Below are 71456 nucleotides of genomic sequence, written 5' to 3'. Positions count from 1 at the left end.
AGGAGTAAACCATACTTCTCTCCCCCATACTCAGCTAGGTTCAGACCAAGTGCTTTTAAAGATTTCTCCTAAGAAACTTGTTCCTGCAATGACACCTTACAGTTGGCTGGTAACCCAGCCCCAACTCCCACAAGTGCTTAGAAAACTGCTGGCAGCAATGAACCAGAGGTGTCTCAGACCACAGCAGAGCTCAAAGAAGCTTCCTGAGACAGCAGATTAAACATGGTGGAATTCGCCCCCTTGTTTGTGCCTTGGGAACGCAGCCTGCAAACATTCATGGTCCTGCAGTGGGTCAGCTGTTTCCTGGACATGGGTAAGGTGAGCTGTTTGGAAACTGGTAACTTTGGGCACCTGTCACTTCTGGTGCACACAGTGCCATGATGGGAGGGAAATATAGATCCTAAAGGGGTTTCTAGTTCAGCACCTGAGGGTCATGGGGATCCTGCTCAGAAAGGACATCCTGCTCAGATGGCCATTGGGAGCTTTGCCAGAAGGAATGTGTATGACTATCTGTGTCCACCCCCAGCCGAGCCTGGTCCCTGGGACCATCAGGAACAGCACAGGGAGGTCTAGTAGCCCTGAGCCTGGAGCTACAGTAAGGGAAGCTGAGAGATAGAAGGTGAGCCCACCAGTGCCAAAAACAAAAGATTGTACCTTGTCCCTTATCCTGAGGGCAAAGGGCAGCCCCTGGAGGGCGTTAGGTACTGGAGTGACAAGGTCCAATCTGTGTGTGACAGGCTGCAATTGAGGGGTCTCAATTGTGTTGTGGTGCCTGGGGGAGGCAGATAACAGAGAGAAGTTGTTACTAAATCAGACTTGGGTTTGCTTTCCTGTGCACAGTAAAGCTCATATACTGATACTTAGTTGAGATAAAATTTTTTAGATAGTGAAGAGTTTATTGCAGGAGCCAAGAAAGGAGTCTAAGTATGTATGGCTCAAAATTACAGAAACCACCCCCCCGCCCATGAATTTCAGGGAATGGTGTCTAGAGATTAGGTGAGGTAGAGTTTCTGGGTGCATGATCAACTCCTAGACAATCGTCTGATTGCTTGGTGATGAGGGAACTGGGAGCCAGCATCATCAACCTTCTGGTTTCCCCTGGTCTGAGCTCTACAGGCTGGTGAGCAACTTCCTTTATCTGGTGGGGGTTCACTATCTGCAAAACAGCTCAAAGATGAGGTTCAGAATATTATCTATAGCCCTTGAGGAGTTACTAAAATTTCTTGATTTGTTGAATAAGTTAAACTATTATTATTAATATTTTCTCTTGTAGACTGTTTTCCTTTCTTTCTGTGTTTATCATTTCTCTAGTGAATTTTATCCTTTAGAACTTGGGGAAAGCTTATGAGGCCACAGTATTTCTACAAATAAGGGGCAGAATGAGAATATGAGAGGTCTTTTCTATGAAGGCTGCATAGGTCCTGCTCAGGTACAAGGTCACAGTTTACAACAAGGGTCACAACGTAGGTCCATGGGCCAAATAAAGTCCCCTGATTGTTTTTGTATTTGTACAGCCCAAGAGTCAAGAATGGTTTTTACAGTTTAAATGTTTCCATTAGAAATGATTTTGAACCTATGCAATATCCTCCTAGTTGCCTCTTGAGCTTCACATTCTGAATTATGGTTCTGAATTCTGAAGATTCCTTACCCTGATCTATGTAGGCTAGCAGTAGGTAGAGAGATGGGGTCCCTTTTCAAAGATACTTAAGAGATTGCCCACAGGCAAAATGTACAGATTGGCCAGAAAGTAAGGGCTTGCAGTGGGCCATAAACGCTGCACATGTAATGAACAGCTGGGGCTCATGCTGGACATACAGCAGGCATTTGGGGGAAGGGCAAAGAAGTGGCCAGAAAGGTCAACAAGGGACCTGTCACCACGGACTCAAGTCCCAAACAAATACTTTCTAGTGGGTTACTTGTTTACCCTCTTCTTTTTTCTTTAATTCACACACTCACACAGGAAGGTAAGCTCCTTTCAAACAGGTGGTCTTTTTCTCATCTGCATCTCCAGCTCCTTGAAAAGTTGATGTTGGCATATGTTTGTTAAATGAAAGAATGTTGGGAGCATAATGGAGCCAAAATAGTAGAACTGAATGCCAGGCCCTATCCTACTAGCTTGCTGGGTGACCTAGCCAACCTGGCTATACTCTCCAGTTCTCGGTAAAGTAGGGTTTTGCATTTTTCTTTCTAGGTGTTAAAAGGGGAAAGAGGGGTTCTTCCTTTCTCAGGGACTGGAAACACTAAGGAACTGGAAATGCCAAGTTTGGTATTGCCTGCTGACAGGAGTTAAAAGGTGAGCCCAGGGTGAGGTATACTGAGGGGTGAAGAGAGTTCTTTTGGTCAAGCGGAAATGCAAAAATTTCTTTAATCTGTTTTTTTTTTCCTGAGTGAAAAATGAATCCATGCTATTGTTACTCATTCAAACAGAATATGTATTCTAAAAATGAATCCAGGGAAAAGTGAATCCTACCCTGTAGGGAGCCACTATGAACAACTTGGATTTTATTCTCTAGACCAGACCTGGAAGTTCTCATTTCACGGGTACTGAGGTTCAGTTTGGGAAGATGAAAAGAGTTCCAGAGGTGAAGAATGGTGATTCTTACATAGCAATATGAGTGAATTAATGCCATCAACAATACACTAAAATCATTTCAGGTATATGCCCAGGAGTAGGAATGCTGGGTCTTATGGTAGCTCTACTTTTGGTTTCATAAGGTATCTCCATTTAGTTCTCTATAGTGCCCTTGTCAAGAAAACCATAATACGAAAAGATCCATGCACCACAATGTTCATTGCAGCCCTATTTACAATAACTAAGACATAGAAACAATCTAAATGTCCAACAACAGAGGAATGGATATAAATGGAATATTACTCAGTCATTAAAAAGAACAGATGATGCCACTGCAGCAACATGGATGGACCTAGAAATTGTCATAGTGAGTGAAGTAAGTCAGACACAGAAAGACAAATATTGTATGATATCACTTACACGCAGTATCCTAAAAGGGTACAAATAAATTTATTTATTTACATAGCATATGGACATTGAAAACAAATTTATGGTTACCAGGGGACCAGGAGGGAAGGAAAAACTGGGGGATATGGATTAACACATACACACTATTATCTATAAAATAGATAACTAGTAAGACTCTCTAGAGAGCATAAGAAACTCCACTCAATATGCTGTAATGGTTTATATGGGAAAAGAACCAAAGGAAAAAAGTGTGGATATATGTATATGTAAAACTCATTTAATTTCCTGTACACCTGAAATGAACATAGTATTGTCAATTAACTATAATATAAATTTTATAAAATATAATAAAATAAAAAATTATTTTGATACATGTTATGTTTAATATAGGTTTTACTGCCATGAAATTTGAAAAGTTGTGCATCAAACACAGCACTGAAATCAGCACTATGAGGGCAGGTATATCTGTGTGTTGTTCATGGTTGTAGCACTAGCACTTGGCACATGCACCTCTTGTTCTGGCCATGCTAAGCTGTTCAGTGTGGATACAACTCCCTGAGCTCTTTAGTTTTTGTTCAGTTTTGTTTAGTTTTTGTTCAGTTCAGGTGTTGTGTGTGCTCTGAATAAAGTGAGCCTCTGTGAGCCCTAACCTACTTTGGCTTATGCATTTTATTACTATTCAGACTAGGTCAAAAGTCCCCTCCCCCTGGTAGTCAGCCATGAATGACAGGCCCAGTTTACCCAACTTTCAAATGCAACACAAGTGGAAGCTGACCTTCTTTAAGAGTTTGAGCACATGGTTTCATGGAGAGAATGGAATGGAGAGGACACAATATTCTCTAAGAATAAGGTCCATTAGCATCAGATTAAAGACAGCCCCACAGACCACTTGAACCTGAGTCAAAGCCAGGATTAACCTGTGAAAAGGAACTCAGAATCCTAAGACTGGGAGGAATTGCTCATTGGGCCTGTCCTAGCCCTGCTGCACTCCTGACAGACAGGCCAGGCACAGATTGCCCTCTTCCTTCCTCCCTCCTTCAGCAGGAAATGGCCTGGCAGCAGAGCAAAGAACTGAACAAAAGCTAAAGAACTCAGGGAGTTGTATTCACACTGAGCAGCTTAGTGTGGCCAGAACAAGAGGTGCATGTGGTGAGTGAGGTTGGAGCAAGAGGGAGATCAAGTCATCAGTGGGGAGGTTGAAGTCAGGCTAAGCTGCTTGAGCTGAGTCTCAAAGTTATGAGAAGTTGTGTGGGGACTTCAGCTAAAGGGGAGACATATCTATGGAATATAGGATTTATCTATGGAAAGATGGGCTGAGGTAAACAGGAAGTGGGCTGGGTAGAAAGCTTCTTCATTCATAGAACGGATACTGTAAAGATTTCATCCTGTCACATCTCTACCAGGCATTTATTGGGCACCTGGTGAATACAGACTACTGAATAGGGCAGAGATGGTGGTAAAGGGAGAAGACTGAAAGGAATGAGGTGTCTGGGAAAAAGCATAGTGGGAAAAAGAGAGTTTGAGGTTAGGTCTACCTGGCTTCAAACCCAATCTCCAAAAAAAAAACAAAAAAACCCAATCTCCCAGTGTGACATGGGACAGGCTCATTTCTTCTTCCTTTAAGGCAGAGGAGGCTGACCCCTTCCTCTCAGGGCGAGGCCTGGACAGGACTGTGCTGCTAGTGCTGGGCAAATGGGGAGAGCTCGTGACTTCATACCTCTTATCACTAATGCTCCTGCCTCCCTCCCCAGGCATTGTCTGCTATGTGGTCTTCATAGGCCTCCTGTTCACAAGATTCTGGATCTTCAGTATCCTGTATGCGATCTGGTGGTATGTGGATCGAGCCAAGCCTTGGCAGGGGGGCAGGCAGAGTGATGTACTAAGGCACTGGGTCATATGGAGGTACATGAAGGACTATTTCCCCATCTCGGTGAGAATGGGGCTGGTTGTGGTGTGCCCTGGACGGAAGTCCCCAAGTGTCCACAGGGAAGCATGTCGCTGTGTGCAGTGAGCAGAATACTGGGCCAGGAGGCAGGAGACAGACTTTTACCACTCTGAACCTGAGAAGAGTCGGTTTTTGTCTGTGTATGGTGTCCCATGTGTAGAGATGCAGAGCCAATATGAGGATTGGTGTTTGAATGAGATTTGAAGGTTCTGTGGGCCATATGGTATGGCACATATATGTATCTTAGCACAGAGGTGTAAAGCCTTTAGTAGTGCAAGTCAGGGACAGGCCCTCATCTGGAGGCAGGCACTCTTCTGGACATAGAAGAGAAGCGTGTATAGAGTGTAACCTCTGGAGGTGAACATCACAGATTCTAATACAGGATCTGCAACACGCCAGCTGTATGACCTTTGATGAGTTACACATGCTTGTTGAGCCTCGACGTCTTCATATGTAAAGTAGAGATGCTGCCACATACCTCATTGAGTTATGTGGATTCCATGACACATCAGGTCATCCTGGGGCCTTCTAAAAACAACATCTGGCTCTCTTTTCACACCTGGAGCTGCTATCAATTGCACATCTGAAAGAAAAGTGGTACTGAGTTGCTCTGTGCTTGTCTTATCTACATCTATTCTGTCCATCCTCTAACAAGCTATCTCCCCCAGAGTATTTCTCAACTTGGGCACTATGGTATTGTGAGAAGCTGAACTTGATTTCCAGAAATTCCATGTGCACAGTGTTCAGAAATGCAGGCCACTGTAGTCCTGTGGCGTCAACACCTGCAGCGGGTGGGCAGTACCACCAAGTGTCCAGTAGAGGCAGAGATGACATGCACTTTGACTTCCCTGTCCTGGACTGAGGCCTGAAAGGGGGTTACAGTAGGCAGATTCTGAACTCTGTCACCCCTCAGGAGAACTTCCAAGTCATCCGCACCCCCTTACAGAGTAGGCCCTGCAGGGATTTTAGCACGGCAGGAGGTAGGGCAGCCAGGGAGAGAGTCTGCTGTCTACTAAAAACAAGTGCACAACCTTAAAGTTGTGAGGGCTTTTGTCCGGAAATGTTACTGAGGACTGTAGTCAGCAGATAGCCTCTCAGCAACCTCTGAGGAGCTGTTCTAAAAGGTAAGGGAGGGGTCAGGACTTATGGGTTTTGCTGGGGGAAAAAAAACCACCTATGTAGACAAGCATCAAAATATTACTTCCAGTCACAAAAAGCAGACAAATAAAGTTATTGATTTTCATGTTTTTCTGTGTATGCAGAGGTGCAAAATCTGGGCTCACTGCAATCATTCCTTTGATGTGCATCCTCTCTCACTGTGACCAGTATCCTCTTTTCCTCCATCCGGAATTCCTTTCAAGACCCACTGTCAGTGGCAGCTACAGTGGCTGCTGGCTTGAAGGCAGGCAAGCAACATTCCTTTCTTAACCATTCTGCTGGGCCTACTCCACATCACAAACCTTTGCACTGTGATTCTGTGAGCTACTACCTAATGGTACAGTTTCTAGTGAAATTAGGAGACTACTTCTGAGCACTAGAACTTTCTAAACACACCTTATGGGCTTCCTGAGGAGCTAATGGTAGAGAATCAGGCAGTGTTTCCCCTAGAAAAAGCTGCCTCCACCTCATGCTGAAGATCAGTCCAGGATCTGGGTTTCTCTGTGAATATTTCATTATCCTGGAGCAGCAGTGTCTGCACAGACCAAGCCCTGAGCAAGGGTACAGTGCTGTGGGCAGGCTGTGACCTGGTGTCAGGAAGTGCTGCAGACTTGGCAGGATTCCTCCCTTACCCTTTTCCACCCACACCTGTAGGCATCACCAGGACTTCATGCCCCTCCTCCTGGCCCCCACTTCCTTCCACATAGGGGTCTCTTACACTGAGTCACAGGGACTCAGGGGTCAACCTCAACCTGGGCCAGAGCTCCAGCTGCCACAGTCCTTGGAGAGATGCTCACTCCCTCCTGTGATGGCTTCTTCATTCTGGGCGGGCTCTGCCTGGGATAAGGTCTCCCTTCATGTAGGACAGGGGCTTGTGTCCCTGTCACCCTGCTAGTAGTCCTACCTCTGCCTTGGGCAGGGGCCTTCCTTATCTGGTGGGCTGTATTGGCTCCATCCATTCATAGGACTGTCCTCTCCCTCTTCATCCAACGGTCTCCCAGAATATCTCCTTTGCTCCAGACCTGCACCAGGAACAAGGATCCTTAGACAGGCTGTCTCTAATCTCAAGACACTCACATGGGGTGTGATAGCACTTGGAAACACATAGAAGAGGTTAACACAGACAGTTAGCAGAGACTGGGGAGGGCATGAGGTACAGCCCCGATTCACCAGGCTGCTGTCCTTGCAGCTGGTCAAGACTGCCGAGCTGGACCCCTCCCGGAACTACCTCGCTGGCTACCACCCTCATGGGATCAGGGTGATTAGAGCTTTTACCAACCTGTGCACTGAGGGCACGGGGTTCTCCTCAGTTTTCCCAGGCATCCACTCTCATCTAATGATGCTAAACTTGTGGTTCTGGGTCCCTGTCTTCAGGGATTACATCATGTCCGTGGGTGAGACTTCCCAAATCTGGCCAACCCGAAAAGGAGAGGGCTGGAGACATGAAGGAAGGATTTCAGGGAGGGCTTCTAAGATTTCTCTATTTCCTGCAAGAGCATGTAGAGTGGAGAAGGAGGCTAGACCCAAGAAAACATTTCCCACAGCTCTGTGCCCAGCAATGACCTCAGTGAGGGGTTGGGAAGAAGGGAATGATTTAGTCCCAGCATTCAGAAAACTCCCAGCTGCAGGAAGAGGGTGAGCAGATACCTGCCACGTGTACCCCCACAGTCTCTTCCCTCCAACCCATACCTAACCTCCTTCCTCTCTCCCCAGGGCTGGTCTCAGCAGACAAGGAGAGTGCTGCCCATATTCTGAGCGGGAAAAGAGGTGGCAATCTGCTGTCCATCGTTATTGGGGGTGTCAAGGAAGCACTGAATGCCAGGCCTGGAGCCTACAAATTGGCGCTGCGGAACCGAAAGGGCTTCATCAGGCTCGCCCTGATGCACGGGTATTGGGGAGAGGGCTCTGGGTTCAGCTGGAGATCGGCAAGAATTGTGTTTTTGTGGGATACACCAGAGATTAAGGCAGATTCTATTTTGGCAAGTAGATTCTCAATCCATTGACACTGAAGAGTCTATCTTGGTGATTGATGTTTTGTCTCATTCCCAAATGACCAGAGAAGATTCTAGAAGGGAGTTTTGGTGATTAAAGGGGATAAGTGTCAAAGTTCATATTTGAAAACTTGTGTTACATCTGAGTCGAAGGGACTTGGACAATAGAGTTTGAGGCATAGCTTAGAACTGTTTTCCTACCCTGAAGCATCTGTGAAGAATATAAGGTAGCTGGGGCAGAAGAGATTTTTCCAGAAAATTTGGAGATATTCTCTATCTAAGAAGACTCCCTGCAGCATTCTGGACTCCCTGTCATGTTACAACTGCCATACAGTTGCCGTGAGACAGGCCAGGTCCTGCTCACAGTTACAAAGCAAGGCCATGCAGGTCTGGGAGACACCTGAGGCCTCCTACTTTTGTCCCAGGGCTCAATCCTCTGCTCCAGGTCTTTCAGAGGGCTAGGTGACCAGGTTGTGGCTTCTAACCCCTTCACACGCCCTCTCTCCTGTCTCCTTCTAGGGCAGCTCTGGTGCCAATCTTCTCTTTTGGGGAGAATGACATATATTACCGGGTTGAGAACTCTCCTGGTTCCTGGTTGCGGTGGTTTCAGGACCAACTTTACAAGACCACTAGTGGCTTGATCCCACTCTTCTATGATCATGGAGTTTTCCAGTACAACTTTGGTCTTATGCCCTACCGCCGACCCATCACCACTGTGGGTGAGCCTAGACCTGGGCTGGGAAGGGGAAGGACTATAGAGTAAGAGGCCTGGGCTTGTGCTGCAAGGAGATCTAGACATAGATCAGTACACCCTTGATTTTGTGGAGCACAAGTTCTAGAGTGTGAAACAGACACACAGGCAAGTAATGCTGATGAAAGGTAGTCTAGAATGAGAAGAGTAACAGGGGCATGAAGACCAGTAGCCACTACTGATTACTGAGTCCCTGCTTGTGTCAGGCACTGCTTGGGCTCCTTACATGCAGCGGCTTAGCTTTTTCCAACAACTTAGGAGGGACTCTCATCCCCATTTTATTGACTGCAAACACAGACCCACAGAAGGTAAGTCACTTCCAAGAGATCAGCCTGCTCTTGGTATCAAAGTTGAGATTTGATAAGGATATTTGCCTTTTTATTATGCAAGACAGTTCAGTTCAGTTCAATCGCTCAGTCATGTCTGACTCTTTGTGACCCCATGAATAGCAGCACGCCAGGCCTCCCTGTCCATCACCAACTCCCGGAGGTTACTCAAATCATGCCCATCAAGTCAGTGATGCCATCTAGACATCTCATCCTCTCTTGTCCCCTTCTCCTCCAGCCCCCAATCCCTCCCAGCATCAGGGTCTTTTCCAATGAGTCAACTCCTTGCATGAGGTGGCCAAAATATTGGAGTTTCAACTTCAACATCAGTTCTTCCAATGAACACCCAGGACTGATCTCCTTTAGGATGAACTGGTGGGATTTTCTTGCAGTCTAAGGGACTCTCAAGAGTCTTCTCCAACACCACAGTTCAAAAGCATCACTTTTTTGGCGCTCAGCTTTCTTCACAGTCCAACTCTCACATCCATACATGACCACTGGAAAAACAATAGCTGTGACTAGATGGACCTTTGTTGGCAATGTAATGTCTCTGCTTTTTAATATGCTCTCTAGGTTGGTCATAACTTTCCTTCCAAGGAGTAAGAGTCTTTTAATTTCATGACTGCAATCACCATCTGCAGTGATTTTGGAGGCCCCCCCCCCAAAATAAAATTTGACACTGTTTCCACTGTTTCCCCATCTATTTCCCATGAAGTGATGGGACCAGATGCCATGATCTTAGTTTTCTGAATGTTGAGCTTTAAGCCAACTTTTTCACTCTCCTCTTTCACTTTCATCAAGAGGCTTTCTAGTTCCTCTTCATTTTCTGCCATAAGGGTGTTGTCATCTGCATATCTGAGGTTATTGATATTTCTCCCGGCAATCTTGATTCCAGCTTGTGCTTCATTCAGCCCAGTGTTTCTCATGATGTACTCTGCATATAAGTTAAATAAGCAGGGTGACAATATACAGCCTTGATGTACTCCTTCTCCTATTTGGAACCAGTCTGTTGTTCCATGTCCAGTTCTAACTGTTGCTTCCTGACCTGCATATATGTTTCTGAAGAGGAAGGTCAGGTGGTCTGGTATTCCCATCTCTTTCAGAATTTTCCACAGTTTATTGTGATCCACAGAGTCAAAGGTTTTGGCATAGGTAATAAGGCAAAAATAGATGTTTTTCTGGAACTCTCTTGCTTTTTTGATGATCCAGCAGATGTTGGCAATTTGGTCTCTGGTCCCTCTGCCTTTTCTGAAACCAGCTTGAACGTCTGGAAGTTCATAGTTCATGTGTTGCTGAAGCCTGGCTTGGAGCGTTTTGAGCATTACTTTACTAGCGTGTGAGATGAATGGAATTGTGTGGTAGTTTGAGCATTCTTTAGAATTGCCTTTCTTAGGGATTGGAATGAAAACTGACCTTTTCCAGTCCTGTGGCCAGTGCTTAGCTTTCCAAATTTGCTGGCATACTGCGTGCAACACTTCCACAGCATCATCCTTAGGATTTGAAGCAGCTCAACTGGAATTCCATCACCTTCACTAGCTTTGTTCATAGTGATGCTTTCTAAGGCCCACTTGACTTCACATTCCAGGATGTCTGGCTCTAGGTGAGTGATCACACCATTGTGATTATCTGGGTCGTGAAGATCTTTTTTGTACAGTTCTTCTGTGTATTCTTGCCACCTCTTCTTAATTTCTTCTGCTTCTGTTAGGTCTATACCATTTCTGTCCTTTATCAGACCCATCTTTGCATGTGATGTTCCCTTGGTATCTCTAATTTTCTTGAAGAGATCTCTAGTCTTTCCCATTCTGCTCTTTTCCTCTATTTCTTTGCATTGATTGCTGAGGAAGTCTTTCTTATCTCTCCTTGCTATTCTTTGGAACTCTGCATTCAAATGGGAATATCTTTCCTTTTCTCCTTTGCTTTTCACTTCTCTTCTTTTCACAGCTATTTGTAAGGCCTCCTCAGACATCCATTTTGCCTTTTTGCATTTCTTTTCCATGGGGATGGCCTCGATCCCTGTCTCCTGTACAATGCCATGAACCTCCATCTATAGTTCATCAGGCACTGTCTATCAGATCCAGTCCCTTAAATCTATTTCTCACTTCCACTGTGTAGTCATACGGGATTTGATTTACATCATACCTGAATGGTCTAGTGGTTTTCCCTACTTTCTTCAGTGTAAGTCTGAATTTGGCAATAAGGAGTTCATGATCTGAGCCACAGTCAGCTCCTGGTCTTGTTTTTGCTGACTGTATAGAATTTCTCCATCTTTGGCTGCAAAGAATATAATCAATCTGATTTCGGTGTTGACTCTCTGGTGATATCCATATGTAGAGTCTTGTCTTGTGTTTTTGGAAAAGGGTGTTTGCTATGACCAGCGCATTCTTTTGGCAAAACTCTATTAGCCTTTGCCCTCCTTCATTCCATACTCCAAGGCCAAATTTGCCTGTTACTCTAGGTGTTTCTTGACTTCCTACTTTTGCATTCCAGTCCCCTATAATGAAAAGGACATCTTTTTTGGGGTATTAGTTCTAAAAGGTCTTGTAGGTCTTGATAGAACTGTTCAACTTCAACTTCTTCAGCATTACCGGTTGGGGCATAGGTTTGGATTACCGTGATATTGAATGGTGTGTCTTGGAAACGAACAGAGATCATTCTGTCGTTTTTAAGATTGCATTCAAGTACTGCATTTTGGACTCTTTTGTTGACCATGATGGCTACTCCATTTCTTCTAATGGATTCCTTCCCACAGTAGTAGATATAATGGTCATCTGAGTTAAATTCACCCTTTCCAGTCCATTTTAGTTCGCTGATTCCTAGAATGTCAACATTCACTCTTGCCATCTCCTGTTTGACCACTTCCAATTTGCCTTGATTCACGGACCTAACATTCCAGGTTCCTATGCAATATTGCTCTTTACAGCATCGGACCTTGCTTCTATCACCAGTCACATCCACAATTGGGTATTGTTTTTGCTTTGGCTCCATCCCTTCATTCTTTCTGGAGTTATTTCTCCACTGATCTCCAGTAACATATTGGAAACCTACCAACCTGGGAAGTTCCTCTTTCAATATCCTATCATTTTGCCTTTTCATACTGTTCATGGGGTTCTCAAGGCAAGAATATTGAAGTGGTTTGCCATTTCCTTCTCCAGTGGACCACATTCTGTCAATCCTCTCCACCATGACCCATCCATCTTAGGTCGCCCCACACAGCATGGTTTAGATTCATTGAGTTAGACAAGACTATAGTCCATGTGATCAGATTGGCTAGTTTTCTGTGATTATGGTTTCAGTGTGCCTGCCCTTTGATGCCCCCTCGCAACACCTACAGTCTTGCTTGGGTTTCTCTTACCTTGGACATGGGGTATCTCTTCATGGCTGCTCCAACAAAGCACAGCCGCTACTCCTTACCTTGCATGAGGGGTATCTCCTCTCAGTCACCCCTCCTGACCTTGAACATGGAGCAGCTCCTCTGTGCCCTCCTTCACCTACGCAGCCGCTGCTCCTTGGACGTGGGGTACACAGGCGCTTCCAATCATGGTACCTGAGACACAGATTCACCTTTCCCTGAGTCTAAGAGCACATCCCTAGGGCTTGCAACCTGATACTGATTGTTGCTGGCTATGTGACCTTAAACAAGTTACTTAACCTCCCTGAACCTCATTTCCTCAGCCTTCAAACAGGAATAATAGCAGGTTCTATCCTCCTAGGATTGTTAGGGTGACAAAAGAGATAATACATGCTGGCTGTATTGTTGATATATCAGAATCTTTGAGTTGTCCTAACAACTTAGAATCTATGACCTGAAATAGAATTGAAAGGGAGGGAGAAAGAATGCTTACCTGTTCAGATGACCATTGTGGTGGGAACCCCAAGGGCCCTGAGCCTTCAGTGGTTCCTGGTGAGCCACCTCTCACCTCTGTGTCTTGCAGTGGGGAAGCCCATCGAGGTGCAGAAGACACTGCATCCCTCCCAGGAGGAGGTGGACAGGCTGCACCAGCGCTACATGAAAGAGCTGGAAAACCTCTTCAAAGCCCACAAGTTCAAGAACAATGCCCCCATAGACCAACACTTGGAGTTCAGCTGAAAGCCTTCCTAGGGGAGGGGCCCCCCCAAAGGGCAGGACTGGCATGTAGGATGGAGGCAGGATGGAGGGAGGTGCTGTTGAAGCTGAAAAGTTAAAATTTTACATAATCTCCTTCTCCTTCTGCCTCTGTAACTCAGTTTGCTCCTTGCAAAATTTGGATCAGGTAGGTCTCAGAAAGTGGGGACTCACAATATTAGGAACTGGAGCTTATCTCACTTATTTTTATCCTGCTCTTTGCGATTGCTCAGGCAATGCAAACCCACAAACCCACTTAATCATGCCTTTCTGTGTATAAAACTGTAACCCCTTTGTTCAGGGTTCAGAGCTTGGAGTGCTAACTCCCCTAGGCCTGGTGGCATAATAAACCTGAGTTCTCCAACTCTCCAAATGTGGTGCTTGGTTTCTTGAGTACTGGTTTCTGCAACATTTCTGGATGCCCCAGTGACACTCCAACCATATCAGCCCCTTGTGCCACCGGACTGGTGGCTTGGCTGGGCTGGAGCGAAGGATCCACCAGATGAATGAGTAGGCGCTCCACATGACGGTATTCCCGGTCCTCTTTTGGACCGATGTTCCGACTCTCCCAATGGCCAAGCCCCGACCGGAATCATTGGAAGGACGGACCAACTCACCAGGAATGGCCACAGGATCAGGTAAGGCCCCGGGGCCAGTCCCCAGTCAGGTCCTACCCCAACGGGCAGAAGAGGAGAGACTGATCACCTCCTTGGAGCTCCCAGGAAGGGAGCAACAGTTAAGGAAACCTGGGGACTTGGTAGAAGGGAGGCTTTGTGATAGACTCTGAATGATTGATGATTGAACAGAGTGAAAGAAATTTTTCTTTTTTGAAACTGCAAAACTAATTCTTTTTGCATATGCAATTAAAAACAACTAGCTTGTTAAGAGATCGGCTAGGAAAAAGCTTGATGTTAACCCTTTCCACGTCCTTGAAATACACAGCCAACTTTGCCTGAGACCTCAGTCTTAGGCAGATTAGAACTTCAAGCAAAGAAAAAAAAAGGGGGGAGGGGTCAGAGAGATATTTTAAATCACAAACAGAAAACTTATAAGATATAAGTCAGCCTGTCTGTCTGGATTTATGTAAGTCTCTTTTTTTTTTTTTTTTCTGGTAATATTGTTGAAGTTGTAAATGAGTTTTAATTTAATTGGCCTAAAGGAAAGTAAGTGCTTACAAATCAAACATTCTAAATAGAAGAAAAAGTAACCTAAATAAATTTCTGATTCATGTAAACTGGGAAATAGTCAATATTAAATATCTAGTATTAATGTTTGTTTACTAATCTAATAAGGAAGTAGGATGTATGCTTTTAAGAAAGAAGACATAAAAGATAAAATTACATTTTATAAAGGGAAAAGAAATAGGTCTGACTTACAGGTGGCTGTTACACAAAGTCATTAAGAAGTTTGTGGAAAGTGGACCCTGAAAAAAAGTTTTGTGCATGGTTAGGACTGACTAAGTTTAAAATAAATTTAATCAAGTTTACCTAAATGAGTTTAAAGTAAGCTGGTGCAAAACCTTGACCTTTCTCTCTGTTAAGAGGACATACTTTTTTCAGTTGTTGAACTGCTTTTAATAATAGATGTAAGTTTCTTTATCTCTTAATTGATCTGTTTTATATTTGTCCTTGAAATCTTTTGTTAATCTAATGAGATGGATGAAACTGGAGCCCATTATACAGAGTGAAGTAAGCCAGAAAGATAAAGAACATTACAGTATACTAACACATATATAGAGAATTTAGAAAGATGGTAACGATGGCCCTATATGCAGGGCAGAAGAAGAGACACAGAAGTACAGAACAGACTTTTGAACTCTGTGGGAGAAGGTGAGGGTGGGATGTTTCGAAAGAACAGCATGTATATTATCTGTGGTGAAACAGACCACCAGCCCAGGTGGGAGGCATGAGTCAAGTGCTCGGGCCTGGTGGTCTGGGAAGACCCAGAGGAATCGGGTGGAGAGGGAGGTGGGATGGGGGACCGGGATGGGGAATACGTGTAACTCTATGGCTGATTCATATCAATGTATGACAAAACCCACTGAAAAATAAAAAATAAAAAAAATTTTTAAAAAAAGAAATCTTTTGTTAACTTTGACTAAGTGAATAACTGTTGTTTCACAGTAATTTATATGATCCTACCTGAGTGTTATAAACCCTTTTGACACATATTGACAAAGCTTCTTAAATAAGTTGATTTCTAGCTAACTTTGGAATGCTTCAGAGGGCCCCTGAGATATCCCAAAGAGTTATTAAGCTACCTGGATTCATTGACCATGTTGAACTACATGAGAAGAACTGCTGAAGGGCTGATAAATCTTCTCAGGTTATACTGTATGACTGATGTTACTAATATAGATATCCTAAAATTATGTGATATTCATATAGATCTAATTGCTCTGATAAAATATGGTCAATTATAATTCTAGCTGTCATATTAAAGTATTATGACCAGATTTCTTTGTCAATTGCAATAGAATCAGATTTTAAACATGCCTTCTATGGTTTTACTCTCATGCCTTTGGAAGAATACTGCTAATTCTTCAAAATTTATGGAAAAGACTTTCTAAGATTAAGCAGATAGATAAACACATTTTGTTATTAACAGTAAGCTAGTACCAGACTGGAATTTGGTTTCTCTGTTTAGAGAACAACGTTTTCTTAGAATGCAACTTTTGATAACAGATTATGAGTTTCTTTGCCTTTAAGTGATTTATGTTGTTTTTAAAATCTTTCTGTTACTTTGGTAAAGTAAATAAACACTATTTAATATTTTGGTACATATAGACAAAGTTCATTCTACTTGTACAAAAAATAACCCCTTGTACAAAAAATAGCAGTTAGACTTTTGCTATCTTGATGTCCTTAAAACATGAAAATAGTCTGCTTCTAAATCAGGAAATTAAAAATGGATAAACAACAGCTAAAGATCAAAGAGCCAGGGCTATGGGAAATCCTAGACGGCCGCTTAGCTTTTCTCAGCTCCCTGACAGACCTCATTTTTATTTGATGGTTTAAAGCCTTCCCTGGCTACAGGGTTAATGCCCTCACAGTGTTCTCCAAAAAAAGAAAAAAGTTAGGTTTCACTGAATATTAAGTTCTAGTTTTGTTAATTAAGGTCCATGCTTACTAAGACTCACTTCTAAGATAGTTGTTTGTTATGCTATATTGCTAAAAGGTTTAATTAAGCACACTGTAGGATTGTTTCTAAAGCTTATCTCAGTAATCAATCTTCAACTAAATGTCAGATGCTCCCTGATGTACAACCAGGGATTGACACTTGGCTATAATCATTTAATTAAGTTTTATACCTGGGGTATACTGAACTATACCCAATGAAAGTTCTTGACTTAAATTCTTGCTTGTGACCTTACTAATAACTGCTAGCTATATTATTTTCTTTGTACCTTGCTTCAAAAGATTATTTCTTTTGTTACCAAATGTGTGATAAAATGCTGATATGCAGTTCCAATGCAAAAGTAGGAAGTCAAGAAACACCTGGAGTAACAGGCAAATTTCCCATTGGAGTACAGAATGAAGCAGGGCAAAGGCTAATAGAGTTTTGCCAAAAGAACGCACTGGTCATAGCAAACACCCTCTTCCAACAACATCAGAGAAGACTCTACATGTGGACATCACCAGATGGTCAACACTGAAAACAGATTGATTAAATTCTTGGCAGCCAAAGATGGAGAAGTTCTATACAGTCAGCAAAAACAAGACCAGGAGCTGACTGTAGCTCAGATTATGAGCTCCTTATTGTCAAATTCAGATTTAAATTGAAGAAAGCAGGAGAAACCACTAGACCATCCAGATATGACCCAAATCAAATCTCTTACGATTTTACAGTGGAAGTGAGAAATAGATTTAAGGGACTAGGTCTGTTAGACAGACTGCCTAATGAACTATAGATGGAGGTTCGTGACATTGTACAGGAGACAGGGATCAAGACCATCCCCAAGAAAAAGAAATGCAAACAAGCAAAATGGCTGTCTGAGGAGGACTTACAAATAGCTGTGAAAAGAAGAGAAACAAAAAGCAAAGGAGAAAGGGAAAGATATTCCCATTTGAATGCAGAGTTCCAAAGAATAGCTAGGAGAGATAAGAAAGCCTTCCTCAATGATCAGTGCAAAGAAAATGAGGAAAACAATAGAATGGGAAAGACTAGAGATCTCGTCAAGAAAATTAGAGATACCAAGGGAACATTTCATCCAAAGATGTGCACAATAAAGGACAGAAATGGTATGGACCTAACAGAAGCAGAAGAAATTAAGAAGAGGTGGTAAGAATACAAAGAAGAACTGTACAAAAAAGATTTTCACAACCCAGATAATTATGATGGTGTGATCAACTCACATAGAGCCAGATGTTCTGGAATGTGAAGTCAAGTGGGCCTTAGGAAGCATCACTATGAACAAAGCTAGTGAAGGTGATGGAATTCCAGTTGAGCTATTTCAAATCCTAAAAGATGACATAATGAAAGTGCTGCACTGAATATGCCAGCAAATTTGGAAAAACTCAGCAGTGGCCACAGGACTGGAAAAGCCAGTTTTCATTCCAATGCCAAAAAATGTTCAAACTACTGCACTCATCTCACACACTAGTAAAGTAATGCTCAAAATTCTCCAAGCTTTCAACAATATGTGAACTGTGAACTTCCAGATGTTCAAGATGGTTTTAGAAAAAGCAGAGGAACCAGAAATCAAATTGCCAACATTGATTGGATCATCAAAAAGGCAAGAGAGTTCCAGAAAAACATCTATTTCTGCTTTATTGACTATGCCAAAGCCTTCGACTGTGTGGATCACAACAAGCTGTGGAAAATTCTTCAAGAGATGGGACTATCAGACCACCTGGCCTGTCTTTTGAGAAATCTTTATGCAGGTAAATAAGCAATAGTTAGAACTGAACATGGAACAACAGACTGGTTCCAAATAGGAAAAGGCGTACATCAAGGCTGTATATTGTTACCTCTGTTTATTTAACTTCTATGCAGAGTACATCATGAGAAACACTGGGCTGGATGAAGCACAAGCTGGAATCAAGATTGCTGGGAGTAATATCAATGAGCTCAGATATGCAGATGACCACCCTTATGGCAGAAAGTGAAGAAGAACTAAAGAGCCTCTTGATGAAAGTGAAAGAGGAGAGTGAAGAAGTTGCCTTAAACCTTAACATTCAGAAAACTAAGATCATGGCATCCAGTCCATCACTTCATTGGAAATAGATGGGAAAACAGTGGAAACAGTGGCTGACTTTATCTTTGGGGGTTCCAAAATCACTGCAGATGGTGATTGCAGCCACGAAAGTAAAAGATGCTCACACCTTGGGAGGAAAGTTATGACCAACCTAGATAGTAAATTAAAAAGAAGAGACATTACTTTTTCAACAAAGGTCCATCTAGTCAAGGCTATGGTTTTTCCAGTGGTCATGTATGGATGTGAGAGTTGGACTATTAAGAGGGCTCTGCACAAAAGAATTGATGCTTTTGAACTATGGTGTTGGAGAAGACTCTTGAGAGTCCCCTGGGCTGCAAGAAGATCCAACCGGTCCATCCTAAGAGAAATCAGTCCTGAGTGTTCATTGGAAGCATTGATGTTAAACCTGAAACTCAAGTATTTTGGCCACCTGATGCGAAGAGCTGATTCATTTGAAAAGACCCTAGTATTGGGAAATATTGAAGGCAGGAGAAGGGGACAACAGAGGATGAGATGGTTAGATGGCATCACAGACTCAATGGACATGAGTTTGGGTAAACTCCAGGAGTTGGTAATGGACAGGGAGGCCTGGCATGCTGCGGTTCATGGTGTTGGAAAGAGTCAAACATGACTGAGTGACTGAACTGAACTGAACCTGAGTTACACATGAGATCAATCATGGTAATAATATAACTCTAGATATGGGAAGAAGCAACAAGAGGAAATATTTTCTTGGATGAAGAAGCCAATAAGACAGTTATGGTACAGAGAATTTTTCTACTTACAAAGTCTGGTCTAGTGACAACACATTGAGTAACCTGTCAATGGAATCTTTGCTAAATCTGGGAATGAGTCTTCCCAGCCCCATGGGACACAACGACCATGAAATGCCCCCCAAACATGGTCAAATATGTGGCCATGAAGGGGCCCTGCTGACTGGAAGTTGTCCGTTGCCAGCTGCTTCTACAAAGATTAAATCATGACCACTACAAGATGTTGACCTTCAACACCCCCTTGAAAAGAGTTCAGGGTGGAGACAAAAAATAAGGCACTCTGTGCTCTGGGAAAACCCCGGAAAAACAGGCCTTCAGATAGTCAGATATTTTCAGGTAAAGATTTCTATGAGTACACATTCTTGCCTCTTCTCATACCCAGAGAAACGCTAATGTCACAAACCAATGTTCTCCTGGCTAGCCCCTCAGCAACTTTCTTATTTCTATTAATCTTTGTGCCATATACCTTTTAACTTTCTTGTGAAGTTTGTTTCTCCAAGTAGTAGTACCCAAGAATATCCCCCTGCCAACACCCAGACAATGCTAGAACAAGCTGCCTTATCATTCTGTGGACTCTCATCTCCCTCTGTAAATGCACCCCGAGGTCTTCTGGCTATTGTCTCTTTGAGATTTTATACAGGAGACCACCCCCAGTAGTAAAAAAAAGCTTAAGGGAGACCACCAAAAGCTAGATGACCTGGAGATGTCCCGACACCTCCAGGCCCTGGAGAAGTCTTACACCATATCAACCAGGAAACCTTAAAAAGAACACCCATTCCTTTCGGCAATTGGATTCATCCCTATCAGCCAGGAGGTGAGATATGGGCTGAAAATTAAAAGAAGGAGTCGTTTCAGCCAGTTTTGACAGGCCCTCACACGGTTGGCCTGGAAATCCCTACTGCTGTTAAAGTTAAAGGTGTCATCCCTTGGATCCACCACACCAGAGTTAAGAAGGCAGCAGCTTCCTGTGATGAGGACACCTGGAAAACAGTTTGGGACCCCTAAACCCCCCTCAAGGTCTAGTTCCTAAAACAACAACCCTCACCCATGAAGGACGCTGAGCCCTACTCTAGTTGGTCTGGAAGTTGACTAGTCATCACACAGCAGAATGCTTGAGGATTCTTCAGCCTTGCTCCAGCCACACTCTGGCAGCTGGCTGGTCAATGCATGGCAGAAACTTGAGGATTTGGCTATCAAAATATCAATGGATTTTCATTGTCAACCCTGGACTCTATCCCTGATTGGTATTATTACTGTGCTCTTTGCTATAGGACTAGCTTCAGTCAAACCCCAGGACTGAGATTTGGGTCAGAAGCTGCAGTTAGCTGTCTGTTATCTCACTGTGGTGGGAAGCCTCATTCTTATTAGATGTCTCTATGATCAGTTCTCCCTACTAATTAAATTGTTCCACAGTATAGCAGACCCTCCTTCATGATAGGCTCAGTTGCTATAGCCGTGACAACCCAAGATGAGGAGAAAACTTTTTGCTAGTGCTCAGTAATCTGTTATGTGCAGGCTACTTTGCAGCCTTTTGGTGTCCCTTGTAACAGGTGGTGTTGTCCCTTATCCACCATTCACCTGTCAACGTTAGGGTCAACCCTTGGAAAATCGCTTACTTAACCATCAACTAGGAGAAGGAAATGGCAATCCCCTCCAGTATTCTTATCTAGAGAATCCCATGGACAGAGGGGCCTGGTGGGCTACTGTCCATAGGGTTGTACAGAGTGGGGCACGACTGAAGTGACTTAGCAGCAGAGGCAGCAGCCGCAACCATTAACTAGAACAATGTATAGATAGCCAATCCTATAGGCTGATCACCTAATGCCATCATAACCATGTGATGTATCCGGGGGCCTGGGTGCCAAAAATGTTTTCCAGTTATGCCTCCCACTACCACTACCTTTCCCCCACCATAAGATCCCAACCCTGGGTGGGATTCTGGCACCATGGCATTGCCAACATGCCCCAGTGCCTCCATCTACCCCCAAGTGCCATGCAGATGTTACAACCCAGAACAGGTGTCTGTCTGCCAAATAAATGGAAAAACCTACTGGACAGGGACAATAGTGCATACAAATGAAATCACAGACCAACTTTGCTCAAAAAATCATGCTCTGCCTATTGGCAGTATGACCCAGGTTACAGAGTTAACTCCCCCTTAGGCCCTCATCTGTAGTAGGTTCTCAGAGCAACTCATCACCTTTTTAATGACACCAACCCCCAGCTGGCCAGGGATTGCTGTCTTTGCTTATCCTTTGGAGCTCCACGATATTTAGCTACACCAGTACCATTAAATAATGCAACAGCCATGAGAACTCCTATAAATCCATCCTTACAAGGGACAGTCTTAAGAGCAATTGAATTAACTCAAAAGTCTCCAGAATGCTTTAGAAATGATGGAGGAACTGAACCTGTAGGCAATTTACCCAGGGACCAATGTAATCAAACTTTAAAAGGTGAGTGGCTCACTCATCCTCCCACAAACAGAATATGTGCTGCCCTCATCAAGACCTTTTCTTTGTTTGTAGGATAGAAGCTTACTTATGTCTACCAGTCAATTGGATGGGTATCTGCACCTTAGCTTTCCTCGTTCCCCAGGTGAATATTGTCCCTAACAACCAGACTCTCACCGTACCTCTGGCAGCACATACGCAGTCAAAAAGAGCCATCCAGGTTATACCCCTACTAGTTGGTCTAGGAATCACTGCTGGGATAAGTATGGAAATAAGAGGAATTGCTGCATCAACCACCTTTTACCATACACTATCCAAAGACTTCATAACATTGAGAGAGTGGCCAAATCTTTAGCGGCCTTACAGGACCAACTAGACTTCCTGGCTGAGTTGGTTTTACAGAATAGGAGAGGGCTAGACCTACTGACCGGAGAAGGCAATGGCAACCCACTCCAGTACTCTTGTATGGAAAATCCCATGGACCGAGGAGCCTGGTAGGCTGCAGTCCATAGGGTTACGAAGAGTCGGACACGACTGAGAGAGTTCACTTTCACTTTTCACTTTCATGCATTGGAGAAGGAAATGGCAACCCACTCCAATGTTCTTGCTTGGAGAATCCCAGGGACGGGGGAGCCTGGTGGGCTGCCGTCTATGGGGTTGCACAGAGTTGGACACGACTGAAGTGACTTAGCTGCAGCAGCAGACCTACTGACAGCTGAAAAGTGAGGAGTTTGCCTCTTCTTGAATGAAGAATGCTGCTTTTATATAAACCAACCAGAAATAGTCAGGGACATGACCCAATAGCTAAGGGAACAAATCATAAAAAAAGAGAGAGAAGCTAGCTAATTCCTTGGGTAACTGGAACAATATCTGGAGCTGGGCATTGTGACTCCTCCCTGTAACAGGTTCTCTCTTCATACTCTTTGTAGCACCATTGGTTGGCCCTTGTATTCTCAATGCAGTTACCCAGTTCATAACCTCTTGGATTGAACCCATAAACTTACAAATGGTAATAGCTCAAAATAGCCTCTAAATGACGTGGATCTCTGAATGTCCTACCAAAACATGAGACGATGCTTTCTACAATGAGTGATAGAAGCATCAAGACAGGGGAATGAAGAGGAAAAGTTAAAATTTTATATAACCTCCTGCTCCTTCTGCCCCTGTAACTCAGCTTGCTCCTTGCAAAGTCTGGATCACGTAGGTCTCAGAAAGTGGGGACTCACAATACTAGGAACTGGAGCTTATCTTGAGAGCGTAACAGGCGGGAAGGCCAGGGGTCTCCATAGGGAGGAAATAGGCTGCAAGTGTCAGACATTTTTTTCTCTCTCTCTTAAGCGGCAGGAGGAAACAAACTAGTGATGTAATTTTCCCCCTTCTCTATACAAAATTTTTTTTTCTATTTTTTTTTTATTAGTTGGAGGCTAATTACTTTAAATATTGTAGTGGTTTTTGCCATACATTGACATGAATCAGCCATGGATTTATATGTATTCCCCATCCCGATTCCCCCCCCACCTCCCTCTCCACCTGATTCCTCTGGGTCTTCCCAGTGCACCAGCCCCGAGCAATTGTCTCATGCATCCAACCTGGGCTGGTGATCTGTTTCACCCTTGATAATACGCATGTTTCAATGCTGTTCTCTCGAAACATCCCACCCTCGCCTTTTCCCACAGAGTCCAAAAGTCTGTTCTGTACATCTGTGTCTCTTTTTCTGTTTTGCATATAGGGTTATCATTACCATCTTTCTAAATTCTATATATATGCATTAGTATAGTGTATTGGTCTTTATCTTTCTGGCTTACTTCACTCTGTATGATGGGCTCCAGTTTCATCCATCTCATTAGAACTGATTCAAATGTATTATTTTTAATGGCTGAGTAATATTTCATGGTGTATATGTACCACAGCTTCCTTATCCATTCATCTGCTGATGGACATCTAGGTTGCTTCCATGTCCTGGCTATTATAAAAAGTGCTACGATGAACATTGGGGTGCACGTGTCTCTTTCAGATCTGGTTTCCTCGGTGTGTATGCCCAGGAGTGGGATTTCTGGGTCATATGGCAGTTCTATTTCCAGTTTTTTAAGAAATTGCCACACTGTTCTCCATAGCGGCTGTAATAGTTTGCATTCCCACCAACAGTGTAAGAGGGTTCCCTTTTCTCCACATCCTCTCCAGCATTTATTGCTTGTAGACTTTTGGATAGCAGCCATCCTGACTGGCGTGGAATGGTACCTCATTGTGGTTTTGATTTGCATTTCTCTGATAATGAGTGATGTTGAGTATCTTTTCATGTGTTTGTTAGCCATCTGTATGTCTTCTTTGGAGAAATGTCTGTTTAGTTCTTTGGCCCATTTTTTGATTGGGTCATTTATTTTTCTGGAATTGAGCTTCAGGAGTTGCTTGTATATTTTTGAGATTAATCCTTTGTCTGTTTCTTCATTTGCTGTTATTTTCTCCCAATCTGAGGACTGTCTTTTCACCTTGTTTATAGTTTCCTTTGTTGTGCAAAAGCTTTTAATTTTCATTAGGTCCCATTTGTTTATTTTTGCTTTTATTTCCAATATTCTGGGAGGTGGGTCATAGAGGATCCTGCTGTGATTTATGTCGGAGAGTGTTTTGCCTATGTTCTCCTCTAGGAGTTTTATAGTTTCTGGCCTTACGTTTAGATCTTTAATCCACTTTGAGTTTATTTTTGTGTATGGTGTTAGAAAGCGTTCTAGTTTCATTCTTTGACAAGTGACTGACCAGTTTTCCCAGCACCACTCGTTAAAGAGGTTGTCTTTTTTCCATTGTATATTCTTGCCTCCTTTGTTGAAGATAAGGTGTCCATAAGTTCATGGATTTATCTCTGGGCTTTCTATTCTGTTCCATTGATCTATATTTCTGTCTTTGTGCCAGTACCATGCTGTCTTGATGACTGTGGCTGTGTAGTAGAGTCTGAAGTCAGGCAGACTGATTCCTCCAGTTCCATTCTTCTTTCTCAAGATTACTTTGGCTATTCGACGTTTTTTTGTATTTCCATACAAATTGTGAAATTATTTGTTCTAGTTCTAGGAAAAATACGGTTGGTAGCTTGATAGGGATTGCATTGAATCTATAGATTGCTTTGGGTAGTATAGTCATTTTGACAATATTGATTCTTCCAGTCCATGAACCCGGTATATTTCTCCATCTGTCTGTGTCCTCTTTGATTTCTTTCATCAGTGTTTTATAGTTTTCTATGTATAGGTCCTTTGTTTCTTTAGGTAGATATACTCCTAAGTACTTTATTCTTTTTGTTGCAATGGTGATGGTATTGTTTCCTTAATTTCTCTTTCTGTTTTCTCATTGTTAGTGTATAAGAATGCAAGGGATTTCTGTGTGTTAAAAATATGGAATGCTTCACGAATTTGCATGTCATCCTTGCACAGGGGCCATGCTAATCTTCTCTGTATCGTTCCAATTTTAGTATATGTGCTGCCGATGCGAGTACTCTATACAAATTTTAAAAGAGGTTTCTCTTAAAATACTGTGTTGCCAAAATGACACCTGGTTCCACCCGAACTTAACTTTTCTCATATCTTGAGCTAACCAATGCATTTTTCCTATGGAAGTGCTTGTCTTAAGCTCTGTTAATGTCATATGCATTTACCCCAAACTCTGTCTTCAAGTTAGTTCTTGCTAATGGCTCATAACCGACTTGACAAACCAGTATATTATACTCAGACATTGGTCCCCTAATCTATATAAATGAAACTATTTGTATGGTAATCTGCCTCTATACAAGATTCAAGTCAATCGTTTCATGGCCCGGGATGACTTGTCTGGTGCCAGGATTATCCCAGAATACATCTTATGGATGAGGGGCCTGGTGCCATCCTCTGAGTTTTAAGACATTCCTTTCTTTCATTAACAGACTGCTAGTAACTATATAACATCCAGCTAAAAACTACCAGGCGGGTATTCTTTCTGCCCCCTTCTGATGTCTATGTCAGAAGCTTTCTCTATCTCCTTTATACTTTAATAAAACTTCATTACACAATGAATGAATTCTCCTCCGGAGGCCAAGAATCCCAGCGTGTTTACTGGTGCAGCAACAACCTTTCAATCTCACTCAACCTTGTCCTGCTCTTTGCAATCGCCCAGTTCCTGTAAACCCACAAACCCACTTAATCATGCCTGTCTCTGTATAAAACACTGTAACCCCTTTGTTCGGGACTCAGAGCTTGGAGTGTTAACTCCTCGGGGTCCGCTGGCATAATAAACTGAATTTCTCCAACTCTCCGAGTGTGGTGCTTGGTTTCTCAAGTACTGGTTTCTGCAGCACTGTGAGCCCAGATGACTTCCTGGAGGTGTCTGTTGAACACATCTCCAGAGCCATCACTGACTTGCATCTCCACCCCATGCCAGGGCCTGGGTCTTAGGCTACCTGGCAGAGGAGACCAGATTCTGGCATTATTGATTTGCTCTCCTGCACTGATTCCTCTGCATGGGACCCTCTCCTTGGTCTACGTGCCTGAGAAATGGGAGGGATGCTGGGAGAAGATGATATCTGTGTTTCTGTCCTCTGTAGTTCTGTCAATCAGTGGGTAGGACAAGAGCAGCTCCAGTTAGCAGGTTTCTCTTCTTCTGCCTTGAGTGATAGCACAGAAGCAGCCACCAGCTGCAGCCCTTTCTCCTACAAGTCCCTCATCCAGCATCCTGCCTGTCCCATCTCCTCCCTCCCTGACCTGGAGAGGAGGGTGAGGCCACTGCCCTGACTCATCCTGGCACCTTTGAGTGGCTGAGTCTTCTGAGCCTGAGTGGAACCAGAGGAGCCAGGAGGAGGGGAGGGAAACTTGAGCTCTGTCACTGGCTGAATGACCAGGGGCAGACCTCTTCACCCTCCCTCTGAGTTTCAGTTTCCCTCAGTGACTAAGATGACCTCTAACCCCAGCTTTGATATTACATGGGCGAGACCTTCATGAAACAGTCCCTACTCCCCTTTGTAGCTTCAGCCCTGAGCTTTACACAAAAGGGAGCTCCATAAATGTCAATATATCAATGAAAGTATTCTGATTCAGCCTTCTTCCCTTCCCTTACCCTACTCCCCAGCGGGGAACCTCCCATTTAATCCCAGCCTGACCCTGCAGCCCTGCTGCTCTGTGTTCTCTTCCCAGATGGTGGATCGGATGGGCCAGAGAATGGCATGTTACCTTTTCCTCCCTGACCAGTCAGCTCCAACTCACCACCTCTGGCCTGTTCTGTGGGAGACAAGGGGGAACCTATGTACAGACACAGGGTAGACCAGCCAGAGAAGGAGCATGAATAGTAAAGGCCCTATGTTTCTGCAAACAGGACAGTTGGGGACAAACCTCTGATGAGAAGATTTCTGGATTACTGGTCTATGACACACATCATAAGTGAGAGGACAGGATGGTAGGGTAGGACAAGTACTGCAAACCCCAACACTTAGTGTGGGAAAATAACTTTTCTTTAAACAGAAGCTAATCAAACAAATAAGTATAAAAGCAGGCCATCTCAAGAATGTAAATATGCATCCAAGCCTGGCCCAACCCTTTTCAGTGACCATGGGAAAGTCACATCCCCTCGAAATCTCAGTTTTGTTATCAGAGAAGCAAGCCTCACAATACGCACCTAGCATCTTCTCAGTGGAAAAGATATAATGAGATAATTCACTTTCTATGTCCCATGAGGGATGTTGGGTAGCAGATATAATTATAAGTGAGACTGTATATGTGCCTGGCATCTCATGATGACCTGTTGTGACGTGATCAGGTGGGTGCTATAGTTTCCCAAGAGAAGCAGGAATCAAAAACAATAGGGTTTTGCTGTCAGATTAAAAGGGCCACCTCCCTCTCAAGGTGTTAAAAATGTCAGATATTCTTATTGTAGTTACCCTAGATTAGTGGGCCTCCCATATGGCTCAGCTAGTAAAGAACCCACCTGAAATGTGGGAGACCTGGGTTCAATCCCTGAGTTGGGAAGATCCCCTGGAGATGGGAAAGGCTACCCATTCCAGTTCTGGCCAAAGAGTCCACACTACTAAGCGATTTTAACTTCCTTTGATTAGTGGGAAATATTACCTCAACATGCTATGTTAAAGGTTGATATTTTTGTATTATATCTTTTTTCTAACCTACCATGAACTAATCTGTATTCAATTGCTTTTGCTGTTGCTGTTTTGGCAGTAAGTCATGTCCAACTCTTTGTGATCCCATGAAGTATAGCCCACTAGGCTCCTCTATCTATAGGATTTCACAGGAAAAATACTGAACTCAGTTGCCATTTCCTTCTCCAGGGGATCTTCCTGACCCAATGTTGATCCCGTGTCTCCTGCATTGGCAGGCAGATTCTTTACCACTGAGCTACCAAAGAGGACCATCTATCTGTAAAATACAACATAAATTACCCAAGAAATGAAGAAAACAAACAGTTCAGATCCAGTTTTTAATTATTACTTTCATACACATAGAACTACTCTGCCACGTTACTCAAAGCTTTCTGAGCAGTTAGTCTCTAATTCTGTACTTACCTGGAACCAGTAATAGGCAGCTCATGGACAAGGCAGGTCCTCAGACCACACAGGAGCCACACTGCCCAGGAGATAAGGTGGTCCCTTGTTCTTTACTTGTAAGGGGTTGTGAGGTGAAGGGTACAGAACCCTGGTGGATGGCCGAGTGATGTACATGGGTCAGTAGGGGCCCCCATCTTAGCCCCTGATACCCAGTAGGATGAGGAGCTCTGGGAAGGGAAGGACTTGTCTGAAGTCACATAGCTTGAAGGTGGCCAATACATGACTGGTGTCAGCTCTCATCCGTGGCTCTTCCAACCTGTTTTGAGGGAGGACCCTGGAAAAGGACTGCTAGATGCACCTTCAAGGAGGGGTGGTCCAAGCTCCAGAGTTACCTGAACTGGGGCAGCGATTTTGGAGCCCCCAAAATAAAGCCTGTCACTGTCTCCACTGTTTCCCCATCTATTTGCCATGAAGTGACTGAGCGACTGAACTGAACTGAATTGAACTGATGGGACTGGATGCCATGAGCTTAGTTTTCTGAATGTTGAGCTTTATGCCAACTTTTTCACTCTCTTTCACTTTCATTAAGAGGCTCCTTAGTTCTTCCCTTTCAGACAGAAGGGTGGTGTCATCTGCATATCTGAGATTATTGATATTTCTCCCAGAAATCTTGATTCCAACTTGTGCTTCATCTAGCCTGGGAATTCTCATGATGTACCCTGCATAGAAGTTAAGTGAGCAGGATGACAATATACAGCCTTGCCATACTCCTTTCCTGATTTGGAACCAGTCTGTTGTTCCATGTCCAGTTGTAACTGTTGCTTCTTGACCTGCATACAGATTTGTCAGAAGGCAGGTCAGGTGGTCAGTATTCCCATCTCTTGAAGAAATTTCCACAGTTTGATGTGATCCACACGGTCAAAGGTTTTGGCATAGTCAATAAAGCAGAAGTAGACTTTTTCTGTAACTGGCTTTCTTTTTCAATGATACAGTAGATGTTGCTAATTTGATTTCTGTTTCACTGCTTTTTAAAAATCTAGCTTGAGCATCTGGAAGTTCACAGTTCAGGTACTGTTGAAGCCTGGATTGGAGAATTTTGAGTATTACTTTGAAAGCATGTGAGATGAGTGCAATTGTGTGGTTGTTTGAACATTCTTTGGCATTGCCTTTCTGTGGGGTTGGAATGAAAACTGACTTTTCCAGTCCTGTGGCCACTGCTTTGTTTGTAGTGATGCTTCCTAAGGCCCGCATGTCTTTGTTTTCCAGGACGTTGGCTCTAGGTGATCACACCACTGTGGTTATGTGGGTCATGAAGATTTTTTTTTGGATAGTTTTTCCGTGTTTTCTTGCCACTTCTTCTTAATATCTTCTGCTTCTGTTAGGTCCATACCTTTTCTGTCCTTTATAGTGCCCAACTTTGATGAAATGGTATCACTCTACACCCCAGAAAATAAGCTGTCTGACTACAGAAGTAGCCAGAGAAGATATGTATCTGGACACTGCATCTACCCTGGTCAAAGTTTACATTGGTGTTACAGTTTTGTGCAAAGGCCTGGCACTACTGCTCCTTGGCTTGTGCAATCAGATACCCAGCAGTCCCTCTGGCTTATGAGTCTGTGGGAGGAATAAGGCACAGGGACAGGGACCAGCAAGGACGTTGTTATCACAGTCCATCAGAGTGGCTGGCTGTGGTGGTGGAAAGCAGCTTTCCATCACTAGAGACATTTAAATCAATAAAAAGTATAGACAAACTTCATGAAGTGAAATTTAGTGACTTGTGAACATTTTCAAGTATACTCACTACCATTAGGAAAGCACTGTTACCACAGTGGAATTTCCAAGGCACCTGGGCCACCAGCCATGAAAGGCAGCGTCATAAGCACTGGATGACCAGGATATTCCTTGTGTGACCACTTTGGAAAGCTCTGTGGCTTTGTGCAGACTGTAGCATGGGCAGGTGAGGGGAAGTCAAGTTCAGTTTTAGACAGGCTGTGATGGAGGTGCCAAGCCGACTATCAGGGATGATGTCAAGTACCCACCTACATAAGCAAATCTGAGCTTGTGGGGAAGTCAGGGCTAGAGATACAGTTTGGAAGTGTTTGTCCTGTAGACAGACTTCAAGGCCATGAGGCTGGAGGAGGTCTCTGAGAGCGGGAGCAAGGAGGGAAGAGGGAAGTCCCAGGGAGTGAGGGGACAGAAGGACCCTGAGACACTTATCCTGTTGAAGGATAAGAGCCACCATGGAGACCCAGCAGTAGACGGAAGGGCAGGAGAGAAACCAGGAGAGTGTGGTGTCCACAGATCAAGTGGTCTCAAGGAGGAGGGAAGAAACAGTTGTGTCTGAGGCTGCTGAGAGATCAAAATGAGAGCTGAGAATTGATCACTGTATTCAGCAGTGTGGAGGCCAGTGGTGAACTTGTCAAGGGTAGTTCCATGAAACAGTGGCATCTGAAGTCTGGAAGAGGGATGACAGAATGGAGGAGAGGACATGGAAATCAGACCACTCTTCCCTAAGTTTTGCTGTCCAGGCAAACTGAGGAAAAGGCAGCCAGATGGAGGAGATAGATAGTGGGACCTAGAGATATTCATATGGGAGCTCCTACTTCTTATTTGTAAAGGGGAACCATGGACATGGCAGGTGAAAGGAGACAATTTTGGGCCCAAATAGTTAAGTGAGTGTAAAGAGTGCAGGATTGCCCTATACTTGCTGCTTTACTTGCCAAAGATTGGGCAAGAGTTGAGCAAAGGTGATCTGGCAGATAGTGTATTGCCTGAAAAGTCCACTGCATTTCTCTTTTTCTGTAGTAAGTTTAGTGAGGCCAGGTGATTTTAAATATTACACCTACGATACTGCTCCCTGCCAGGGTAGGTGCAATGAGATTCTACAGCTGACTGGAAATCCACCCCCACACCCCACACTCCCACAAATGCTTAACAAACTCTGGCAGCAATAAAAACCAGCAGGTGTCTCAGACCACAGCGGAGCTCAGAGAAGCCTCCAGAGGAAGTAGAAGAATCAGCATGGTGGAGTTTGCACCTTTGTTTGTGCCACTGGAATGCAGGCTACAGACCTTTGCAGTCCTGCAGTTGATCTTCTCTTACTTGGCCCTGCGTAAGGAAAACTAAAATGGATTTGGGAGGCCATGGGTACCTGCCACTTCAGGTGCACATGGTGCATTGATGGGGGAAAGATACAGGTCCTAAAGCGGATGCTCAGCTCAGTGCCTGGGGATCACCTGGGATGAGAGATATCTTGTTCACATTGTCTTGGGGGAGCTTTGCCAACAGGAGTGTGTCTGACTGTCTGTGCCCACCTCAACCCAGCCTGGGACCTGGGAGTATCCAGAGGAGGGCAGAAAGTCAAGTAACTTTGGACCTGGAGATAGAAGATGAGCAGCTGAGAAAACGCATCTGGACCCTGTGATGCCAGAAACAGTAGCTTGTACCTTGGTCCTTATCTCAGGAACAAAGGGAATCCCCAGGAGGGCTTTAGGTACAGGAGTGACAAGGTCCAATCCGTGGGAGACAAGCTGTAATTTTTTTCAACTTTCTTTTTTTATTTTAATTTATTTATATTAGTTGGAGGCTAATTACTTTACAATATTGTAGTATTTTTTGCCTTTCATTGATATGAATTAGCCATGGATTTACATGTGTTCCCCATCCTGAGCCCCTCTCCAACCTCCCTCCCCATCCCATCCCTCTGGGTCATCCTAGTGCAACAACCCTGAGCACTTGTCTCATGCATCAAACCTGGACTGGCGATTCGTTTCACAGTTGATAATAAACATGTTTCAGTGCTATTCTCTCAGATCATCCCACCCTTGCCTTCTCCCACACATTCCAAAAGTATGTTCTATACATCTGTGTCTCTTTTTCTGTCTTTCATATAGGGTTATCATTACCATCTTTCTAAATTCCACATATATGTATTAGTATACTGTATTGGTGTTTACTTTCTGGCTTACTTCACTATGTATAATGGGCTCCAGTTTCATCCATCTCATTAGAACTGATTCAAATGTATTCTTTTTAATGGCTGAGTAATATTCCATTGTGTATATGTACCACAGCTTTCTTATCCATTCATCTGCTAATGGGCATTTAGGGTGCTTCCATGGCCTGGCTATTATAAACAGTGCTACAATGAACATTACAGTTCATGTGTTTCTTTCAGTTCTGGTTTCCTTGATGTGTATACCCAGAAGTGGGATAACTGGGTCATATGGCAGTTCTATTTCCAGTTTTTTAAGGAATCTCCACACTGAACTCCATAGTGGCTATACTAGTTTGCATTCCCACCAACAGTATAAGAGGGTTCCCTTTTATGCACACCCTCTCCAGCATTTATTTCTTGTAGACTTTTGGATAGCAACCATTGTGACTGGCTTGAAATGGTACCTCATTGTGGTTTTGATTTGCATTTCTCTGATAATGAGTGATGTTGAGCATTTTTCATGTATTTGTTTACCATCTGTATGTCTTCTTTGGAGAAATGTCTGCTTACTTCTTTGGCCCATTTTTTGATTGGTTCTTTTATTTCTCTGGAACTGAGCTGCAGGAGTTGCTTGTATATTTTTGAGATTAATTTTTTGTCTCTTGCTTTGTTTACTATTATTTTCTCCCATTCTGAAGGCTGTCTTTTCACCTTGCTTATAGATTCCTTTGTTGTGCAGAAGCCTTTAAGTTTAATTAGGTCCCATTTGTTTATTTTTGCTTTTATTTCAAATATTCTGGGAGGTGGGTTATAGAGGATCTTGCTGTGATTTATGTCACAGTGAGTTTTGCCTATGTTCTCCTCTAGGAGTTTTATAGTTTCTGGTTTTACATTGAGATCTTTAATCCATTTTGAGTTTATTTTTATGTATGGTGTTAGAAAGCGTTCTAGTTTCATTCTTTTACAAGTGACTGACCAGTTTTCCCAGCACCATTTGTTAAAGAGGTTGTCTTTTCTCCATTGTATATTCTTGCCTCCTTTGTCAAAGATAAGCTGTCCATAGGTACGTGGATTTATCTCTGGGCTTTCTATTCTGTTCCATTGATCTATATTTCTGTCTTTGTGCCAGTACCATACTGTCTTGATGACTGTGGCTTTGTAGTAGAGCCTGAAGTCAGGCAGGTTGATTCCTCCAGTTCCATTCTTCTTTCTCAAGATTGCTTTGGCTATTCGAGGTTTTTTGTATTTTCATGCAAATTGTGCAATTATTTGTTCTAGTTCTGTGAAAAATACCATTGGTAGCTTGATAGGGATTGCATTGAGTCTATAGATTGCTTTGGGTAGTATACTCATTTTCACAATATTGATTCTTCCGATCCATGAACACGGTATATTTTTCCATCTATTTGTGTCCTCATTGATTACTTTCATCAGTGTTTTATAATTTTTTATATATAAGTCTTTTGTTTCTTTAGGTAGGTATATTCCTAAGTATTTTGTTCTTTTCGTTGCAATGGTGAATGGAATTGTTTCCTTAATTTCTCTTTCTGTTTTCTCATTGTTAGTGTATAGGAATGCAAGGGATTTCTGTGTGTTAGTTTTATATCCTGCAACTTTATTATATTCACTGATTAACTCTAGTAATTTTCTGGTGGAGTCTTTAGGGTTTTCTATGTAGAGGGTCATGTCATCTGCAAACAGTGAGAGTTTTACTTCTTCTTTTCCTATCTGGATTCCTTTTATTTCTTTTTCTGCTCTGATTGCTGTGGCCAAAACTTCCAACACTATGTTGACTAGTAGTGGTGAGAGTGGGCACCCTTGTCTTGATCCTGACGTTAGGGGAAATGCTTTCAGTTTTTCACCATTGACAATAACGTTTGCTGTGGGTTTGTCATATATAGCTTTTATTATGCTGAGGTATGTTCCTTCTATTCCTGCTTTCTGGAGAGTTTTTATCATAAATGGATGTTGAATTTCATCAAAGGCTTTTCCTGCATCTATTGAGATAATCATATGGTTTTTATCTTTCAATTTGTTAATGTGGTGTATTACATTGGTTGATTTGTGGATATTAAAGAATACTTGCATTCCTGGGATAAAGCCCACTTGGTCATGATGTATGATCTTCTTAATATGTTGTTGGATTCTGTTTGCTAGAATTTTGTTAAGGATTTTTGCATCTATGTTCATCAGTGATATTTGCCTGTAGTTTTCTATTTTAGTGGCATCTTTGTCTGGTTTTGGTATTAGGGTGATGGTGGCTTCATAGAATGAGTTTGGAAGTTTACCTTCTTGTGCAATTTTCTGGAAGAGTTTGCGTAAGATAGGTGTTAGCTCTTCTCTAAATTTTTGGTAGAATTCAGCTGTGAAGTCATCTGGTCCTGAGCTTTTGTTTGCTGGAAGATTTCTGATTACAGCTTCAAATTCTGTGCTTGGGATGGGTCTGTTAAGACCTTCTATTTCTTCCTGGTTCAGTTTTGGAAAGTTATAATTTTCTAAGAAATTGTCCATTTCTTCCAAACTGTCCATTTTATTGGCATATAGCGATTGGTAGTAGTCTCTTATGATCCTTTGAATTTCTGTGCTGTCTGTTGAGATCTCTCCATTTTCATTTCTAATTTTGTTGATTTGATTCTTCTCTCTTTGTTTCTTAATGAGTCTGGCTTACGGTTTGTCAATTTTATTTATCCTTTCAAAAAAACATCTTTTAGCTTTGTTGATTTTTCCATAGTCTCTTTTGCTTCTTTTGCATTTATTTCTGCCCTAATTTTTAAGATTTCTTTCCTTCTGCTAACTCTTGGGTTCTTCATTTCTTCCTTCTCTAGTTGCTTTAGGTGTAGAGTTAGGTTATTTATTTGACTTTTTTCTTGTTACTTGAGGTAAGCCTGTATTGCTATGAACCTTTGCCTTAGCACTGCTTTTACAGTGTCCCATAGGTTTTGGGTTGTTTACTTTCATTTTCGTTCGTTTCTATGCATATTTTGATTTCTTCTATGATTTTCTGGTTATTCAGAAGCGTGTTATTTAGCCTTAATATGTTGGAATATTTAATAGTTTTTTTCCTGTAGTTGAGATCTAATCTCACTGCACTGTGGTCAGAAAAGATGACTGGTGTGGTTTCAATTTTTATGAATTTACCACGGTTAGATTTAAGGCCCAGGATGTGATCTATTCTGGAGAAGGTTCCGTGTGCACTTGAGAAAAAGGTGAAATTGATTGTTTTGGGGTGAAATGTCCTATAGATATCAATTAGGTCTAGCTGGTCCATTGCGTCATTTAAAGTTTGTGTTTCCTTGTTAATTTCCTGTTTAGTTGATCTATCCATAGGTGTGAGTGGGGTATTAAAGTCTCCCACTATTATTGTGTTATTGTTAATCTCCCCTTTCATACTTGTTAGCATTTGCCTTACATATTGCAGTGCTCCTATGTTTGGTGCATATATATTTGTAATTGTTATATCTTCTTCTTGGATTGATCCTTTGATCGTTATGTAGTGTCCTTCTTTGTCTCTTTTCACTGCCTTTATTCTAAAGCCTATTTGATCTGATATGAGTATTGCGACTCCTTTCTTTTGGTCTCCGTTTGCATGAAATGTTTTTTACCAACCCTTCACTTTCAGTCTGTATGTGTCCCTGGTTTGAGGTGGGTTTCTTGTAGACAACATACATAGGGGTCTTGTTTTTGTTTCCATTCAGCCAGTCTTTGTATTTTGTTTGGGGCATTCAACCCATTTACATTTAAGGTAATTATTATTTTATTTTTTTTAGTTGGAGGCTTATTACTTCACAACATTTCAGTGGGTTTTGTCATACATTGACATGAATCAGTCATAGAGTTACACGTATTCCCCATCCCGATCCCCCCTCCCACCTCCCTCTCCACCTGACTCCTCTGGGTCCTCCCAGTGCACCAGGCCCAAGCACTTGTCTCATGCATCCCACCTGGGCTGGTGATCTGTTTCACCATAGATAATATACATGCCGTTCTTTTGAAACATCCCACCCTCACCTTCTCCCACAGAGTTCAAAAGTCTGTTCTGTACTTCTGTGTCTCTTTTTCTTTTTTGCATATAGGGTTATCGTTACCATCTTTCTAAATTCCATATATATGTGTTAGTATGCTGTTATGTTCTTTATCTTTCTGGCTTACTTCACTCTGTATAATGGGCTCCAGTTTCATCCATCTCATTAGAACTGATTCAAATGAATTCTTTTTAACAGCAGAGTAATATTCCATGGTGTATATGTACCACAGCTTCCTTATCCATTCATCTGCTGATGAGCATCTAGGTTGCTTCCATGTCCTGGCTATTATAAACAGTGCTGCAATGAACATTGGGGTGCACGTGTCTCTTTCAGATCTGGTTTCCTCAGTGTGTATACCCAGAAGTGGTATTGCTGGGTCATATGGCAGTTCTATTTCCAGTTTTTAAAGAAATCTCCACACTGTTTTCCATAGTGGCTGTACTAGTTTGCATTCCCACCAACAGTGTAAGAGGGTTCCCTTTTCTCCACATCCTCTCCAGCATTTATTGCTTGTAGACTTTTGGATAGCAGCCATCCTGACTGGCGTGGAATGGTACCTCATTGTGGTTTTGATTTGCATTTCTCTAATAATGAGTGATGTTGAGCATCTTTTCATGTGTTTGTTAGCCATCTGTATGTCTTCTTTGGAGAAATGTCTGTTTAGTTCTTTGGCCCATTTTTTGATTGGGTCATTTATTTTTCTGGAATTGAGCTTCAGAAGTTACTTGTATATTTTTGAGATTAATCCTTTATTTGTTTCTTCATTTGCTATTATTTTCTCCCAATCTGAGGGCTGTCTTTTCACCTTACTTATAGTTTCCTTTGTTGTGCAAAAGCTTTTAATTTTCATTAGGTCCCATTTGTTTACTTTTGCTTTTATTTCCAATATTCTGGGAGGTGGGTCATAGAGGATCCTGCTGAGATTTATGTCGGAGAGTGTTTTGCCTATGTTCTCCTCTAGGAGTTTTATAGTTTCTGGCCTTACATTTAGATCTTTAATCCACTTTGAGTTTATTTTTGTGTATGGTGTTAGAAAGTGTTCTAGTTTCATTCTTTTACAAGTGGTTGACCAGTTTTCCCAGCACCACTTGTTAAAGAGTTTGTCTTTTTTCCATTATATATTCTTGCCTCCTTTGTCAAAGATAAGCTGTCCATAGGTACGTGGATTTATCTCTGGGCTTTCTATTCTGTTCCATTGATCTATATTTCTGTCTTTGTGCCAGTACCATACTGTCTTGATGACTGTGCCTTTGTAGTAGAGTCTGAAGTCAGGCAGGTTGATTCCTCCAGTTCCATTCTTCTTTCTCAAGATTACTTTGGCTATTCGAGGTTTTTTGTATTTCCATACAAATTGTGAAATTATTTGTTCTAGTTCTGTGAAAAATACCGTTGGTAGCTTAATAGGGATTGCATTGAATCTATAGGTTTCTTTGGGTAGCCATTTTGACAATATTGATTCTTCCTAATCCATGAACACGGTATGTTTCTCCATCTGTTTGTGTCCTCTTTGATTTCTTTCATCAGTGTTTTATAGTTTTCTATGTATAGGTCTTCTGTTTCTTTAGGTAGGTATATTCCTAAGTATTTTATTCTTTTTGTTGCAATGGTGAATGGTATTGTTTCCTTAATTTCTCTTTCTGTTTTTTCATTGTTAGTATATAGGAATGCAAGGGATTTCTGTGTGTTAATTTTACATCCTGCAACTTTACTATATTCATTGATTAGCTCTAGTAATTTTCTGGAAGAGTCTTTAGGGTTTTCTATGTAGAGGATCATGTCATCTGCAAACAGCGAGAGTTTCACTTCTTCTTTTCCTATCTGGATTCTTTTACTTCTTTTTCTGCTCTGATTGCTGTGGCCAAAACTTCCAACACTATGTTGAATAGTAGTGGTGAGAGTGGACACCCTTGTCTTGTTCCTGATTTCAGGGGAAATGCTTTCAATTTTTCACCATTGAAGGTGATGCTTGCTGTGGGTTTGTTATATATAGGTAATTATTGATAGGTGTGGTCCCGTTGCCATTTACTTTGTTGTTTTGGATTTGAGTTTATACACCCTTTCTGTGTTTCATGTCTAGAGAAGATCCTTTAGCATTTGTTAGAGAGCTCTTCTGGTGGTGTTGAATTCTCTCAGTGTTTGCTTGTCTGTAAAGCTTTTGAATTCTCCTTCATATCTGAATGAGATCCTTGCTGGGTACAGTAATCTGGGTTGTAGGTTATTCTCTTTACTTTAAGCATGTCCTGCCATTCCCTTCTGGCCTGAAGAGTTTCTATTGAAAGATCAGCTGTTATCTTTATGGGAATCCCCTTGTGTGTTATTTGTTGTTTTTCCCTTGTTGCTTTTAATATTTGTTCTTTGTGTTTGATCTTTGTTAATGTGATTAATATGTGTCTTGGGGTGTTTCTCCTTGGGTTTATCCTGTTTGGGACTCTCTGGGTTTCTTGGACTTGGGTGACTATTTCCTTCCCCATTTTAGGGAAGTTTTCAACTATTATCTCCTCAAGTATTATCTCATGGCCTTTCTTTTTGTCTTCTTCTTCTGGGACTCCTATGATTCGAATGTTGGGTCGTTTAACGTTGTCCCAGAGGTCCCTGAGGTTGTCCTCATTTCTTTTTATTCTTTTTTATTTTTTTCTCTCTGTTTCATTTATTTCTACCATTCTATTTTCCACCTCACTTATCCTATCTTCTGCCTCAGTTATTCTACAGTTGTTTCCCTCCAGAGTGTTTTTTATCTCATTTATTGCATCATTCATTATTAATTGACTCTTTTTTATTTCTTCTAGATCCTTGTTAAACATTTCTTACATCTTCTCCATCCTTGTCTCCAGGCTATTTATCTGTAACTCCATTTTGTTTTCAAGATTTTGGATCATTTTTATTATCATTATTCTAAAGCGTTTTTCAGGTAGATTCCCTATCTCCTCCTCTTTTGTTTGGTTTGGTGGGCATTTTTCATGTTCCTTTACCAGCTGAGTATTTCTCTGCCTTTTCATCTTATTTAGATTGCTGTGTTTGGGGTGACCTTTCTGTATTCTGGTAATTTGTGGTTCCTCTTTATTGTGGAGGTTCCTCCCTGCGATGGGGTTGGACGATTGGTTCGTTAAGGTTTCCTGGTTAGGGAAGCTTGCTTCGGTGTTCTGGTGGGTGGGGCTGGATTTCTTCTCTCTGGCATGCAATGGGTTGTCCAGTAGTGAGTTTTGAGATGTCTATGGGATTGGTGTGACCTTGGGCAGCCTGTATATTGATGCTCAGGGCTATGTTCCTGCATTGCTGGAGAATTTGCATGGTATGTCTTGCTCTGGAGCTTATTGGCCCTTGAGTGGTAGTTGGTTTCAGGGTAGATATGGAGGCTTTTGGATGCTCTCTTATTAATAAATGTTCCCTGGAGTCAGGAGTTCTCTGGTGTTCTCGGGTTTTGGACTTAAACCTCCTGCCTCTGGTTTTCAGTCTTATTCTTACAGTAGCCTCAAGACTTCTACATCCATACAGCACTGGTAATAAAACTTCTAGGTTAATGGTGAAAAGATTCTCCACAGTATGGGACACCCAGAGATGTTCAGAGTTACCTGAAAAAGAGGAGAGAGAGGAAGGAGATAGATATAAGCCGGAGGAGAAAAGGGGGGAATTAAGAGGAGAGAGACAGATCTAGGTAGTACTCTGTTCCTTAAGTTTTCTCCAGAGCCCAGAACACCCACAGAGATTCCCAAATTGGGTTGAGTAGAGAAGGGGGAGGGAGGAAATAAAGGTGACCTGGGGGAGAAAAAGGAGAGTCAAAAGGCAGAGAGAGTAATCAAGCCAGTAATCATATTCCTGAGTAAAAATGGGTGCCGAACGTTGGATTCTTAAATGTACAAAATTGATATCAAATACTAAAAAAAAGATTAAAAATCTAGAGTAGAGGTTAGACTCTTTAAAATATTAAAAAATATTTAAAATTTTTAATATTAAACAATATTAAAAAACAAAAACACAAAAAGTATAAGAAATATATACGAAGTTTGCTTTAAAAGTAGGGTCCTAAAAAAAAATAGGGTCTTTTTTTTTTTTTTTTTTTTGCAAGGTAATAGTGGGTTATAAAAATGAAAATTAAAGGAGTAATAGAGGACTTTAAAAAATGAAGAAAAAATTTTAATTAAAAAAAATAATAATAGTAAAAATATATCTAGGAATTTCTCTGAAGCTGTTGTGGGCAGTGTGGGTTCAGTTCAGTTTCAGATAGTTCCTTGTTCTAGTTTGTACTCCTCAATATCTATAGGCCCCTTCCAGTGTAGTTGGTGTTAACTACAGGGATTTTAATTTGTTGCACCTGTCACTTCTAAAGCAGTTTCCTTTGTTTATTTGGCTTCTGTTTGCAGGTCTCCTCAGTGTCTAATTTCCACCCTGACACAAGTGGGCAGAGGTGGTCTCTTGTTTAGGCTCACTTGTTCAGTCGTGCTGTGGGAAGGAGGAACACTGCAAACAATTATCACTGGCGTGTGTGAGGAGCACTCGCAGTGTGTTGGCCACACTGAGTTTGCCCCTGATCAAGGCGTGTGTGCTTTCCCAGTCTACACTCCTCAGGCTTCAGGTTGCTCTACAGGGAGCGGGCCCTCAGGTTCAGGTTCTCGGGTACTCCACAAAGGCACAGACTCAGTTGGGCCTGCGTTTTGTGCCTTCCCCGGTCCAAGCAGCTCAGGCAGCCAGGTGTTTGCCGAGTGCACTGTCTTCAGGTGCAGCGTGACTTCTCCCCTCCCTGTCCCAGCCTCAGTTTCTGGGCACAGCCTGTCCGATGTGCCTTGTGTCTCTTCTGAGGTGCTGATCTCTGGCTGCAACCCTCCCGGTGGATGTCAACCATCCAGAATCTCAGAAAGTATTTGGTTAGAAACTGGAAGCCTGTTTGCAGATTGGTAGGGGATGCCCTCTCTGGGGCCAAGTTTGCCCCTTTCCGGCTCTGGCTAGCGCCCGCCTACCCCCTGCATCCAGCGGGAGATGGGCCAGTCAGCAGGCTAGCTCTTCTCTGGTATTACTCAGTCCTTCGTCCTGTGAATGGGCTGGCAGTGCCTTGGGTTAGGGCTTTTCGCAGGTTCTCTCTCTGGCTATCCCACAGTTTAGGTTGCTCTCTCACATTAGTTCCCTCAGATTGCCCTCAGGGCATTCAGGCCCAGTCCTTGCCCTAAGCAATGTTGCCGGCTCCTCTCCGTTCAGCCCCCACTTGCTGGTGGTGGATGTGAGCGTCTGGGGTATTTTCCTGCTAGGAGTTGCCTTTAGGCATGTAAACTGTGGGTTTTATTTATTTATTTTTCCTCCCTGTTAGGTTGCCCTCTGACATTTGAAAACTTCCCTTGGACCCGCCGGTGAGAGGGTTTCCTGGTGTTTGGAAACTTCCTCTATTAAGACTCCCTTCCCAGGATGAATCTCCATCCCTAACTCTTTTGTCTCTCTTTTTATCTTTTATATTTTGTCCTACCTCCTTTCAAAGACAATGGGCTGCTGTTCTGGGTACCTGATGTCCTCTGCCTGCATTCAGAAGTTGTTTTGTGGAGTTTGCTGCACGTTCAAATGTTCTTTTGATGTATTTGTGGGGGAGAAAGTGGTCTCCCCATCCTGTTCTTCTGCCATTTTAGCTCCCTCTGCCCGACAAGCTGTAATTTAGGGATCTTCTGTGTTGAGGTGTTGGGGTAAACAGATGACAGGGAGCAGTTGTTAGCAAATCATATTTGGGTCTGCTTATGGGAACATAGTAAAGCTCCTGTACTGACACTGGGTTGTGATTTAAAAAAAAAAAAAAAAAGTGTAGGTTTTATTACAGGGGCCAGGCAAGGAATCCAAAGAGTTAAGGCTCAAAATGCCTGAAACCTCTTTGATTACCAGGGAACAGTGTCTACAGACTGGGTGAAGTAGAGATGCTGGGTGTATGATCAACTCGTAGAGAATCATCTGATTGATTGGTGGTCAGGTAACTTTGAGTCACCATCACCAGCCTTCTGGCTTCCCCTGGTCTGAGGTCTATGGGCTGGTGAGCAACTTCTTCCATCTGCTGGGGGTTCAGTATCTGCAAAACTGCTCAATGATGAGTCTCAATATTATCTATGGCTCTTGGGAACAAACTAAAAATCTTTGAAGTTGTGGAATGGTTAAACTGTTATTTATTTATTTTCTTGATTGGGACTGTTTTCTTTCTGTGTTTTTTCTCTTTATAATTTTATTTTTGAAATTTGGTGAAGGCTTAGGAAGCTGAAGATTTTCTACAAATAAGAGGCAGGCAGAGGACATGAGGGATCTTTCCCAGGAGGGCTGCATAGGTCCTGCTTGATCACAAGGTCACAATCGACATCAGATGTCACCTAATAGACCCATGATGGAAAACTAGTGCCCATGTTGTTTTTGTGTTTGTACAGCCCATGAGCGGAGTATAGCTTTTGCATTTTAAATGATTTTGTCCCTATACAATATCCTCCAAGTTGCCTCTTGAACCCCAGTGTCTGAAATGCTTACAATTTGGCTGTTTAAAAGATTACTTACCCTGGTCTAGGGAGGCTGGCAGTGGGTGGAGAAAAGGGGCTCTTTTCCAAAGATATTAGGAGATGAATCTACAAGGCAAAATGTACAGGCCTTCAGGAAAGTAAGTTTTCCCAGGATGCCAGTAAATGCTGCACATATAGTGAAGAGATGGTTCACATTGGCCTAGTGCAGTTCTTTGCGGAGGGGCAAAGATATGGCCAGAAAGGTCCACCGGGGCTTGTTACTGAGGACTCAGACCCCAGCAACAAATACTTTTCAGTGGGTTACTTGTTTAATCTGTTTCTTTCATCTTCTCTAGAATTCACACACTCATGCAGGAAGGTAAGCTCCTTTCAGATAGTTGGTCTTGTTCTCATCTGCATCTCCATCTCCTAGAAGAGTTAATGTTGATAAATGCTTGTTGAATGAATGAATGTTGGGAGCAGGATATGGACATAATAGTAGAATTGAAACCACTACTCATCCTATTAGCTTTCTGTATGAGGTTAGCTAACTTGAATACCCTCTCTGGGTCTTGGTCAAGTGGGATTTTACATCTTTCTTTCTTGGCATTATGAGGAGAAAGAAGGTGTTTCCCTTCTTTAGGGGCTGAAAATGCACCCAAGTGAGGATTTTGCCTGCTGACAGTACTTAAAGGAGAGGCCAGAGTTAGGGAAATGTTTAGATGGGAGAGTTCTTTCTGATCAAGTAGAAATGCCCACATTTAAAAATTTTTTTCTGACTGAAAAACAAATACTTGCTGTTCTAACACACCGAAACAAAATGTGTTCTAAAAGTCAAAGATTTCCTCCAAATCCTACCATACAAAGAACCGCCATTAACAACTCAGTTATATTCTCTTGACCTGGATGGAAGTTCTAATTTTGTGGGTAAAAACTTTCCGTTTAGGAAGATGAAAAGAGTTCTGAGATGAAAGCTGGTTTGTTACACAACAATGTGAATTAATTTAGCTACACTAAATTGATTCTCAAAAATCATTTTAAGTCTATGTCCAGGAGGGGGATTGTTAGGTCATATTGTATTCTAATAGTTTTATAAGAAGTCTCTATACTGTTTTCCATAAGGCCTCTGTCATGAGTCCAGACTTTGAAAAGATACAATCTCCCCAATGCTCATAATAGCACATTAACAATAGCTAGGACATGGAAGTCACCTAAATATCCATTAGAGTAATTCATAAAGAAGATGCAGTAACACAGGCAATGAAATATTACTCAGTCATAAAAAGGAACATATGAATGCCATTTTCAGTAACATATGTGGACCTAGAGATTGTCAAACTGAGTCAAGATAGCCAAAGAAAGACAAATATCACATGATATCACTTATATGCAGAATTAAAAAAGAGGTACAGATGTAGTTATTTACAAAACAGAAGTAGGAAAAAACCTATGGTTACCAGGGGATAGGGGGGAAGGATAAATTGGGAGATTTGGATTCACAACACTACTGTATATATAATAGATAGCAATAAGAATCTGCTGTAAAGCACAGGGATTTCTACCCAGTGCTCTGTAATGATCTGTGTAGGAAAGGAACTTAAAAAAACTAAACAGGAGTTGATATATATGTATGAGTTTAACAGGTTTATTTTCCTATACAACTGACCTAGTACAACATGTAAATCAACTATACTCTAAAGAAAACTTTAAAAAAAACTAATACTACCAAAGAGTCATTTCAATGACTAGTATATGGTAAACATATTTTACCATCATTGAAATTGAAAGGACAAAACAAAGTGCTCCAAACACAATCCTGAAGCCAGCACCAGGAGGGCAGGAATCCTGTCCATTGTTCACGGCTTAACCAGCAGTACCTGACACATTAGAGGTGCTCTGAAGAAAGTGAGCCTCTGTGAGCCCCAAACTACTTTGATTTATGCATTTTGCTATTATTCAGACTGGGCTTCTCCAGTGCCTCAGCAGTAAAAAATCTACCTGCAATGCAGGAGCCACAGAAGATGTGGGTTCGATCCCTAGGTCTAGAAGATCCTCTAGAGGAGAGCATGGAAACTGACTCCAGTATTCTTGCCTGGAGAATCCCATGAAGAGTGGAGCCTGGAGAGCTACAGTTCACATGGTTGCAAAGACTCAGAAGTAACTTAGCACCCACACATGCACTATTCAGACTGGGTCAAAAGTTCCCTCGTCCAGGAAGTCGGACATGAATGACAGTCCCTGTTTACCCTACTTTCAAATAGACTACAGGTGGGGGATGAACTTCTTTATGAGTATGAGCAAAGGGTGTTCAGTGGAGGGAATGGAATGCAGAGGACACAATATTCTCTAACCATGAGGCTCAATTAGCATCAGATTAAAGACAGTACCAAAGACCACCTGACCCTGAGTCAAAACCAGGATTAACCTGTGAAGGAACTCAGAATCATAAGTTTGGGAGGAATTGCTCACTGGGGTTGTCTCTAGCCCTGCTGCAGTCCTGATGAACAGACCAGGCATGAGGTGCCGTCTTCCTCCCTCCTTCCTTCAGCAGGACAGGGCCTGGCATCAACGGAAAGAGCTCAGCAAAACTAAAGAAACTGGGAGTTGTATCAGCTGAGCAGCTTAGAGCAGCCAGAATATGAGGTGCATGTGGTGAGTGAGACTGGAACAAGAGAGGGTTTGAGCCACCAGTGGAGAGCTTGAACTTGGTTGAGCTGCTTGAGCTGAGTGTCAAAGTTATAAGTCATGGGGGGACTTTAACTAAAGGGGGAATGTGGTGGGATTTATCTATGGAAAGATGGGCTGGGGTAGACAGGAAGTGGGCTGGGTAGAGAAATTACCTTTTCTCTGGGGTTCTAAAGATTGGGTACCAGAAAGAGTTCATCAGTCACATCTCCATCAGGCATTTATTGAGCATTTGGTAAATACAGACAGAAAAGGAGGAGGAGGGGGAAGACCCAAATGAGTAAGCAATCTGGTGCAGTGGGAAAATGCAAGTTTGAAATTAGGCCAACTGATTTCAAATCCAGGTTCTCAATGTGACACTGGTGGTGTTGACAGCATTCTCTCCTCCTCCAAACCTTGGGAAGCTGATCTCTTTCTCCTAGGATGAGGGCTGGAAAGGACAGTGCTGCTAGAACTGGGTAAACAGGGAGAGCTCGTTCCTTTATACCTCTGACCACTAATGGTTCCTGCTTCCTTTCCCAGACTTGGTCTGCTGCATAGTCTTCATTGGCCTCCTGTTCACAAGATTCTGGATGATCAGTATCCTGTATGTGATCTGGTGGTACCTGGATCGAGACACACCATGGCAGGGGGACAGGCAGAGTGCTTTCATAAGGCGCTGGACCATATGGAAGTACACAAAGGACTATTTCCCCATCTCGGTGAGTATGGGGCTGACTAGGGAATGGTCAGGACCATAGTCCCCACGTGTCCATGGGGATGTTTGACCCTGTGTGTGCAGTGAGCAGAATACTGAGCCGGGAGCAGAAGACAGGCTTCTACTGCATTGTGGCTGGAGGAAGAATCAGCTTTTGTCTGACTATGGTTGTCCAACTTCAGTGAGGTGAGGCCACTATGGCAACTGATGAAAGAACAGGATTTGAGAAAGCTTGTAGGCCATGCAGTGCAGCACACTTATGTATCTGACAGATAGAAATCCCTCAACAGTTTAAGTTTGGGGCGAAGGAATCTTCAATAAAACAAGCTTTCAGAGCATCTGGCTGACACTTTATCAGATGATGATACTGATACACTGAGAGGGAAGAAGTTGTGGGCAAGGATATAGAGCAGGTTCTTTTACTGCTTTTAAAGTGTGTGCATTGACTCTGAGAAAAGAAATAGAGCAGAGAGTCCTCAGGATGTATCCTGACCCTGTGTGTTTGATATGATATGTGTCCTTGGACAGAGCTTTGCTCATTCTGAATTTCAGTTTCCCCAGGGATCCACTAAACAGTCCAGTTCCTCCTCTTCTGCCTATCTCTTAATCTCTGACTCATGGTACCTCATGTCCACTTTGTACACTGGACCCTGGACCCAAGGATCATTCCTTAGGGATTCAGGCCCCTGAATTTTAATGAACTAACTTTTGCTCCATTCTGAATCCCAAACAGGCTTAACCCTTGGATGTAAGCAGTTGTGATGGTTAATTATCTAGTGGGGCTAGGAAGAGGAAGGGAATGAGGACACAAAGAGGAGAAATACAGGGACAGGTACCCCTCTCTGGACACAGAAGAGAAGAATGTATATGGTGTCACCTCTGGGAGTGGACATCATAGGTGTAATACGGGTCTGCAACATGTCAGTTGTATGACCTTAGGTGAGTTACACATGCTCTCCGAACTTCAATTTCTTCATGTGTAAAGTGGAAATGCTGCCACGTATATCATTGGGTTGTGTGGATTCCATGAGACATCACGTGTTCCTGGGGCTTCTGATGACAGCATCTGTCTCGCCTATCACCCCTGGAACTGCTGTCATTTGTACATCCGGCAGAAAAACTGCTGAGCGTCTCTGTGCCGGTGTTATCTATGTCTGTTCTGTCCCTTCTGTAACCAGGTATCTCCCCAGAGTATTTCTCACATAGGATACTATTGACATTGTGGGAAACTGATCCTGATTTGCAGACATTTCATGAGCACAGTGTTCAGGATTGTAGGACACCTCAGTCCAGTAGCAACAAGTGCCACAGATGGCAGGCGGTACCACTGAACAACCAACAGAGGGAGAGATGGCATGCACTTTCACCTCGCGGTCCTGGACTGAGGCCTGCAAAAGGCACTGTGGCTCACAGATTCTGTACTCTTGTCACCTCCCCAGACAACTTCCAAGTTATCCACACACCTTAACAGAGCAGGTCCTGCAAGGATCTTTGGTTGGCAGTGGATTATGGGGTCAGGGAGTCCCTTTTGTCTACTGAATACAAGTGTACAACCTTAAAGTTGTCAGGTGTGTTGTTCTGAGGCCTTACTGAGGACTCTATTCAGAGATAGCCTCTTAAAATCTCTGAGGAGCTGCTCTAAAAGGGAAGGGAGAAGTCAGTACTTACGGTGCTTTGTTGCAAAAAACAAAACAAAACAATCCGTGTAGCTAAACATCAAAAGATCACTGCCAGTCAAAAAGCAGACATCTCCAGTTAATGATTTTCATGTTTTTCTACATATGGGGAGATACAAAATCTGGGCCCACTACAGTTGTTCCTGTGATGTGCATACTCACTCTCTGTGACCAGTATCCTATTTTTCTCCATCCCAATTCCCTTTCAAGGCCCATTGTCAGTGGCAGCTACAGTGGCTGCTGGCTTGAAGGCAAGCAAGGAACATTCCTTGTCCTAACAATTCTGCTGGGGCTACTCCATATCACAAGCCTTTATGCAGTGATTCTACGAGCTAGAACCTAATGGCAGAGTTTCTAGTGAATTGAGGTGACTACTTCTGAGCACTGGAGTTTTCTAAATGCATCCTATAGGCTTCCTACACAGGTAATGGTGGAGAATCAGGGAGTGCTTCCCCAAGCACAAATGATTCCCCCTCATCCTGAAGATCAGGTCAGGAACTGGATTTCTGTGTAAGATTTCATTGTCTACACAGGCCAAGGCCTGAGCAGGGGTGCAGTGTTGTGGGCAGGCTGTGACCTGGTGTCAGGAAGTGCTGCAGACATGACAGGACACCTCCCTGACCCCTCTCCACTGACAGCTGCGGGCCTCACTAGAGACTTCATGACCCTCCTCCCAACCTCTACTTTTATCATCCTGGGTTCTCTTACACTTAGTCCCAGGGACTCTTGGGTCCAGCTCTTTACTCAGGACAGAACTCCAGTTGCCACAAAACTTGGTGAGAGGCTCACTCCTTCCTGTGCTGGCTCCTTCATTCTGGTTAGGCTCTGCCTGGATGAAGTTCTCCCTCCACATAGGACATTGGCTTGTCTCCAGTCTTCTTCCCAGGAGTCCTACCTCTGCCTTAGGCAGGGTTCTTCCTTCCCTGGCAGGGGGCATTGGCCTCATCCATTCATGGGTCTGTTCTCCCCCTCTTCATTCCATAGTCTCCCAGAGCATCTCCTCTGCTCCATGCTTGCACTGGGGACAGGATCCTCAGACAGGCCATCTCTCATCACAGAACACTCGCATGGGGTTTGATAGCACTTGGGCACAGGGGACACATAGAGGAAGTCAGCACAAAAACATAACAGGGAGACTGGAGTGGGGGTGGGGGGGTACTAGGTACAACCCCGATTCACCAGCTTGCTGTCCCTACAGCTGGTGAAGACTGCTGAGCTGGACCCCTCCCGGAACTACCTCGCTGGCTTCCACCCTCATGGGGTCCTCGCCACTGGAGCTTTTACCAACTTGTGCACGGAGGGCACAGGTTTCTCCTCAATTTTCCCAGGCATCCGCTCACATCTGATGATGCTGCACTGGTGTTTCTGGGCCCCTGTTTTCAGGGATTGCATCATGTCAGTGGGTGAGTCCTTCCACTTTTTCTGTCACAGGAAGATGAGGACTAAAGGCATGAGGAAGGGTTTTAAGGAAGGTGGCCAATTGTTCTGTACTTCTTCCAAGAAAATGTGTAGTAGGCAAGGAGATAAGACCCAAAAAAGCATTTCCCATAGCTCTGTGCTCAGTGATGAACTTGGCAGGAGTGTTGGGAAAAGGGGTAACATTAGTGCCTGTCATCAGGGGACTCCCAGCTGGGAAGTGGGGGAGAGCCCAAGTCACATACTCCTGAACCATGCTTTCACCTTCACACTGTACGTGACCACTTTTCTCTCTTCCCAGGGCTGGTCTCATCAGACAAGGAGAGCGCTGCTCACATTCTGAGCAGGAAAGGAGGTGGAAACCTGCTGTCCATTGTTGTTGGGGGCGTCCAGGAGGCACTGAGTGCCAGGCCTGGAACCTACAAGCTGGTGCTGCGGAACCGCAAGGGCTTCATCAGGCTCGCCCTGATGCACGGGTATCGGGGAGAGGGCTCTGGGTTCAACTGGAGATTGGCAAAGAATGTAGTTTGGAGGGAAGACTACAGAGGCAAATGCAGATTCTATTTTGTCTGGTAGAGTCTCCAGTTATTAACAAGGAAGATTGTATGTTGGTGATAGATGCACTGTTTCAGGCCCACATACCCAGAGAAGATTCTAGAAGGAAGATTTTGTAACTAAAGGGATTAAGTCTAAAAGGTCATATTGCTGAAAGCTTGCATTACATCAGAGATCTAGGAACTCTGGGAGAATAGAGTTTGGGACATAACCTAAAGCTATTCTCCTATCTTTAAACATCTGTGAAGAATACAGAGCTAGCTGGAATAGACTTTCCCAGAATGTCTGCAGATGTTTTATATCTAGAGGGACTCTCAGCAGTATTCTGGTTTGTCTTATGATCCCGAAACCAGAAAGGGTTAATCTTGAATTTGTACTGGACCTGCTTTTGTGACTTTAACCCTCATCTTGCAACTTTTGTTACTGTAGGAAGGCATAATGGGCTACCTAAGGAAGATAACATGAGTTGTCCTCTTGTAAAGGATGTAAGGAAGTGAAACTAACACATTCCCCTGCCTGATGCACCCCATTCTAGGGGACATTTGCAAGGATCAAATAGTCTGTTTAGTTAGTTTCCTCACTATATCCCAATCTATGATCCATAAAGGACTTGGCAATCAACCTTTCAGGATGGTTATTTGGAGGGACTAGCCTACCATTTTCTTGGTCAGCCACTCCAAATAAACTCCCTTTCTCATCTCAATATTTTGTCTCAGATTCACTAGCCTATCTTGTGACAAGCAGAGCGAGCATGGACACAGTATCAATTCAAGTGCCAGTCTTTGACCCTGAGAAGGGCCATGATCTGCCTGAAATTCTGAAACAAGACCATGGCAGGTCTGGGAGACACCCCAGGTCTCCTACTTTTATCCCAGGGCTCTATCTTCTGTTCCAATTCCTGCTCACTAGGTCCCTCCAGGATGCTAGGGGAACAACTTATGCCTTCTTACCCCACACACACCCTCTCTCCTATCTCCCTCTAGGGCAGATCTGGTGCCGATCTTCTCCTTTGGGGAGAATGACGTATATGACCAGGTTGAGAACTCTCCTGGTTCCTGGTTGCGGTGGTTTCAGGACCAACTTCACAAGAGCATTAGAATTTCCATCCCACTCTTCTATGGCCGTGGAGTCTTCCAGTACAGCTTTGGTCTTATGCCCTACCGCCGACCCATCACCACTGTGGGTGAGCCTAGACCTGGGTTGGGAAGGGGAAGTTTATATAGTAAGAGGCCTGGGCTTGTGCTATAAGGATACATGGACAGTACACTCTTGACTTTGTGGAGCACACTTTCTGGTGTGTAAAGCAGACACACCAGCAAGTAGCCCTATGAAAGGCAGTCTAGAATGAGAAGAGTAACAGGGGCACAATGGCCAGTAGCTTCTACTGATCACTGTACCCCTGCTTGTGTCAGGCACTGCACTGTCTCGTTACAGGCAGTGGCTTAGTTTTCCCAACAACTTGCGAGGTTCAGTTCAGTTCAGTCACTCAGTCATGTCCGCCGCTTTGCAACCCCATGAACCGCAGCACGCCAGGCCTCCCTGTCCATCACCAACTCCCGGAGTTCACCCAAATCTGTGTCCATTGAGTGGTGATGCCATTCAGCCATCTCATCCTTTGTCGTTCCCTTCTCCTCCTGCCCTCTATCTTTCCCAGCATCAGGGTCTTCTCAAATGAGTCAGCTCTTCACATCAGGTGGCCATAGTATTGGAGTTTCAGCTTCAACATCAGTCCCAACAATGACCACCCACAACTAATCTCCATTAGGATGGATTGGTTGGATCTCCTTGCAGTCCAAGGGACTCTCAAGAGTCTTCTCCAATACCACAGTTAAAAGCATCAATTCTTTGGCTCTCGGTTTTCTTTCTAGTCCAACACTCACATCCATGCATGACCACTGGAAAAACCATAGCCTTGACTAGATGGACCTTTGTTGACAAAGTAATGTCTCTGCTTTTCAATATGCTGTCTGGGTTGGTCATAACTTTCCTCCCAAGGAGTAAGTGTCTTTTAATTTCATGACTGCAATCACCATCTGCAGTGATTTTGGAGCCCAGAAAAATAAGTCAGCCACTGTTTCCACTGTTTCCCATCTACCTGCCATGAAGTGATGGGACCAGATGCCATGATCTTAGTTTTCTGAATGTAGAGCTTTAGGCCAACTTTTTCACTCTCCTCTTTCACTTTCATCAAGAGGCTCTTTAGTTCCTCTTCACTTTCTGCCATAAGGGTGGTGTCATCTGCATATTTGAGGTTATAGATATTTCTCCCAGCAATCTTGACTCCAGCTTGTGCTTCCTCCAGCCCAGCGTTTCTCATGATATACTCTGCATAGAAGTTAAACAAGCAGGCTGACAATATACAGTCTTGACGTACTCCTTTTCCTATTTGGAACCAGTCTGTTGTTCCATGTCCAGTTCTCACTGTTGCTTCCTGACTTGCATACAGGTTTTTGAAGAGGCATGTCAGGTGGTCTGCTATTCCCATCTCTTTCAGAATTTTCCACAGTTTATTGTGATCCACACAGTCAAAGGCTTTGGCATAGTTAAAGCAGAAATAGATGTTTTTCTGGAACTCTTTTGCTTTTTCGATGATCCATCGGATGTTGGCAATTGATCTCTGGTTCCTCTGCCTTCTCTAAAACCAGCTTGAACATCTGGAAGTTCACATATTGCTGAAGCCTGACTTGGAGAATTTTAAGCACCACTTTACTAGCGTGTGAGATAAGTGCAATTGTCCGGTAGTCTGAGCATTCTATGGCATTGCTTTTCTTTGGGATTGGAATGAAAACTGACCTTTTCCAGCCCTGTGACCACTGCTGAGTTTTCCAAATTTGCTAGCATATTGAGTGCAGCGCTGTCACAGCATCATCTTTCAGAATTTGAAATAGCTCAACTGGAGGGCCTCTCACCCCATTTTATTGATTGCAAACATAGACGCACAGAAGGTAAATCACTTCCAAGGGATCGTCCTGCCCTTGGTAACAAAGTTGAGGTTTGATAAGGGTATCTGACGTTTTATTATGCAAGACAAAGAGGGTTTAATTCTGACCACAGGGTCTAATGACAGTAATTGGAGAAGGTGGATACAAGACCATTGCAGGTCTGTTAGAATTGTGTGTAAAGTGGCAGTCAGCCAGTTTTGAAGGAAAGCCAGAGGGATTTCCTTGTAAATAATGTACATGGGTTTTAGTCTGTAGACTTAGCACCATCTTTCAGCTATTTGCTTTCTTATTGAATTCGAACTAGTTTCCTATGGTAGTGCTAATAGAGCTGTTCACCTCTACTCACCCAGTCATTTCTTAGTTGAGTTCAGACAATTCCTTTCTATCAAATTTCTTTGCCTTGTGTGGTGGTATTCACCTGAATGTTTATAGAACGGCTACCTCCAGACCATTCCCAAGAGAAGACATGGCAGCTGCTTTCTGATCTACTTCTTCCCATAGACGCAAGCTCTTCAATCATGGCATCTGAGAATCCCAGATTCACCTTTCCCAGAGGTTAAGTGCACATCCCCAGTGCTTACACCCTGGTACTGATTTTTACTGGCTATGTGACCTTGAACAAGGCATTTAACCTCTCTTGGCATCATTTCCTCAGGAGTCAAACAGGAATAATATCAGATGATTTCTCCAAGGATTGTTAGCATAACAGAAGAGATAATGGATGCAAATGCTTGTTGACTGTATTGTTGATATATCAGAATCTTGAAGTTGACCTAACATCTTAGAATCTGTAACACAAAAATAGAATTGAAAAGGAGGGAGTTAGACTGCTTACCTGCTCAGATGACCATTCTAGTGGAAACACCAAGGTCCTTGTACCTTCAGTGGTCCCTATTCTGTACCACCACTCACCTCTGTGTCTTGCAGTGGGGAAGCCCATCGAGGTGCAGAAGACACCACATCCCTCCCAGGAGGAGGTGGACAGGCTTCACCAGCTCTACATGAAGGAGCTGGAAAATCTCTTCGAAGCCCACAAGCTCAAGTACAACGTCCCCAGAGACCAACACTTGGAGATCTGCTGAGCACTTCCCCAGACGACGGGCTCCACCCACAAGACAGGACTGCAATTAGGAAGGATGGAGGGAGTTGCTGTGATTCCAGGAGGATTCCTGGAGGTGTCTGTTGAACACATCCCCAGAGCTTTCACTGACCTCTGAGGCTCCACCCCATACCAGGCCTTGGGTCACAGCTGGCTTCTGGGAGAGGAGACCAGACTCTGGAATCAGTGATTTGCTCTCCTGCTGTGTCTCCTCTGTAATGGGTCCTCTTCATGTCTGCCCACCTGAGAAATGGGAGAGATGCTGGGAGAGAATGATGTCTATTTGTCTTTCCTTTGTGATCCTGTCACTCAATGAGCAGGACAAAGAGCAGCTCCAGTGAGCAGGTTTCTCTTCCTCTGCATTGAGTGACAGCACAGAAGACCAGCAAGTGCATGGCTTTCTCCTAGAAGCTCCTGTATCCTGCATCCTTCCTGTCCCAGCTCCTCTGGCCCAGAGCTGGAGAGGAAGGCCATGCCACAACCTCCTGATTCATCAAGGCAATTTTGAGTTTCTGATTGTCTGAGCCCCGGGCTGGCAGCCAAAGGGGCCCACGATATGGGGAAGGAGATTTCAGCTCTGTTACTGGCTAAATGACCATGGGCAAACCTCTTCACCCTTTTTCTGTGTCTCTGTTTCCTGAGTGACTAAGGTGACTTCTGACCTCAGCTCTTATGTCACATGAGTTGAGAGCTCCATGAGATAGCCCTTATATGCTTTGTAACTTCAGCCCTGAGCTTGACACAAAATGGAGCTCCATAATGTCAGTTTATCAATGAAAGTATTCTGTTTCAGCCTTCTTCCTTTCCTCCACCCTACTCCCCAACTGGGAACACTGTTCAAAGCCTCCCATTTAATCCCAGCCTGGCCCTGCAGCCCTGCTGCCATGTTTCCCCTTCCCACATGGTAAATCTGATGATCCACAGATTGCCATGTTGCCTCTTCCTCCCTGACCAGTCAGCTCCAACTTACCACTTCTGCCCTGTTCTGTGAGAGACAAGGGAGAGGCTATGTGCAGATACAGGGTGGACCAGGGAGAAACGGAACATGAGCAGTGAATGGTTCTGTGTGTCTGCAAGCAGGGACAATGAAGATATGTCTCTGATGAAAGATACTCTGGGCCACTGGTCAACGACACAGATCATAAGGGAGGGGACAAGTTGGGAGCACAGGGCCAGTATTATGAGCCCTAACACCTATATGGGAAAATAGCTTTCCTTCCAACAGAAACTAACAACACCAATAACTATGTATGTTGGCCATCTCAAAAATGTAAGTGTGCATCCAAGCCTGACCTAACCCTTATCAGTGACCATGTGCAAGTCACATCCCTTCCAAACCTCACTTTTGTTATCAGAGAAACAAGCATTACAATGTGCACCTTGAATCTTAGGAGTGGAATAGATTTAATAAAATAATTAACCATTCTACATCCTGTGAGGAATGGTGGGAAAGTGAAAGTCTTTAAGTCCTGTCCAACTCCTGAGACTCCATGTACTACAGCCTGTCAGATTCCTCTATCTATGGACTTCTCCAGGCCAGAATACTGGAATGAGTAGCTGTTCCTTCCCTAAGGGATCTTACCAACCTAGGGATTTAAATCAGGTCTCCTCATTGCAGGTAGATTCTTTCCCAGTTGAGCCACAAGGGAATGTTGGGGAGCAGGTGTAAGTAGAAGTCAGGTCATACATGTACCCAGCATTTTATGATGGCCTGTTCTGACCTGATCAGGTGGGTGCTACATGTTCCCAAGAGAAGTGAAAATCAAAAACAATAGGTTTGAGAGGAGGAGTGATGGTTACCAACAGAGAAGACTGAAGAGGTGGCAGGTGAGAACGATCTTGAAGGCAAGGTAAGATTTGCCAGGGAGATAAATTCCTGCCCACTGCAATTTGCCATTCTTAGGTAATAAATCACTGCAGACCTTAGTGTCTGACTGCAGCAAGGAATTATTATGTCTTCACTTTTCTGGGTAGCTGGGTGGTTCCATGAGTTTCTGCTCTCTCACCTACTGTATTCTGGGACTTGCTGATCTCTTTCCTTGGATACCTTATCTCCTCAAATTAGTCAATGAATGTCATCTCCCTTGTCACATCAGACTCACACCCCCCTCAATCCCAATCCCCTGCCCTCCCAACTCTCTCTCCTGATCACTGTCAGTGACTCATGTTGTGAGCTTGCTTGGGGTGACTGACCATGAGCATTAATGGATGAGTGGTCAATTATGTACCCTGGGAACTGGGAGCAACTGAAGCTTCCCACTCAGTTCATTCATGAGGAGGCAGTCAACCTGTTCTAGCGTGGGGGGACAAGAGCCTTGATTTGGGCTGGAAGACCCACTCTGAAGCTCACTCACAAAGCTTCTGGCAGAAGGCTTCAGAGCCCTGTTGTGGGCTTGTCAATTACATAGTAGTTGCCACTCAGCAGACTTCTCCAGAGCAAGCCAGTCACAAAGGAGAGACAGAAGGTGAGAAAGGGAGAGCTAGAGAGCAGCAGACACCTTCTACTACCTAACCTCTGAGTCACTTGGCATCAATTCTGCCTTATTCTCTCAGTTGGATTCAAATCCCTAAGTCCAATTCACACTCCATAGGACGATGTGACACCTGGAGGTGATGTCAGTGGAGGCATCTTGCCGGCATTACCACAGTGATAGCCCATGAGCCCTCAGAGACTAGACTAGGCCACTCCAATGCTGTGGGTGCTGCTGCAGGCAGTCTGCCGGGAGGACAAAGGCTGAGATGTCCACACAGCAGAGCCCCATGTGGGGCAAAGTTGTGAGCACAGGTCAGAGGTAGGAATCATGGTTGTGATCCCAAGTCTAGCGGGACACAGTATGAGGTGACAGACTTAGGACACCTGGATGGGAGGTGGGGGATGGGGAGAGACTGGCTGGGCCAGAGGGAAGGAGATCCCCTCATTCAACACAACCTTGAGCCTCACAAGGAAGGAGCAGAGAGCCTGATCTTGGAGGAGTACTCTCCAGTGTGGAACCCTAATAGTTATATCCACACTGGACTTTATGTGAACAAAAACATGCTTTAATGTGTTAAACATTGGTACTGGGGTGTTTGTTAAGAGTAGGCATCCCCATGGATACAGAGAGCCAGGAACTGCACAACAAGGGTCCAACACTACACAGCACCTGCTACCTGACAGCCCTCTGTGTCCCCAGCCTGCCCGAAGGGACTTGCCCTCAGAGGAAGATCTCCCACCAACACACAGGCTGACTCAGACAGCCTGAGGAGCACAGGATCTGTCAGGTATGGTAGAGAGGCTCAGAGACCCTCAGGATTGGACAAAGCTGGAGTCTCCTCCTGAAATCAGGCAGCTGTTGACCTGGAACAAGTTCTCAGACATCATTACCCACAGGGGACAAAGGACCTGCTGGGGTCTAACCTGGTGACGCTCCTGGATGGTAATGAAGTGATAGTTGACAAGGGGTCAGTCAGTAGAGATCTGTCAGCAACCACCTGGGCTGGCCAAGCCTCACCCTCTCAGGTGGAATGGACTTTGCTAGGGTCAGGAGATGGGAGAGGTGGGAGGTGGGAGCTGTGAGAGAGCAAAGGCAGAGAGGAGGGAGCAGTCAGAGCACAGGTGGGTGAGATTCCAAGGTAAGAGTCAGGGTCAAAGTGAGGTTTAGGAGGCATGAGGCTAACCTTTAGGTCTTTGTGCAACAAACTTCTATGGAGATGGGAGTGGACAGTGCAGACAGGGTCCCTGAGAATTACTGCCTGCTGTCTGGGAGACTACTGTCCGGTCCAGGGTTAGGAATTCATTACCAGGTAGGGAAGAGGCCTTGGATGGGCTTGACCTGAAGCATGCCATGGACCAGATAGGAGGACAGTGGATGCCTCAGGATGGACTGAGCATCTGTCTTAGTGACCGCACAGCAGGGCAGAGTCAGCTGCCTGAGCAACTTGCTAGTGAGCACCTACTGGGCTGGGCTCTGGGTGGATGCTCCATGTGTAGTATCTCAGTGTAACTAACAGTGACCTCCTCATAGAGGTTAGGTTCATAACAGAGGTAAGGACCTTTCGAGAATTCTGGTTCCATTATGAAACCTGTCTGTCCAGGTATCCTGCTTTCACCTTGCCTTCTGTGTCCTCAATCTTGGCGGAATAATACTCTGAAAACACCAATGGCATCAACTGTTTATACGCCCCCACCCACTTGACCCACCTGCTGGCTAAATGTCCCCTCACAACACTTATTCCCTCCCATCTTCATCTATAAGTTGTTCATCCAAAACTGAGGGTCCAATTAATGCCAGCTCTTCCTCATCTGCTCTTTTTATAAATGCCGGGACATGGTTTTAAAAGACCTGAGAGGGTTTGTATCAATCACCAACTAGGTATGGCCTTTTTTTTTAGATTCCATGTCTTCCTTTCACTCCCTGCCAGAGAGCTGACCTGAGTGTTTCCTTCTTCTATAAGTTGAACTGGTACCAGGTCTCTCAAGTTACATCCCTAGTGAGAGCTTAGACAGAAATAGATGGGCTGGAAGATTCCTTCTCTCAGCTATTTTATGAGGGGCCCTGAATCTAACAAGAACAGCATCAAGCACTGGTCTTATCAGTAAATATCAGTGCTGCAGGATTAAAAGGGCCACCTCCCTCACAAGGTGTTAAAAACGTCAGATGTTGTTATTGTAGTTACCCTCAATTAGTCAGCCTCCCTTGTGACTCAACTGGTAAAGAATCCACCTGCAAAAAAAAAAAAAAAAAAAGAATCCACCTGCAATGTGGGAGACCTGGGTTCAATCCCTGAGTTGAGAAGATCCCCTGGAGAAGGGAAAGGCTACCCACTCCAGTATTCTGACCTAGAGAAGCCCATGGACTGTATAGCCCATGGGGTCACAAAGAGTCCACACTACTGAGGCACTTTCAGTTCCTTTGATTAGTGGGAAATATTAGCTCAACATGTTTTTGTTAAAGATTGAGACTTTTGTATTATTTCATTTTTCTAACCTACCATGAACTTATCTATTTTTAATTGCTTCTGTTGTTGTTTGGCAGTGAGTCGTGTCTGACTCTTGCTACCCCATGAAGTGTAGCCCAGCAGGCTCCTCTGTCTATGAGATTTCACAGGCAGAAATACTGAATTCAGTTGCCATTTCCTTTTCCAAGGGATCTTCCTGACTTAATGTCAATCCCACGTCTCCTGCATTGGCAGGCGGAATCTTTACAACTGAGCTATCGAAGAGGCCCATCCATTTGTAAAATACAATATAAATTACCCAAGAAATGAAGAAAACAAACAGTTCAAATCCAGTTTTTTTTTCCATTTATTTTTATTAGTTGGAGGCTAATTACTTTACAATATTATAGTGGTTTTTGCCATACATTGACATGAGTCAGCCATGGATTTACATGTATTCCTCATCCCGATCCGCCCTCCCACCTCCCTCTCCACCTGACTCCTCTGGGTCTTCCCAGTGCACCAGCCCCGAGCATTTGTCTCATGCATCCAACCTGGGCTTGTGATCTGTTTCACCCTTGATAATTTACATGTTTTGATGTTGTTCTCTTGAAACATCCCACCCTCACCTTCTCCCACAGAGTCCAAAGTCTGTTCTGTACATCTGTGTCTCTTTTTCTGTTTTGCATATAGAGTTATCGTTACCATCTTTCTAAATTCCATATATATGTGTTAGTATACTGTATTGGTCTTTATCTTTCTGGCTTACTTCACTCTGTTTAATGGGCTCCAGTTTCATCCATCTCATTAGAACTGATTCAAATGAATTCTTTTTAATGGCTGAGTAATATTCCATGGTGTATATGTACCACAACTTCCTTATCCGTTCGTCTGCTGATGGACATCTAGGTTGCTTCCATGTCCTGGCTATTATAAACAGTGCTGCGATGAACACTGGGGTGCATGTGTCTCTTTCAGATCTGGTTTCCTCAGTGTGTATGCCCAGAAGTGGGATTGCTGGGTCATATGGCAGTTCTATTCCCAGTTCTTTAAGAAATCTCCACATCAAATCCAATTTTTAATTATCAGTTTCATACACATAGAACTGCTTTGCCACATTGCTCTAAGGTTTCTGAGCAGTTACCCGCCACCTCTCTACCTTGTCTGGAACCAGTAACAGGCAGGTGTGGACAAGGCAGGTCCTCAGACCACACAGGAGCCACACTACCCCAGGATATAAGGTGCTACCTGGTTGTTTACTTGTAAGGGGGTGGTGAGATGAAGGGCACAGAATCCTGGTGGACAGCTGAGTACTGTACATGGGTCAGTAGGGGCCCCCATCTTAGCCCCTGATACCCAGTAGCATGAGGAGCTCTGGGAAGGGAAGGACTTGTCTGAAGTCACACAGTTGGGAGGTGGCCAATACAAGACTGGTCTCAGTTCTCCTCTGTGACTCTTCCAACCTGTCTTGAGGGAGGACCCTGGAAAAGGACTGCTAGATGCACCTTCAAGAAGGATGGTGTTCCCAGCTGCAGTTTCCTGCACATGGGTAACTAATCCTAAGACAGATCCAGGTGGAATGTCAGCTTTGGCCACTTTAGCCCAATTTAGGACTTCTCTGAGAACCTATTTTGGTTCAACTTTCCCTCTGCCTAATTTCACTGTCTTCTTTACTCATTAAGTTTCCAATAGAAGGAATGTAATCAATAAAGTCATGTTCACCATTCATGATGAGGAAATGGAAATCAATACCATGACCCAATATCTCTCTCAGTTCAGTTCGGTTCAGTTGCTCAATCATGTCCAACTCTATGCAAATCCATGGACTGCAGCACACCAGGCTTCCCTGTTCATCACCAACTCCTGGAGTTTACTCAAACTCATGTCCATAGAGTCAGTGATGCCATCCAATACCTTATTCTTTGTTGTCCCCTTTTCCTCCCACCTTCAATCTTTTCCAGCATCAGGGTCTTTTCCAATGAGTCAACTCTTCTCATGAGGTGGCCAAAGTATTAGAGTTTCAGCTTAAGCATGAGTCCTTCCAATGAATATTCAGGATTGATTTCCTTTAGGATGGACTGGTTGGATCTCCTTGCAGTCCAAGGGACTCTCAAGAGTCTTCTCCAACACCGCAATTCAAAAGATCAATTCTTCAGTGCTCACCTTTCTTTATAGTCCAACTCTCACATCCATACATGACTACTAGAAAAACCACAGCTTTAATTAGACGGACTTCTGTTGGCAAAGTAATGTCTCTGCTTTTTAATATGCTGCCTGGTTGGTAATAGCTTTTCTTCTAAGGAGCAAGTGGCTACAGTCTACATCTGCAGTGATTTTGAAGCTCCCCAAAATAAAACCTGTCACTGTTTCCATTGTTTCCCCATCTATTTGCCATGAAGTGTTTGGACTGGATACCATGATCTTAGTTTTCTGAATATAATCTTGAGAATTACTTTGGAAGTTTGTGACATGAGTGTAATTGTGCAGTGGTTTGAACATTCTTTGACAATGACTTTCTTTGGAATTGGAATGAAAACTGACTTTTCCAGTCCTGTGGCCACTGTTGAGTTTCCCAAGTTTGCTGGCATATTGACTGCAGCACTATCACAGCATCATCTTTTAGGATTTGAAATAGCTCAACTGGAATTCCATCACCTCCACTAGCTTTGTTTGTAGTGATGCCTCCTAAGGCCCAGGGTGTTTGGCTCTAGTTGAGTGATCACACCATCATCCTTATCTGAGTCATGAAGATCTTTTTTGTATAGTTCTTCTGTGATTTCTTGCCACTTCTTCTTAATATCTTCTGCTTCTGTTAGGTCCATACCTTTTCTGTCCTTTATAGTGCCCATCTTTGATGAAATGATATCACTCTATACACCAGCAAATAAGATGTCTGACTACACAGAGGGCTAGAGAAGATATGTATCTGGACACTGCATATATTCTGGTCTAAGTCTATAGTTTTGTGCAAAAGCCTGGTACTATTGCTCCTTAGCTTGTGCAATCAGATACCCAGCAGTCCCTCTGGCTTATGAGTCTGTGGGAGGAATAAGGGCACAGGGACAGGGACCAGCGAGAGCATTGTCATCACAATCCATCGAAGTGGCTGGCTGTGGTGGTGGAAAGCAGCTTTCCATCACTAGAGATACTTAAATCAATAAAGAGTAGAGCATGAACTTGATGAAATGATATTGAATGACTTGAAAACAACTTCAAGTATACTCACTACCATTAGGAAAGCACAGTAACTACAGTGGAATATCCAAGGGACCTAGGCCATCAGCCATGAAAGGCAGCGTCATAAGCACTGGATGACCAGGATATTCCCTGTGTGATCACTTTGGAAAGCTCTGTGGCTATGTGGAGACTGTAGCATGGGCAGGTGAGGGGAAGTCAAGTTCAGTTTTAGACAGGCTGTGATGGAGGTGCCAAGCTGACTATTAGGGAGGATGTCAAGTATCCACCTACATAGTCAAATCTGGAGCTTGTGGGGAAGTCAGGGCTAGATATACAGTTTGGAAGTGTTCATCCTGTAGACAGACTTCAAGGCCATGAGCCTGGAGGAGGTCTCTGAGAGGGGGAGGGTGGAGAGAAGAAGGAAGGTCCAAGGACTGAGGGGACAGAAAGGCCCTGAAACACTTAGCCTGTTGAAGAATAAGAGCCACCACGGAGACCCAGAGGTAGATGAAGGGGCAAGAGGGAAACCAGGAGAGTGTGGTGTCCACAGATCAAGTGGTTTCAAGGAGGAGGGAGGAAACAGTTGTGTCTGAGACTGCTGAGAGGTCAAAATGAGAGCTGAGAATTGGTCACTGTATTCAGCAGTGTGGAGGCAGTGGTGAACTTGTCAAGGGCAGTTCCATGGAACAGTGGCATCTGAAGTCTGGAAGAGGGAGGACAGAATGGAGGAGAGAGCATGGAAATCTGACCACTCTTCCCTGAGTTTTGCTGTCCAGGCAAACTGAGGAAAAGGCAGCCAGATGGAGGAGATAGATAGTGGGGCCTAGAGATATTTATATGGGAGCTCCTACTTCTTATTTGTAAAGGGGAACCTTGGACCTGGCAGGTGAACGGAGACAATTACTGCAGCCAAATATTTGTGTAAGTGTAAAGAGAGCAGGATTGCCCTATACTTGCTGCTTCAGTTGCTTAGTAATGGGCAAGATTTGAGCAAAGCTAATCTGGCAGATAATGTATTGCCTGAAGAGTCCACTGAACTTCTCTTTCTCTATAATAAGTTTAGTCCAGGCCAGGTTATTTTAAATATTTCACTTAGGATACTGTTCCCTGCCAAAGGAGGTGCAATGAGACTCTATGGCTGACTGGACAACTCCCCCACCCCCACAAATGCTTAACAACCTCTGGCAGCAACAAAAATGAACAGGTGTCTCAGACCACACCAGAGCTCAGAGCAGCCTCCAGAGGAAGCAGAGGAATCACCATGGTGGAGTTTGCACCTTTGTTTGTGTCACTGGAATGCAGGCTGCAGACCTTCACCATCCTGCAGTTGATCTTCTCCTGCTTGGCCCTGCGTAAGGAAAGCTGAGATGAATTTGGGAGGCCATGGGCACCTGCCACTTCAGGTGCACATGGTGCATTGAAGGGGGAAAGATACAGGTCCTAAGATGGATGCTGAACCTAGTTTCTGGGGATCACCTGGAGGGAGGGACATCTTGCTCACATGGCCTTGGGTGAGCTTTGCCAATAGGAGTCTGTCCTACTGTCTGTGCCTACCTCAGCCCAGCCTGGGACCTGGGTGTGTCCAGAGGAGGGCAGAAAGTCAAGTAACCTTGGGCCTGGAGCTAGAAGGAGGGCAGCTGAGAAAAGGCATCTGGACCCTCTGATGCTAGGAACAGTAGCTTCTACCTTGTCCCTATCTCAAGGGCAAAGGGGATCCCCAGGAGGGCTTTAGGTACAGGAGTGACAAGGTCCAATCTGTGGAAGACAAGCTGTAATTTAGGGATCTTCTGTGTTGGGGTGTTGGGGAAACAGATGACAGGGAGCAGTTGTTAGCAAATCAGATTTGGGTCAGCTATGGGAACACAGTAAAACTCCTATACTGACACTGGGTTGTGATGAAAAAAGTGTAGGCTTTATTACAGGAACCAGGCAAGGAATCCAGAGAGTTAAGGCTCAAAATGCCTGAAACCTCTTTGATTACAAGGGAATGGTGTCTAGAGACTGGGTAAAGTAGAGATGCTGGGTGCATGATCAACTCCTGGAGAATCATCTGATTGCTTGGTGGTCGGGTAACTTGGAGTCACCATCATCAGCCTTCTGGTTTCCCCTGGTCTGAGGTCTATGGGCTGGTGAGCAACTTCTTCCACTGCTGGGGGTTCAGTATCTGCAAAACCGCTCAATGATGAGTCTCAATATTATCTATGGCTCTTGGGAACAAACTAAAAATCTTTGAAGTTGTGGAATGGTTTAACTGTTATTTATTTATTTTCTTGATTGGGACTGCTTTCTGTGTTTGTAGTTTCTGTTAATAATTTTATTTTTGAAATTTGGTGAAGGCTTAGGAAGCTGAAGATTTTCTACAAATAAGGAGCAGGCAGAGGACATGAGGGATCTTTCCCAGGAAGGCTGCACAGGTCTTACTCAATTATAAGGTCACAGTCTACATCAGATGTCACCTAATAGACCCATGATTGAAAACTAGCCCCTTGATTGTTTTTTTGTTTGTATAGCCCATGAGTAAAGTATGGTTTTTCCATTTTAAATGATTTTGTCCCTATGCAATATCCTCCAAGTTGCCTCTTGAGCCCCAGTGTCTGAAATGCTTACAATTTGGCTGTTTAAAAGATTACTTACACTGGTCTAGGGAGGCTGGCAGTGGGTGGAGAAAAGGGGCTCTTTTCCAAAGATATTAGGAGATGAATCTACAAGGCAAAATGTACAGGCCTTCAGGAAAGTAAGTTTTCCCAGGATGCCAGTAAATACTGCACATATAGTGAAGAGATGGTTCATGCTGGTCTAGTGCAGTTCTTCGGGGAGGGGCAAACATGTGGCCAGAAAGGTCCACCAGGGCCTGTTACTGAGGACTCAGGCCCCAGCAACAAATACTTTCCAGTGGGTTACTTATTTAATCTGTTTCTTTCCTCTTCTCTAGAATTCACACACTCACACAGGGAGGTAAACTCCTTTCAGATAGTTGGTCTTGTTCTCATCTGCATTTCCATCTCCTAGAAGAGTTAATGTTGATAAATGCTTGTTGAATGAATGAATGTTGGGAGCATGATATGGACATAATAGTAGAATTAAAATCACCACTCATCCTGCTAGTTTTCTGTAAGAGGTTAGCTAACCTAAATACCCTCTCTGGGTCTTGGTCAAGTGGGATTTTACATCTTTCCTTCTTGGCATTATGAGGAGAAAGAAGGTGTTTCCTTTCTTTAGGGGCTGAAAATGCTCCCAAGTTAGGATTTTGCCTGCTCACAGTACTTAAAGGAGAGGTCAGAGTGAGGGAGATGTTTAGATGGGGGAGTTTCTGATCAAGTAGAAATGCCCACATTTTAAAATTCTTTTTTCTGACTGAAAAACAAATACATGCTATTTTAACACACCAAGACAAAACATGTTCTAAAAGTTAAGGATTTCCCCCAAATCCTACCCTACAATGAACTGCTATTAACAACTTGATTTTATTCTCTCTGCCTGGATGGAAGTTCTAATTTCATGGGTACAGAGGTTCAGTTTAAGAAGATTAAAAGAGTTCTGAGATGAAGGTTGATATAGTTACACGGCAATGTGAATTAATTTAATTACACCAAGCTGACTCTCAAAAATCATTTCAAGTATATGTCCAAGAGAGGGATTGGTGCATCCTATTGTATTCTAATAGTTTTGTAAGAAGTCTCTATACTGTTTTCCATAAGGCCTCTGTCATGAGCCCATTATTTGAAAAGACACAATCTCCCAAATGTTCATAACAGCACATTTACAATAGCTAGAACATGGAAGTCACCTAAATATCCATCAAAGTAATTCATAAAGAAGACGCAGCAATACAGGCAATGAAATATTAGTCAGTCATAAAAAGGAACATATGAACGTCATTTTCAGTAACATGAATGGACCTAGAGATTGTCAAATTGAGTGGAGATAGCCCAAGAAAGACAAATATCACATGATATCACTTACATGCAGAATCAAAAAGAGGTACAGATGGATTTATTTACAAAACAGGAGTAGAAAAAAACCTGTGGTTACCAGGGGATGGGGGGAAGGATAAATTGGGAGATTGGATTCTCAACAACACTGTATATATAATAGATAACAGTAAGAATCTGCTGTAAGCACAGGAATCTCTACTTAGTGCTCTGTAATGATCTCTATAGGAAAGGAATAAATTAAAAAAAAAATAACCAGAGTCAATGTGTATGAGTTTAACAGATTTACTTTCCTACACAATTGAAAGAAATACAACGTGTAAATGAACTATAATGAAAACTTAAAAACAATAATAAAATACCACAGAGTCATTTCGATGACTAGTATATGTTAAACATATCTTACCATCATTAATATTGAAAGGACAAAACAAAGTGCTCCAAACACAATCCTGAAGCCAGCACCAGGAGGGTGAAATTCCTGTCCATTGTTCTCAACTTAACCACCAGCACCTGGCATGTTGTAGGTGCTATGTAGAAAGTGAGCCTCTGTGAGCCCCAACCTACTTTGATTTATGCATTTTGCTATTATCCCGACTGGGCTTCCCTAGTGCCTCAGCAGTAAAGAATCTGCCTGCAATGCAGGAGCCACAAGAGATGCAGGTTTGATCCCAGGGTCTAGAGATCCTCCAGAGGAGAGCATGGAAACTAACTCCAGTATTCTTGCCTGGAGAATCCCATGAACAGTGGCGCCTGGAAGGTTACAGTCCACAAGGTTGCAAAGAGTCAGACATAACTGAAGCAATTTAGCACCCACACATTCACTACTCAGACTGAGTCAGAATTCCTCTCCTTCAGGAAGTTGGACATGAATGACAGTCCCAGTTTACCCTACTTTCAAATGGACTACAGTTGGGGAATGAACTTCTTTATGAGTATGAGCAAAGTGGAGGGAATGGGATGGAGAGGATGCAATATTCTCTAACAGAAAGGCTCAATTAGCATCAGATTAAAGACAGTCCCAAAACCACCTGACCCAGAGTTAAAACCAAGATTCACTTGTGAAGGGATTCAGAATCATAAGTCTGAGAGGAATTGCTCACTGGGGCTGTGTCTAGCTGCAGTCCTAATGAACAGACCAGGCATGAGTTGTCCTCTTCCTCCCTCCTTCTTTCAGTGGGACAGGGCCTGGCAGCAATGGAAAGAGCTCGGCAAAAGCTAGAGCTCAGGGATTTGTATCAGCTGAGCAGCTTAGAGTAGCTGGAACATGAAGTGCATGTGGTGAGTGAGACTGGAACAAGATGGGGTTTGGGCCACCAGTGGGGAGCTTGAGCTCAGGTTGAGCTGCTTGAGCTGAGTGTCAAAGTTATAAGTCATGGGGAGACTTTAACTAAAGGGGGAATGTGGTGGGATTTATCTATGGAAAGATGGGCTGGGGTAGACAGGAAGTGGGCTGGGTAGAGAAATTACCTTTTCTCTGGGGTTCTAAAGATTGGGTACCAGAAAGAGTTCATCAGTCACATCTCCATCAGGCATTTAATGAGCATCTGGTAAATACAGACAGAAAAGGAGGTGGAGGGGGAAGCCTCAAATGAGTAAGCAATCTGATGCAGTGGGAAAATGCGAGTTTGAAATTAGGCCAACTGGTTTCAAATCCAGGTTCTCAATGTGACACTGGTGGTGTTGACAGCATTCTCTCCTCCTCCAAACCTTGGGAAGCTGATCTCTTTCTCCTAGGAGGAGGGCTGGAATGGACAGTGCTGCTAGAGCTGTGTAAACAGGGAGAGTTCATTTCCTTCGACCTCTGACCACAAATGGTTCCTGCTTCCTTTCCCAGACTTTATCTGCTGCATCGTCTTCATTGGCCTCCTGTTCACAAGATTCTGGATGATCAGTATCCTGTATGCGATCTGGTGGTACCTGGATCGAGACACACCATGGCAGGGGGGCAGGCAGAGTGCTTTCATGAGGCGCTGGACCATATGGAAGTACATGAAGGACTATTTCCCCATCTCGGTGAGTATGGGACTGACTAGGGAATGGTCAGGACCATAGTCCCCACGTGTCCATGGGGATGTTTGACCCCATGTGTGCAGTGAGCAGAATACTGAGCCAGGAGCAGGAGACAGGTTTCTACCGTGTTGTGGCTAGGGGAAGAATCAGCTTTTGTCTGACTATGGTTGTCCAACTTCAGTGAGGTGAGGCCACTATGGCAACTGATGAAAGAACAGGATTTGAGGAAGCTTGTAGGCCATGCAGTGCAGCACACTTATGTATCTGACAGATAGAAATCCCTTCACAGTCTGTGTTTGGGGTGAAGGAATCTGTAATGAAAATAAGATTTTCAGAGCATCTGACTGACACTTAATCAGATGATGATACTGATACCCTAACAGTGAAGAAGGTCTGAGCAAGTATATAGAGTGGGTTCTTTTACTGCTTTTAAAGTGTGTGCATTGGCTCTGAGAATAGAAACAAAGCAGAGAGCCCTCAGGATGTATCCTGACCCTGTGTGTTTGATATGTTTTATGTCCTTGGACAGAGCTTTGCTTATTCTGAATCTCAGTTTCCCTAGGGATCCACTAAACAGTCCAGTTCCTCCTCTTCTGCCTATCTCTTAATCTCTGATCTCTGACTCATGGTACCTCATGTCCATTTTGTTCACTGGACCCTGGACCCAAGGATCACTCCTTAGGGATTCAGGCCCCTGAATTTTAGTGAACTGACTTTCGCTCCATTCCTGAATCCCAGACAGGCTAAACCCTTGGATGTAAGCAGTTGCGATGGTTGATTATCTAGTGGGGATTGGAAGAGGAAGGCAATGAGGACGCAGAGATGAGCCAGACAGGGACAGGTGGCCTTCTTTGGACACAGGAGACAAGAATGTATATGGCGTCACCTCTGGGAGTGGACATCATAGGTTGTAATACGGGTCTGCAACGTGCCAGTTGTATGACCTTAGGTTAGTTACACATGCTGTCTGAGCTTCAATTTCTTCATGTGTAAAGTGGAAATGCTGCCACATACATCATTGGGTTGTGTGGATTCCATGAGACATCAGGTGATCCTGGGGTTTCTGAGGACAGCATCTGTCTCGCCTATCACCCCTGGAACTGCTGTCATTTGTACATCCAGCAGAAAAACTCTGCTGAGCGTCTCTGTGCCGGTCTTATCTGTGTCTGCTCTGTCCCTCCTGTAACCAGGTATCTCTCCCAGAGTATTTCTCACATTGGACACTATTGACATTGTGGAAAGCATATTTGTAGAAATTTCATGAGCACAGTGTTCAGGATTGTAGGCCACAGCAGTCCTGTGGCAACAGCAGCTGCAGATGGCAGGCAGTACCATGGAGTGGCCAGCAGAGGGAGCGAAGACATGCACTTTCACCTCCCTTTCCTGGACTGAGGTCTGCAGGAGGTGCTGCGGCTCACAGGTTCTGGACTCTTGTCACCTCCCAGGACAACTTCCAAGTCATCCACACACTTTAACAGAGCAGGCCTTGCAGGGATCTTCGGTTGGCAGTAGATAGGGGGGTCAGGGAGTCTCTGCTGTCTCCTGGAAACAAGTGTACAGCCTCAGAATTGTCAGGTGTTCTGTCCTGAGGCCTTACTGAGGTCTGTATTCAGAGATAGCCTCTCAAAAATCTCTGAGGAGCTGTTCTAAAAGGGGAGAGAGAAGTCAGTACTTATGTTGCAGGAAGGGGGACCACTTCCAGGGCCCGAAACTGGGCTCTTGTCTAACACTCGGAAATGAACTGTCCGAGGAGACACATGCTGACAAAGCAAGAGATTTTATTGGGAAAGGGCACCCGGGTGGAGAGCAGTAGGTAAGGGAACCCAGGAGAACTGCTCTGCAGTATTGGGGAGAGGGCTCTGGCTTCAACTGGAGATTGGCAAAGATTGTAGTTTGGAGTGAAGACTGCAGAGACAAATGCAGATCCTATTTTGACAGGCAGAGTCTCCAGTCACTAACAATGAAGATTGTATGTTGGTGATAGAGGCACTGTCTCAGGCCCACATATCCAGAGAAGATTCTAGAAGGAAGATTTTGTAACTAAAGGGATTAAGTCTCAAAGGTCATATTGCTGAAAGCTTGCATTATATCTGAGACCTAGAGAATCTGGGTGAATGGAGTTTGGGGCGTAGTAAAGAGCTATTCTCCTATCTTTAAATATCCATGAAGAATACAAAGCTAGCTGGAAGAGATTTTCCCAGAAAGTCTGCCAACGTTTTTTTTTTTTATCTTGGAGGATTCTCAGGAATATTCTGGTTTGTCTCTCATTAGCCTGTACCCAGAAAGGTTTAATATAGAATTTGTGCTGGACCTGCTTCTGTGAGTTTAACCCTCATCTTGCAGCTTTTGTTACTGTAGGAACACACAATGGGCTGCCAAAGGAAGATAACCTGAGTTGCCCACCTGTAAAAAACTGTACAAAGAAGATCTTCATGACCCACATAATCATGATGGTGTGATCACTCACCTAGAGCAGGGATCCTGGAATGTGAAGTCAAGTGGGCCTTAAGAAGCATCCCTTATGAACAAAGCTAGTGGAGATGATGGAATTCCAGTTGAGGTATTTCACATCCTAAAAGATGATGCTGTGAAAATGCTGCACCCAATATGCCAGCAAATTTGGAAAACTCATCTGTGGCCACAGGACTGGAAAAGGTCAGTTTTCATTCCAATCCCAAAGAAAGGCAATGCCATAGAATGCTCAGACTACCGCACAATTGCACTCATCTCATATGCTAGTAAAGTAATGCTCAAAATTCTCCAAACCAGACTTCAACAGTACATGAACTGTGAACTTCTAGATGTTCAAGCTGGTTTTAGAAAAGGCAGAGGAACCAGAGATCAAATTGCTAACATTTACTGGGTCATTGAAAAAGCAAGAAAGTTCCAGAAAAAACATCTACTTCTGCTTTATTAACTATGCCAAAGCCTTTGACTGTGTGGATCACAATAAACTGTCAAAAAATACTTAAAGAGATGAGAATACCAGACCACCTAACCTACTTCTTGAGAAATCTGTATGCAGGTCAGGAAGCAACAGTTAGAACTGGACATGGAACAACAGACTGGTTCCAAATAGGAAAAGGAGTGCTCAAGGCTGTATATTGTCACCCTGCTTATTTAACTTATATGCAAAGTACATCATGAGAAATGCTAGAGTGGATGAAGCCCAAGCTGGAATCAAGATTGCTGGGAGAAATATCAATAATCTCAGATATTCATATGACACCAGCCTTATGGCAGAAAGTGAAGAACTAAAGAGCTTCCTGGTGAAAGTGAAAGAGGAGAGTGAAAAAGTTGGCTTAAAGCTCAACATTCAGAAACTAAGATCATGGCATTTGGTCCCATCACATCATGGCAGATAGATGGGGAAACAGTGGAAACAGTGGCTGACTTTACTTTTCTGGGCTCCAAAATCACTGCAGATGGTGACTGCAACCATGAAACTAAAAAACGCTTACTCCTTGGGAGAAAAGTTATGATCAACTTGGACAGCATATTAAGGCATAGACATTACTTTGTCAACTAAGGGCTGTCTAGTCAAGGCTATTGTTTTCCCAGTAATCATGTATGGGTGTGAGAATTGGACTATAAAGAAAGCTAAGCACTGAAGAATTGATGCTTTTGAACTGTGGTATTGGAGAAGACTCTTGAGAGTCCCTTGGACTGCAAGGAGATCCAACCAGTCCAACCTAAATGAGATTAGTCCTGGGTGTTCATTGGAAGGACTGATGTTGCGGATGAAACTCCAATACTTTGGC

The 71456-nt window shown here is 43.7% G+C and overlaps 2 protein-coding genes and 1 non-coding gene across 3 annotated transcripts; 2 read left to right on the top strand and 1 right to left on the bottom strand.

Annotated features, from left to right (window-relative positions):
* The first annotated feature begins 222 nt into the window (after positions 1 to 222).
* On the top strand, positions 223 to 13238 carry LOC136175744 (2-acylglycerol O-acyltransferase 2-like). Its single transcript, XM_065945976.1, has 6 exons — positions 223 to 313; positions 4732 to 4910; positions 7273 to 7477; positions 7797 to 7971; positions 8594 to 8793; positions 13084 to 13238. Exons 1-6 carry the CDS (start codon positions 223 to 225, stop codon positions 13236 to 13238), a joined length of 1005 nt encoding a protein of 334 aa, XP_065802048.1.
* An 11809-nt stretch (positions 13239 to 25047) lies between these two features.
* LOC136176188 (U6 spliceosomal RNA) lies at positions 25048 to 25154 on the bottom strand. The gene has a single exon (XR_010664555.1). It is a non-coding gene; the product is annotated as a U6 spliceosomal RNA (small nuclear RNA).
* A 6017-nt stretch (positions 25155 to 31171) lies between these two features.
* LOC136174470 (2-acylglycerol O-acyltransferase 2-like) lies at positions 31172 to 55027 on the top strand. Its single transcript, XM_065944660.1, has 6 exons — positions 31172 to 31290; positions 45794 to 45972; positions 48843 to 49047; positions 49362 to 49536; positions 50599 to 50798; positions 53485 to 55027. The coding sequence occupies exons 1-6, from the start codon at positions 31200 to 31202 to the stop codon at positions 53637 to 53639; spliced, it is 1005 nt and encodes a 334-aa protein (XP_065800732.1). The 5' UTR covers positions 31172 to 31199; the 3' UTR covers positions 53640 to 55027.
* The last annotated feature ends 16429 nt before the right edge of the window (positions 55028 to 71456 follow it).

The sequence above is a fragment of the Muntiacus reevesi genome, chromosome 9, assembly GCF_963930625.1.
Source record: "Muntiacus reevesi chromosome 9, mMunRee1.1, whole genome shotgun sequence".
Classification (NCBI taxonomy): domain Eukaryota; kingdom Metazoa; phylum Chordata; class Mammalia; order Artiodactyla; family Cervidae; genus Muntiacus; species Muntiacus reevesi.
Note: the sequence above shows the minus strand (reverse complement) of the source record. Positions and strands in the feature narration are given on the sequence as shown.

Excerpts from the sequence above, each read along its gene's own strand:
- LOC136175744 (XM_065945976.1), top strand. The coding sequence starts at position 223 with ATGGTGGAATTCGCCCCCTTGTTTGTGCCTTGGGAACGCAGCCTGCAA. Across the intron at positions 4,911-7,272 it reads AGGACTATTTCCCCATCTCG|CTGGTCAAGACTGCCGAGCT; the intron begins GTGAGAATGGGG and ends CTGTCCTTGCAG. Across the intron at positions 8,794-13,083 it reads CCGACCCATCACCACTGTGG|TGGGGAAGCCCATCGAGGTG; the intron begins GTGAGCCTAGAC and ends TGTGTCTTGCAG.
- LOC136174470 (XM_065944660.1), top strand. The coding sequence starts at position 31,200 with ATGGTGGAGTTTGCACCTTTGTTTGTGCCACTGGAATGCAGGCTACAG. Across the intron at positions 31,291-45,793 it reads CTTCTCTTACTTGGCCCTGC|ACTTGGTCTGCTGCATAGTC; the intron begins GTAAGGAAAACT and ends TTCCTTTCCCAG. Across the intron at positions 49,537-50,598 it reads AGGCTCGCCCTGATGCACGG|GGCAGATCTGGTGCCGATCT; the intron begins GTATCGGGGAGA and ends ATCTCCCTCTAG.